Source organism: Orbicella franksi, unplaced genomic scaffold (assembly GCF_964199315.1).
Source record: "Orbicella franksi unplaced genomic scaffold, jaOrbFran1.1 SCAFFOLD_106, whole genome shotgun sequence".
Taxonomy (NCBI): domain Eukaryota; kingdom Metazoa; phylum Cnidaria; class Anthozoa; order Scleractinia; family Merulinidae; genus Orbicella; species Orbicella franksi.
Window position 1 is genome coordinate 1 of NW_027670548.1, and position 55,381 is coordinate 55,381.

At 39.8% G+C, this 55,381-nt stretch overlaps 4 protein-coding genes and 1 long non-coding RNA gene across 8 annotated transcripts; 3 read left to right on the forward strand and 2 right to left on the reverse strand.

Moving 5' to 3' along the window:
- Nucleotides 1-14,559: 14,559 nt before the first annotated feature.
- On the forward strand, nucleotides 14,560-16,635 carry LOC145472646 (uncharacterized). Its single transcript, XR_014043940.1, has 2 exons — nucleotides 14,560-14,813; nucleotides 16,526-16,635. It is a non-coding gene; the product is annotated as an uncharacterized LOC145472646 (long non-coding RNA).
- Nucleotides 16,636-18,038: 1,403 nt separating this feature from the next.
- Nucleotides 18,039-24,417, reverse strand: LOC145472649 (uncharacterized; the record flags this gene model as incomplete). The annotated part of the gene is made up of 6 exons (XM_081454975.1): nucleotides 18,039-19,023; nucleotides 19,425-19,558; nucleotides 21,711-21,803; nucleotides 22,590-22,893; nucleotides 23,296-23,510; nucleotides 24,277-24,417. Coding segments are annotated over 6 exons (1,368 nt in total), but the record flags the coding sequence as incomplete, so codon positions are not given.
- Nucleotides 24,417-32,413, reverse strand: LOC145472647 (uncharacterized). Of its 4 annotated transcripts, XM_081454974.1 has the most exons (6): nucleotides 32,369-32,413; nucleotides 30,925-32,206; nucleotides 29,070-29,165; nucleotides 28,240-28,335; nucleotides 27,080-27,232; nucleotides 24,417-26,884 (listed from the first exon to the last, which is right to left on the reverse strand). In XM_081454974.1, the coding sequence occupies exons 3-5, from the start codon at nucleotides 29,142-29,144 to the stop codon at nucleotides 27,221-27,223; spliced, it is 183 nt and encodes a 60-aa protein (XP_081311100.1). In that variant the 5' UTR covers nucleotides 29,145-29,165; nucleotides 30,925-32,206; nucleotides 32,369-32,413; the 3' UTR covers nucleotides 24,417-26,884; nucleotides 27,080-27,220. The 4 variants fall into 4 exon arrangements, with proteins under 4 accessions (XP_081311100.1, XP_081311099.1, XP_081311097.1 ...); XM_081454973.1 differs by lacking the exon at nucleotides 32,369-32,413 and having other exon boundaries at nucleotides 30,925-31,384; XM_081454971.1 differs by lacking the exon at nucleotides 32,369-32,413 and having other exon boundaries at nucleotides 27,080-28,335; nucleotides 30,925-31,384.
- Nucleotides 32,414-32,580: 167 nt separating this feature from the next.
- On the forward strand, nucleotides 32,581-40,011 carry LOC145472645 (uncharacterized). The gene is made up of 5 exons (XM_081454970.1): nucleotides 32,581-33,801; nucleotides 34,838-36,102; nucleotides 37,469-37,617; nucleotides 38,309-38,388; nucleotides 39,985-40,011. Exons 1-5 carry the CDS (start codon nucleotides 32,593-32,595, stop codon nucleotides 40,009-40,011), a joined length of 2,730 nt encoding a protein of 909 aa, XP_081311096.1. The 5' UTR covers nucleotides 32,581-32,592.
- Nucleotides 40,012-41,627: 1,616 nt separating this feature from the next.
- Nucleotides 41,628-45,647, forward strand: LOC145472644 (uncharacterized). The gene is made up of 7 exons (XM_081454969.1): nucleotides 41,628-42,664; nucleotides 43,068-43,097; nucleotides 43,451-43,492; nucleotides 43,633-43,656; nucleotides 43,767-43,808; nucleotides 44,288-44,317; nucleotides 44,589-45,647. The coding sequence occupies exons 1-7, from the start codon at nucleotides 42,598-42,600 to the stop codon at nucleotides 44,783-44,785; spliced, it is 432 nt and encodes a 143-aa protein (XP_081311095.1). The 5' UTR covers nucleotides 41,628-42,597; the 3' UTR covers nucleotides 44,786-45,647.
- Nucleotides 45,648-55,381: the final 9,734 nt, after the last annotated feature.

Below are 55,381 nucleotides of genomic sequence, written 5' to 3' on the forward strand. Positions count from 1 at the left end.
CTGGCAAGCCATTAAGTGCCGATATGAAGTGTCACTCTTTAATCTCTGACGTGATTAAATAATATACACTTAAATATGAAATATCAAATGATACTGGCTGAAATAGAGAGAACTATTCAAATATTCAAAACATTGAAAATATTGCGAGTCCAAAGATTTGTTGCAAGTCTTAGCAAAACTGATAGATTTTAGAATCAGATATGAAATAAATGTTAGGATTCTCTCACCCCCACGCATGCAGTTAGCCGTCTGCAAGCACTTGACTCCAGCGACTCCAGAACCCGTACAGCAAAGAACAATTCCTGGTCATTTCACCGGACGCTGGTTTATCTCGTCAAGGATCGAATGCTACTTCAACTAGCCAATCTAAGTGTCACGTGGTTTTCTGCGAAAAAAAAAACCAAAAAAACAAAGAAAGAACCAACCGAAACATACTAAGGAAATGAAAACAGCACTCACTCAACCCCTCCCTTCCCCCTCCCCCCCCCCCTGCCAAAACCTAGAGTCAGACTGGAGAAGACATGTATGTAAGTTGTCCGGTTCGTGCGTGCTGGAATACACCCCAGCTGCCCGTAACCAGTAGTCAACTTATTCCCATGAGATGAACACAACACTCGGTAAGTATGTTACCTACACAGATACTACATAATTTAGTTGGTAAAGCAGCTTGATACGGGTTAACTGGCAAGCCATTAAGTGCCGATATGAAGTGTCACTCTTTAATCTCTGACGTGATTAAATAATATACACTTAAATATGAAATATCAAATGATACTGGCTGAAATAGAGAGAACTATTCAAATATTCAAAACATTGAAAATATTGCGAGTCCAAAGATTTGTTGCAAGTCTTAGCAAAACTGATAGATTTTAGAATCAGATATGAAATAAATGTTAGGATTCTCTCACCCCCACGCATGCAGTTAGCCGTCTGCAAGCACTTGACTCCAGCGACTCCAGAACCCGTACAGCAAAGAACAATTCCTGGTCATTTCACCGGACGCTGGTTTATCTCGTCAAGGATCGAATGCTACTTCAACTAGCCAATCTAAGTGTCACGTGGTTTTCTGCGAAAAAAAAACCAAAAAAACAAAGAAAGAACCAACCGAAACATACTAAGGAAATGAAAACAGCACTCACTCAACCCCTCCCTTCCCCCCTCCCCCCCCCCCCTGCCAAAACCTAGAGTCAGACTGGAGAAGACATGTATGTAAGTTGTCCGGTTCGTGCGTGCTGGAATACACCCCAGCTGCCCGTAACCAGTAGTCAACTTATTCCCATGAGATGAACACAACACTCGGTAAGTATGTTACCTACACAGATACTACATAATTTAGTTGGTAAAGCAGCTTGATACGGGTTAACTGGCAAGCCATTAAGTGCCGATATGAAGTGTCACTCTTTAATCTCTGACGTGATTAAATAATATACACTTAAATATGAAATATCAAATGATACTGGCTGAAATAGAGAGAACTATTCAAATATTCAAAACATTGAAAATATTGCGAGTCCAAAGATTTGTTGCAAGTCTTAGCAAAACTGATAGATTTTAGAATCAGATATGAAATAAATGTTAGGATTCTCTCACCCCCACGCATGCAGTTAGCCGTCTGCAAGCACTTGACTCCAGCGACTCCAGAACCCGTACAGCAAAGAACAATTCCTGGTCATTTCACCGGACGCTGGTTTATCTCGTCAAGGATCGAATGCTACTTCAACTAGCCAATCTAAGTGTCACGTGGTTTCTGCGAAAAAAAAACCAAAAAACAAAGAAAGAACCAACCGAAACATACTAAGGAAATGAAAACAGCACTCACTCAACCCCTCCCTTCCCCCCTCCCCCCCCCCCCCTGCCAAAACCTAGAGTCAGACTGGAGAAGACATGTATGTAAGTTGTCCGGTTCGTGCGTGCTGGAATACACCCCAGCTGCCCGTAACCAGTAGTCAACTTATTCCCATGAGATGAACACAACACTCGGTAAGTATGTTACCTACACAGATACTACATAATTTAGTTGGTAAAGCAGCTTGATACGGGTTAACTGGCAAGCCATTAAGTGCTGATATGAAGTGTCACTCTTTAATCTCTGACGTGATTAAATAATATACACTTAAATATGAAATATCAAATGATACTGGCTGAAATAGAGAGAACTATTCAAATATTCAAAACATTGAAAATATTGCGAGTCCAAAGATTTGTTGCAAGTCTTAGCAAAACTGATAGATTTTAGAATCAGATATGAAATAAATGTTAGGATTCTCTCACCCCCACGCATGCAGTTAGCCCGTCTGCAAGCACTTGACTCCAGCGACTCCAGAACCCGTACAGCAAAGAACAATTCCTGGTCATTTCACCGGACGCTGGTTTATCTCGTCAAGGATCGAATGCTACTTCAACTAGCCAATCTAAGTGTCACGTGGTTTTCTGCGAAAAAAAAAAACCAAAAAAACAAAAGAAAGAACCAACCGAAACATACTAAGGAAATGAAAACAGCACTCACTCAACCCCTCCCTTCCCCCCTCCCCCCCCCCCTGCCAAAACCTAGAGTCAGACTGGAGAAGACATGTATGTAAGTTGTCCGGTTCGTGCGTGCTGGAATACACCCCAGCTGCCCGTAACCAGTAGTCAACTTATTCCCATGAGATGAACACAACACTCGGTAAGTATGTTACCTACACAGATACTACATAATTTAGTTGGTAAAGCAGCTTGATACGGGTTAACTGGCAAGCCATTAAGTGCCGATATGAAGTGTCACTCTTTAATCTCTGACGTGATTAAATAATATACACTTAAATATGAAATATCAAATGATACTGGCTGAAATAGAGAGAACTATTCAAATATTCAAAACATTGAAAATATTGCGAGTCCAAAGATTTGTTGCAAGTCTTAGCAAAACTGATAGATTTTAGAATCAGATATGAAATAAATGTTAGGATTCTCTCACCCCCACGCATGCAGTTAGCCGTCTGCAAGCACTTGACTCCAGCGACTCCAGAACCCGTACAGCAAAGAACAATTCCTGGTCATTTCACCGGACGCTGGTTTATCTCGTCAAGGATCGAATGCTACTTCAACTAGCCAATCTAAGTGTCACGTGGTTTTCTGCGAAAAAAAAAACCAAAAAAACAAGAAAGAACCAACCGAAACATACTAAGGAAATGAAAACAGCACTCACTCAACCCCTCCCTTCCCCCCTCCCCCCCCCCCCTGCCAAAACCTAGAGTCAGACTGGAGAAGACATGTATGTAAGTTGTCCGGTTCGTGCGTGCTGGAATACACCCCAGCTGCCCGTAACCAGTAGTCAACTTATTCCCATGAGATGAACACAACACTCGGTAAGTATGTTACCTACACAGATACTACATAATTTAGTTGGTAAAGCAGCTTGATACGGGTTAACTGGCAAGCCATTAAGTGCCGATATGAAGTGTCACTCTTTAATCTCTGACGTGATTAAATAATATACACTTAAATATGAAATATCAAATGATACTGGCTGAAATAGAGAGAACTATTCAAATATTCAAAACATTGAAAATATTGCGAGTCCAAAGATTTGTTGCAAGTCTTAGCAAAACTGATAGATTTTAGAATCAGATAATGAAATAAATGTTAGGATTCTCTCACCCCCACGCATGCAGTTAGCCGTCTGCAAGCACTTGACTCCAGCGACTCCAGAACCCGTACAGCAAAGAACAATTCCTGGTCATTTCACCGGACGCTGGTTTATCTCGTCAAGGATCGAATGCTACTTCAACTAGCCAATCTAAGTGTCACGTGGTTTTCTGCGAAAAAAAAAACCAAAAAAACAAAGAAAGAACCAACCGAAACATACTAAGGAAATGAAAACAGCACTCACTCAACCCCTCCCTTCCCCCCTCCCCCCCCCCCTGCCAAAACCTAGAGTCAGACTGGAGAAGACATGTATGTAAGTTGTCCGGTTCGTGCGTGCTGGAATACACCCCAGCTGCCCGTAACCAGTAGTCAACTTATTCCCATGAGATGAACACAACACTCGGTAAGTATGTTACCTACACAGATACTACATAATTTAGTTGGTAAAGCAGCTTGATACGGGTTAACTGGCAAGCCATTAAGTGCCGATATGAAGTGTCACTCTTTAATCTCTGACGTGATTAAATAATATACACTTAAATATGAAATATCAAATGATACTGGCTGAAATAGAGAGAACTATTCAAATATTCAAAACATTGAAAATATTGCGAGTCCAAAGATTTGTTGCAAGTCTTAGCAAAACTGATAGATTTTAGAATCAGATATGAAATAAATGTTAGGATTCTCTCACCCCCACGCATGCAGTTAGCCGTCTGCAAGCACTTGACTCCAGCGACTCCAGAACCCGTACAGCAAAGAACAATTCCTGGTCATTTCACCGGACGCTGGTTTATCTCGTCAAGGATCGAATGCTACTTCAACTAGCCAATCTAAGTGTCACGTGGTTTTCTGCGAAAAAAAAAACCAAAAAAACAAAGAAAGAACCAACCGAAACATACTAAGGAAATGAAAACAGCACTCACTCAACCCCTCCCTTCCCCCCTCCCCCCCCCCCTGCCAAAACCTAGAGTCAGACTGGAGAAGACATGTATGTAAGTTGTCCGGTTCGTGCGTGCTGGAATACACCCCAGCTGCCCGTAACCAGTAGTCAACTTATTCCCATGAGATGAACACAACACTCGGTAAGTATGTTACCTACACAGATACTACATAATTTAGTTGGTAAAGCAGCTTGATACGGGTTAACTGGCAAGCCATTAAGTGCCGATATGAAGTGTCACTCTTTAATCTCTGACGTGATTAAATAATATACACTTAAATATGAAATATCAAATGATACTGGCTGAAATAGAGAGAACTATTCAAATATTCAAAACATTGAAAATATTGCGAGTCCAAAGATTTGTTGCAAGTCTTAGCAAAACTGATAGATTTTAGAATCAGATATGAAATAAATGTTAGGATTCTCTCACCCCCACGCATGCAGTTAGCCGTCTGCAAGCACTTGACTCCAGCGACTCCAGAACCCGTACAGCAAAGAACAATTCCTGGTCATTTCAACCGGACGCTGGTTTATCTCGTCAAGGATCGAATGCTACTTCAACTAGCCAATCTAAGTGTCACGTGGTTTTCTGCGAAAAAAAAAACCAAAAAAACAAAGAAAGAACCAACCGAAACATACTAAGGAAATGAAAACAGCACTCACTCAACCCCTCCCTTCCCCCCTCCCCCCCCCCCCCTGCCAAAACCTAGAGTCAGACTGGAGAAGACATGTATGTAAGTTGTCCGGTTCGTGCGTGCTGGAATACACCCCAGCTGCCCGTAACCAGTAGTCAACTTATTCCCATGAGATGAACACAACACTCGGTAAGTATGTTACCTACACAGATACTACATAATTTAGTTGGTAAAGCAGCTTGATACGGGTTAACTGGCAAGCCATTAAGTGCCGATATGAAGTGTCACTCTTTAATCTCTGACGTGATTAAATAATATACACTTAAATATGAAATATCAAATGATACTGGCTGAAATAGAGAGAACTATTCAAATATTCAAAACATTGAAAATATTGCGAGTCAAAGATTTGTTGCAAGTCTTAGCAAAACTGATAGATTTTAGAATCAGATATGAAATAAATGTTAGGATTCTCTCACCCCCACGCATGCAGTTAGCCGTCTGCAAGCACTTGACTCCAGCGACTCCAGAACCCGTACAGCAAAGAACAATTCCTGGTCATTTCACCGGACGCTGGTTTATCTCGTCAAGGATCGAATGCTACTTCAACTAGCCAATCTAAGTGTCACGTGGTTTTCTGCGAAAAAAAAAACCAAAAAAACAAAGAAAGAACCAACCGAAACATACTAAGGAAATGAAAACAGCACTCACTCAACCCCTCCCTTCCCCCCTCCCCCCCCCCCCTGCCAAAACCTAGAGTCAGACTGGAGAAGACATGTATGTAAGTTGTCCGGTTCGTGCGTGCTGGAATACACCCCAGCTGCCCGTAACCAGTAGTCAACTTATTCCCATGAGATGAACACAACACTCGGTAAGTATGTTACCTACACAGATACTACATAATTTAGTTGGTAAAGCAGCTTGATACGGGTTAACTGGCAAGCCATTAAGTGCCGATATGAAGTGTCACTCTTTAATCTCTGACGTGATTAAATAATATACACTTAAATATGAAATATCAAATGATACTGGCTGAAATAGAGAGAAACTATTCAAATATTCAAAACATTGAAAATATTGCGAGTCCAAAGATTTGTTGCAAGTCTTAGCAAAACTGATAGATTTTAGAATCAGATATGAAATAAATGTTAGGATTCTCTCACCCCCACGCATGCAGTTAGCCGTCTGCAAGCACTTGACTCCAGCGACTCCAGAACCCGTACAGCAAAGAACAATTCCTGGTCATTTCACCGGACGCTGGTTTATCTCGTCAAGGATCGAATGCTACTTCAACTAGCCAATCTAAGTGTCACGTGGTTTTCTGCGAAAAAAAAAACCAAAAAAACAAAGAAAGAACCAACCGAAACATACTAAGGAAATGAAAACAGCACTCACTCAACCCCTCCCTTCCCCCCTCCCCCCCCCCCCTGCCAAAACCTAGAGTCAGACTGGAGAAGACATGTATGTAAGTTGTCCGGTTCGTGCGTGCTGGAATACACCCCAGCTGCCCGTAACCAGTAGTCAACTTATTCCCATGAGATGAACACAACACTCGGTAAGTATGTTACCTACACAGATACTACATAATTTAGTTGGTAAAGCAGCTTGATACGGGTTAACTGGCAAGCCATTAAGTGCCGATATGAAGTGTCACTCTTTAATCTCTGACGTGATTAAATAATATACACTTAAATATGAAATATCAAATGATACTGGCTGAAATAGAGAGAACTATTCAAATATTCAAAACATTGAAAATATTGCGAGTCCAAAGATTTGTTGCAAGTCTTAGCAAAACTGATAGATTTTAGAATCAGATATGAAATAAATGTTAGGATTCTCTCACCCCCACGCATGCAGTTAGCCGTCTGCAAGCACTTGACTCAGCGACTCCAGAACCCGTACAGCAAAGAACAATTCCTGGTCATTTCACCGGACGCTGGTTTATCTCGTCAAGGATCGAATGCTACTTCAACTAGCCAATCTAAGTGTCACGTGGTTTTCTGCGAAAAAAAAAACCAAAAAAAACAAAGAAAGAACCAACCGAAACATACTAAGGAAATGAAAACAGCACTCACTCAACCCCTCCCTTCCCCCCTCCCCCCCCCCTGCCAAAACCTAGAGTCAGACTGGAGAAGACATGTATGTAAGTTGTCCGGTTCGTGCGTGCTGGAATACACCCCAGCTGCCCGTAACCAGTAGTCAACTTATTCCCATGAGATGAACACAACACTCGGTAAGTATGTTACCTACACAGATACTACATAATTTAGTTGGTAAAGCAGCTTGATACGGGTTAACTGGCAAGCCATTAAGTGCCGATATGAAGTGTCACTCTTTAATCTCTGACGTGATTAAATAATATACACTTAAATATGAAATATCAAATGATACTGGCTGAAATAGAGAGAACTATTCAAATATTCAAAACATTGAAAATATTGCGAGTCCAAAGATTTGTTGCAAGTCTTAGCAAAACTGATAGATTTTAGAATCAGATATGAAATAAATGTTAGGATTCTCTCACCCCCACGCATGCAGTTAGCCGTCTGCAAGCACTTGACTCCAGCGACTCCAGAACCCGTACAGCAAAGAACAATTCCTGGTCATTTCACCGGACGCTGGTTTATCTCGTCAAGGATCGAATGCTACTTCAACTAGCCAATCTAAGTGTCACGTGGTTTTCTGCGAAAAAAAAAACCAAAAAAACAAAGAAAGAACCAACCGAAACATACTAAGGAAATGAAAACAGCACTCACTCAACCCCTCCCTTCCCCCCTCCCCCCCCCCCCTGCCAAAACCTAGAGTCAGACTGGAGAAGACATGTATGTAAGTTGTCCGGTTCGTGCGTGCTGGAATACACCCCAGCTGCCCGTAACCAGTAGTCAACTTATTCCCATGAGATGAACACAACACTCGGTAAGTATGTTACCTACACAGATACTACATAATTTAGTTGGTAAAGCAGCTTGATACGGGTTAACTGGCAAGCCATTAAGTGCCGATATGAAGTGTCACTCTTTAATCTCTGACGTGATTAAATAATATACACTTAAATATGAAATATCAAATGATACTGGCTGAAATAGAGAGAACTATTCAAATATTCAAAACATTGAAAATATTGCGAGTCCAAAGATTTGTTGCAAGTCTTAGCAAAACTGATAGATTTTAGAATCAGATATGAAATAAATGTTAGGATTCTCTCACCCCCACGCATGCAGTTAGCCGTCTGCAAGCACTTGACTCCAGCGACTCCAGAACCCGTACAGCAAAGAACAATTCCTGGTCATTTCACCGGACGCTGGTTTATCTCGTCAAGGATCGAATGCTACTTCAACTAGCCAATCTAAGTGTCACGTGGTTTTCTGCGAAAAAAAAAACCAAAAAAACAAAGAAAGAACCAACCGAAACATACTAAGGAAATGAAAACAGCACTCACTCAACCCCTCCCTTCCCCCCTCCCCCCCCCCCCTGCCAAAACCTAGAGTCAGACTGGAGAAGACATGTATGTAAGTTGTCCGGTTCGTGCGTGCTGGAATACACCCCAGCTGCCCGTAACCAGTAGTCAACTTATTCCCATGAGATGAACACAACACTCGGTAAGTATGTTACCTACACAGATACTACATAATTTAGTTGGTAAAGCAGCTTGATACGGGTTAACTGGCAAGCCATTAAGTGCCGATATGAAGTGTCACTCTTTAATCTCTGACGTGATTAAATAATATACACTTAAATATGAAATATCAAATGATACTGGCTGAAATAGAGAGAACTATTCAAATATTCAAAACATTGAAAATATTGCGAGTCCAAAGATTTGTTGCAAGTCTTAGCAAAACTGATAGATTTTAGAATCAGATATGAAAATAAATGTTAGGATTCTCTCACCCCCACGCATGCAGTTAGCCGTCTGCAAGCACTTGACTCCAGCGACTCCAGAACCCGTACAGCAAAGAACAATTCCTGGTCATTTCACCGGACGCTGGTTTATCTCGTCAAGGATCGAATGCTACTTCAACTAGCCAATCTAAGTGTCACGTGGTTTTCTGCGAAAAAAAAAACCAAAAAAACAAAGAAAGAACCAACCGAAACATACTAAGGAAATGAAAACAGCACTCACTCAACCCCTCCCTTCCCCCCTCCCCCCCCCCCCCTGCCAAAACCTAGAGTCAGACTGGAGAAGACATGTATGTAAGTTGTCCGGTTCGTGCGTGCTGGAATACACCCCAGCTGCCCGTAACCAGTAGTCAACTTATTCCCATGAGATGAACACAACACTCGGTAAGTATGTTACCTACACAGATACTACATAATTTAGTTGGTAAAGCAGCTTGATACGGGTTAACTGGCAAGCCATTAAGTGCCGATATGAAGTGTCACTCTTTAATCTCTGACGTGATTAAATAATATACACTTAAATATGAAATATCAAATGATACTGGCTGAAATAGAGAGAACTATTCAAATATTCAAAACATTGAAAATATTGCGAGTCCAAAGATTTGTTGCAAGTCTTAGCAAAACTGATAGATTTTAGAATCAGATATGAAATAAATGTTAGGATTCTCTCACCCCCACGCATGCAGTTAGCCGTCTGCAAGCACTTGACTCCAGCGACTCCAGAACCCGTACAGCAAAGAACAATTCCTGGTCATTTCACCGGACGCTGGTTTATCTCGTCAAGGATCGAATGCTACTTCAACTAGCCAATCTAAGTGTCACGTGGTTTTCTGCGAAAAAAAAAACCAAAAAAACAAAGAAAGAACCAACCGAAACATACTAAGGAAATGAAAACAGCACTCACTCAACCCCTCCCTTCCCCCCTCCCCCCCCCCCCTGCCAAAACCTAGAGTCAGACTGGAGAAGACATGTATGTAAGTTGTCCGGTTCGTGCGTGCTGGAATACACCCCAGCTGCCCGTAACCAGTAGTCAACTTATTCCCATGAGATGAACACAACACTCGGTAAGTATGTTACCTACACAGATACTACATAATTTAGTTGGTAAAGCAGCTTGATACGGGTTAACTGGCAAGCCATTAAGTGCCGATATGAAGTGTCACTCTTTAATCTCTGACGTGATTAAATAATATACACTTAAATATGAAATATCAAATGATACTGGCTGAAATAGAGAGAACTATTCAAATATTCAAAACATTGAAAATATTGCGAGTCCAAAGATTTGTTGCAAGTCTTAGCAAAACTGATAGATTTTAGAATCAGATATGAAATAAATGTTAGGATTCTCTCACCCCCACGCATGCAGTTAGCCGTCTGCAAGCACTTGACTCCAGCGACTCCAGAACCCGTACAGCAAAGAACAATTCCTGGTCATTTCACCGGACGCTGGTTTATCTCGTCAAGGATCGAATGCTACTTCAACTAGCCAATCTAAGTGTCACGTGGTTTTCTGCGAAAAAAAAAACCAAAAAAACAAAGAAAGAACCAACCGAAACATACTAAGGAAATGAAAACAGCACTCACTCAACCCCTCCCTTCCCCCCTCCCCCCCCCCCCTGCCAAAACCTAGAGTCAGACTGGAGAAGACATGTATGTAAGTTGTCCGGTTCGTGCGTGCTGGAATACACCCCAGCTGCCCGTAACCAGTAGTCAACTTATTCCCATGAGATGAACACAACACTCGGTAAGTATGTTACCTACACAGATACTACATAATTTAGTTGGTAAAGCAGCTTGATACGGGTTAACTGGCAAGCCATTAAGTGCCGATATGAAGTGTCACTCTTTAATCTCTGACGTGATTAAATAATATACACTTAAATATGAAATATCAAATGATACTGGCTGAAATAGAGAGAACTATTCAAATATTCAAAACATTGAAAATATTGCGAGTCCAAAGATTTGTTGCAAGTCTTAGCAAAACTGATAGATTTTAGAATCAGATATGAAATAAATGTTAGGATTCTCTCACCCCCACGCATGCAGTTAGCCGTCTGCAAGCACTTGACTCCAGCGACTCCAGAACCCGTACAGCAAAGAACAATTCCTGGTCATTTCACCGGACGCTGGTTTATCTCGTCAAGGATCGAATGCTACTTCAACTAGCCAATCTAAGTGTCACGTGGTTTTCTGCGAAAAAAAAAACCAAAAAAACAAAGAAAGAACCAACCGAAACATACTAAGGAAATGAAAACAGCACTCACTCAACCCCTCCCTTCCCCCCTCCCCCCCCCCCTGCCAAAACCTAGAGTCAGACTGGAGAAGACATGTATGTAAGTTGTCCGGTTCGTGCGTGCTGGAATACACCCCAGCTGCCCGTAACCAGTAGTCAACTTATTCCCATGAGATGAACACAACACTCGGTAAGTATGTTACCTACACAGATACTACATAATTTAGTTGGTAAAGCAGCTTGATACGGGTTAACTGGCAAGCCATTAAGTGCCGATATGAAGTGTCACTCTTTAATCTCTGACGTGATTAAATAATATACACTTAAATATGAAATATCAAATGATACTGGCTGAAATAGAGAGAACTATTCAAATATTCAAAACATTGAAAATATTGCGAGTCCAAAGATTTGTTGCAAGTCTTAGCAAAACTGATAGATTTTAGAATCAGATATGAAATAAATGTTAGGATTCTCTCACCCCCACGCATGCAGTTAGCCGTCTGCAAGCACTTGACTCCAGCGACTCCAGAACCCGTACAGCAAAGAACAATTCCTGGTCATTTCACCGGACGCTGGTTTATCTCGTCAAGGATCGAATGCTACTTCAACTAGCCAATCTAAGTGTCACGTGGTTTTCTGCGAAAAAAAAAACCAAAAAAACAAAGAAAGAACCAACCGAAACATACTAAGGAAATGAAAACAGCACTCACTCAACCCCTCCCTTCCCCCCTCCCCCCCCCCCTGCCAAAACCTAGAGTCAGACTGGAGAAGACATGTATGTAAGTTGTCCGGTTCGTGCGTGCTGGAATACACCCCAGCTGCCCGTAACCAGTAGTCAACTTATTCCCATGAGATGAACACAACACTCGGTAAGTATGTTACCTACACAGATACTACATAATTTAGTTGGTAAAGCAGCTTGATACGGGTTAACTGGCAAGCCATTAAGTGCCGATATGAAGTGTCACTCTTTAATCTCTGACGTGATTAAATAATATACACTTAAATATGAAATATCAAATGATACTGGCTGAAATAGAGAGAACTATTCAAATATTCAAAACATTGAAAATATTGCGAGTCCAAAGATTTGTTGCAAGTCTTAGCAAAACTGATAGATTTTAGAATCAGATATGAAATAAATGTTAGGATTCTCTCACCCCCACGCATGCAGTTAGCCGTCTGCAAGCACTTGACTCCAGCGACTCCAGAACCCGTACAGCAAAGAACAATTCCTGGTCATTTCACCGGACGCTGGTTTATCTCGTCAAGGATCGAATGCTACTTCAACTAGCCAATCTAAGTGTCACGTGGTTTTCTGCGAAAAAAAAAACCAAAAAAACAAAGAAAGAACCAACCGAAACATACTAAGGAAATGAAAACAGCACTCACTCAACCCCTCCCTTCCCCCCTCCCCCCCCCCCCTGCCAAAACCTAGAGTCAGACTGGAGAAGACATGTATGTAAGTTGTCCGGTTCGTGCGTGCTGGAATACACCCCAGCTGCCCGTAACCAGTAGTCAACTTATTCCCATGAGATGAACACAACACTCGGTAAGTATGTTACCTACACAGATACTACATAATTTAGTTGGTAAAGCAGCTTGATACGGGTTAACTGGCAAGCCATTAAGTGCCGATATGAAGTGTCACTCTTTAATCTCTGACGTGATTAAATAATATACACTTAAATATGAAATATCAAATGATACTGGCTGAAATAGAGAGAACTATTCAAATATTCAAAACATTGAAAATATTGCGAGTCCAAAGATTTGTTGCAAGTCTTAGCAAAACTGATAGATTTTAGAATCAGATATGAAATAAATGTTAGGATTCTCTCACCCCCACGCATGCAGTTAGCCGTCTGCAAGCACTTGACTCCAGCGACTCCAGAACCCGTACAGCAAAGAACAATTCCTGGTCATTTCACCGGACGCTGGTTTATCTCGTCAAGGATCGAATGCTACTTCAACTAGCCAATCTAAGTGTCACGTGGTTTTCTGCGAAAAAAAAAACCAAAAAAACAAAGAAAGAACCAACCGAAACATACTAAGGAAATGAAAACAGCACTCACTCAACCCCTCCCTTCCCCCCTCCCCCCCCCCCTGCCAAAACCTAGAGTCAGACTGGAGAAGACATGTATGTAAGTTGTCCGGTTCGTGCGTGCTGGAATACACCCCAGCTGCCCGTAACCAGTAGTCAACTTATTCCCATGAGATGAACACAACACTCGGTAAGTATGTTACCTACACAGATACTACATAATTTAGTTGGTAAAGCAGCTTGATACGGGTTAACTGGCAAGCCATTAAGTGCCGATATGAAGTGTCACTCTTTAATCTCTGACGTGATTAAATAATATACACTTAAATATGAAATATCAAATGATACTGGCTGAAATAGAGAGAACTATTCAAATATTCAAAACATTGAAAATATTGCGAGTCCAAAGATTTGTTGCAAGTCTTAGCAAAACTGATAGATTTTAGAATCAGATATGAAATAAATGTTAGGATTCTCTCACCCCCACGCATGCAGTTAGCCGTCTGCAAGCACTTGACTCCAGCGACTCCAGAACCCGTACAGCAAAGAACAATTCCTGGTCATTTCACCGGACGCTGGTTTATCTCGTCAAGGATCGAATGCTACTTCAACTAGCCAATCTAAGTGTCACGTGGTTTTCTGCGAAAAAAAAAACCAAAAAAACAAAGAAAGAACCAACCGAAACATACTAAGGAAATGAAAACAGCACTCACTCAACCCCTCCCTTCCCCCCTCCCCCCCCCCCTGCCAAAACCTAGAGTCAGACTGGAGAAGACATGTATGTAAGTTGTCCGGTTCGTGCGTGCTGGAATACACCCCAGCTGCCCGTAACCAGTAGTCAACTTATTCCCATGAGATGAACACAACACTCGGTAAGTATGTTACCTACACAGATACTACATAATTTAGTTGGTAAAGCAGCTTGATACGGGTTAACTGGCAAGCCATTAAGTGCCGATATGAAGTGTCACTCTTTAATCTCTGACGTGATTAAATAATATACACTTAAATATGAAATATCAAATGATACTGGCTGAAATAGAGAGAACTATTCAAATATTCAAAACATTGAAAATATTGCGAGTCCAAAGATTTGTTGCAAGTCTTAGCAAAACTGATAGATTTTAGAATCAGATATGAAATAAATGTTAGGATTCTCTCACCCCCACGCATGCAGTTAGCCGTCTGCAAGCACTTGACTCCAGCGACTCCAGAACCCGTACAGCAAAGAACAATTCCTGGTCATTTCTGGCGTTTGATTCCATATTGATTTCCTGGGATTATTGTCATGTCAGAGGAAGGAGTGGAAACTAGGTTCCAGGCGTGACGGAGTGTTCTCTTTGTATTGTGAGCCATTTTGAGAGCGAAGTGGTAAATTTGAAATTCTAAACAAACTTGTTTCTCGTGAGGATGGTAAGTAATGTCGTGTTGTGTTTTTAGTTTGCTTAATTACATGAAAAGTGCTGGAGCTTGTGCATGCTTCTTGTTTCGGCGGAGAGATAGCCAGCGCGAATTTTTCGATAGACCGTATGGAAGCAAATGTCATCATGATATCATCGTAATATTCAATCAAGTAAAAATCTCCTCTTTGCCCATCGATCTAGTGTAAAGTCATGACATTATTATTAGAATGAATAATCCAGAATGTCTTCTTTTGCCTGTGATAAAGTGATAAATCATGCTACAATACAATGCTGTCCCTTACTGACAACAAATAAAAGCTGACCACAAGCAAACAGCAGCGAAACCAACCGATTTTGATATTATTATATTCAGTGTCTGTTTTGTTATTTTCGGGACGATTTCATAGCGAATAATTTGATGTAATAGTCCCACGTGGTAATGATATTTTGATATGTGAGAGGCACATTGTGATTCAAATAATTTCTCGACATTATCATTTTACTATCACCAAAATATCAATTAAATATCAAAATGTCAGTTACCAAACTAATGATATTCTATCAGGATCTATGGATCCAGAGCATTTCCTGTATCAGCTCCAGAACTTTGGGAACAAGCTACCCAGTGATATACGTTCATGCCATAATTCAAGTCTATTTAAACCTATACACCAGACGTATCTTTATAAAAAATGTTATTTTAGCTTGTAGAAAGAGTTTTTAAAGGGCTATTTTTATGTCTTTTGTTATTATTATTATTGTTATTATTACTATTATTATTATTATAATTATTATTATTATTATTATTAATAATGGTAATAGGACTGGGTGGAGTCCAATTTGGTCTGTAATCACACAAGTGATTAACAAAATCGGACGACCGCGAAGAGGGTGTCCGATTTGTTATTCACGAGTGTGATTACAGACTGAATTGGACAACACGATGTCCCGTTACCAATTAATCATAACAATTACAATTTCCCACAAAAGCAAAAATTCATTTGAAAAAAGAGCATTTAATAGTCATTTTAAATATCATAATTAAAAATATGGAGAATAGCTTGCAAAGTGGCTGTTAAGTTTCTTTCAAAACAGTCACCAGAGACTAAACCTCCACAATTTTACAAAGTCAGTCTCTTGAATTGGTTACCATAGTAATTGCAATCAATGTTGTGGTTGGTGGATTTAGTGGAGAGGACTTAACATGATTGGCTCATGTAACTCTCCGATTACAGGTGTCCGATTACAGCCAACTGTCCGATTACACTGTCCGATTACAGCTTTGCAGATTAATTAGAGCAAAATACAGCAGTTTATGCACCAATCACATTTGAGGAAATTGTAATTGTTATGATCATTATTTCTTTTTGCTGGTCAATTACGTCCAAATTCTTGGTGGTTTGAAATTTTCCATTTCAGGAATTTTTGAGATAGGAACATTTTGTAGGGTTGTTCCTAATGTTCTGTTGTAACAGAACGTGTTCTTGGATATCATTTGATGCTTTCTGGAAATTTCTATGGCTTGAAAATTTGGCAAGGGATTTTTGGGGGGTCAAAATTTTGGTTCATGGGATTTTGGGGGTTTTGTTTGAGGCCCTAGGATTTTGGGTGGTTCATCATTTGATCGTCCCTGTCAATTGAAATCCAGAGTACCCCCAGCTCGGGGAGTATGAGGCTTCATTGAATGAAATTTAATTCCATTTCATTTCCTTCCACTTGCAGTAGCTGTCTTTGGCAGAGAGGACCCATGCCTTCTACTGGGACTCAAATGCACCAATGAATGAATGTGTGCCTAGACCCAAATCCGGAGAATAAAAAAAGTTTTTTGATTAGTTTTCCTGTTCTTCACATTGGTTTGTCTTTTGTTGATTTCTTTCCCCTTATCTCTAATACATATTGACTATTAGTTACATTATCATTAAAGTATATAAGTACATGAATAAAGACAGATTGTTATCATCATCATCCTTGCTTAGATTCAAAATAACCAATAAAGAAGTCTAGCCACCCAATGTGTTCATCTGTCTTTCTTCATTCACTTATATTACAATAATAATAATAATAATAACTTTTTATGGTCTGCCAGGAGAGAGACACTTTTTCAGGAAGGAACCAAGCCACTAATATTTGTTAGCCTTCATTAGACACTCGTGAATCTATCTATCTATTGCGTAGATGTTTGGCTTTGGAAAACACAACAGCCTATTTTCCATTTAGATAAATAACAACAAAAGGCAACTGAAACAATCAATTTAAATTTCCTGTCAATAATCTTTAATGTGTAAACAACATTATTCAACTGCTAGTGTCTGTGCAGAACACAAAAAGCACTCTTCATTCAGAATTAACCTTCCGAAAACAACAACTAGAAAGCTAATTATTGAAATTATCATTTCTCGTAATATTAAGTTGAAGATTATTGTCTTGCTCAGTAACTCCTGTTACCATAGTTATAGGGCACAGGTATTAAGTTTCCTATCTCCTGCCTTTCTCCTAATAATTGCAACTCTGGTGATATTAATTTCATGTCATTTGTTTGACAGTACCAATATTATGTCTAATAAAGCCAGAAATCCATTAAGTCTCCCATTAAGTTTTGAGGCCTGCATGAGCTCTCTCATGTTTCTTGGCTGGACAATAATTTTTATAGAGTAAAATTGTTTATCAATCAGCAAGTATCTGAGTATTTATTGGCCTTTTTTGTTGAGAATTAAGTCATTTGATTGCAGCACTGCTCTGTGCGTCGGAAAGTTTTGAAACTGTGAATACAAAAAGCAAGTTTTAAAAAGAGTAAATGACAGCAAAGACCTTATGGGCTCAACCACTGTTTACTTAATATCTTTCACAGGCTTCCTAATCACTGAAAAGAGTGCACGAGTGGATAAACAATCGATCTTGAAACAAAAATTTGTGAGCCGAGGAGGTCTCATTAGCCCAGTTCAAAACTGGAAATTTCATGTGTGCCCTATATAGAGGGCTGGTCTGGCAGTTTTAATGGGTAATGTGGCATCTCTCGTAGCGTATAATATGATTGGGTTGCTACCCTAGCCAAAAACAAAAGACCAAACAATTGAAGCAATGACTTAGACTTCAAAACAATAGAAGCTGCTTACAATACCAAAGAAAAGCAAGTTATGAGAGCTGCTACACTACCAGTATTAATACTTGCCATTTGCATCAAAGGGAGGAATGGACATCAGCCTCACTTCCATTGACGGGCCAAAAATCTACAGAATTTGTAGATATGCATAGAATTTTGAATTTCACTTCATGCAAAAATCGCCCTTGTTCCAATTAAGAATAATAATATCATTGTCATTTGCATTTGTACATGTGGAGTCAATTTAACTGGCTCAATAAAGCAATTACTGGCTCAAATGATTGAGGTGATGTCATTCCAAGTCACTAAAGCTACATATTAAATCAACCTCTCATTCACTTGCATTTGGGAAACTGGGACAACGAATTCATGGAACGACTGAGAAATTATCGGTACCCTGTCTCGGTAATGACGATAACATTTATCTTCAACTAAATTATTCTTATTCTGTTAGGCCCTCTTGTTTGAAAACATGCAACTTTCAGTCAAGCTCTCATGCGGGTCACAAGATTTTGAGGAAAAAAATTGGGATGTGAACTTTTGCGAATTGATTCTGGTCTTTGGGAAGTGAAACTGCTTTTGGGAAATCAGATGGTTTTTCACTGCTCGGAGCTTGACTGTAAGACTGCACGGAGAGAGTTAGTCTTTGACTGCCTTGTGGATGGTACGAGTGGAAGTCATGAGTTTGTAGACGCCGGCTCGCTTTTTGGTGGCTTGCAATTGTACAGGAACAAGGCTGTCGATGCCTTCTTTCCACTCTTCACCTGAGAGTTCAAGCTTATACAAGTTGGTGCCTATGTGTTTGTAATACAACAGCGTTGCCTCTCTTTCTCTTATGGACTGGACCTGGCCAATAAAAACCTTTGGATTCTGATAGGTGCTCTCCTCTGTGACAACAGCCACGAAATCGCCCCTGTTTACATCCACACAACCCTCTTCTGGTTGCTCAGCAGTCGCATCTTCCTCTTCGTCGAGACGGCCCTCTGCGTAATCTCTGGCCAAGTCAACTGCCAGCCGTTTCTTCTGATTTGCTGTGCGCCGATCATACGTAGTTTGTGCTTGTTTACGTGAATGCCTGAGCGCAGATGCCAAGGAAACCTTGAGAGAGTCGGTACAGTCCCTGTTAAAATCATAGAACAATGTCTGAGTTATGATTGACCAAAGACTTAAAAATGCCAGCCAGTGAGCGAAAAGAAAAAATGTACATTTCATAATAGGCCACTTTCAAAAATACCACAATACTTCTTGTTAAAAATATATATTTTATAATAGGCCACTTTCAAAAATACCATAATACTATTTGTTTGCCCTCTAAAATTTTGCATAAGAACTGTTTCCAGTTTCACCTGGGACTGAGAATGGTCCCAAGAGAAAATAGAAATAAATTATTTGAATCCTTTGATTTTAAGCTAAGAATGTTTCATGCGAGTCAAAGAAAGATTGACCTCTTGACTCAACTTCACTATTTTTAAGATTAAATGTGCACTCTGAATTACTAAGAATAACTATGCGTCCACTCACGATTTGTCGTATGCCCATGTGATGAACGAAGATCGAAGGATGTTTATAGAGGCCAGCTTTCCCGTAAGGCCATATAGCACACTCTTCAAGTGAGCGGAGAAGGAGGCAGCAGTGAAGTGACCACCATTCTTGTTCTGGAGACAAAAAGGGGCAGTGCATTTGCATTGGTTTTGTCTTGTTTTGTTTTTTTCCATTTTTATGACCTCTTCTTATAGAGATCCTTGCCAATACCACTTGTGTGTATATAATGTGTATATATATAGGTTATTAGAGTGGAGAAAGGAGTGAATACTCAAAAAAACAAGCAGAGTGAATCTGTTGAACAAGACACCCCAGAAAGGTTTTCTTTTTCCCCTGAAATCACCCTACAAGTGTCCAGGATAACAAAAAATAACCCCAACGGGGTTGATTTTGCATCACACAAGGGTTAATATTGCAAATCGTGCCACCCCAGAGAGATGTGGCTTTCGGTCTAAAACACCCCACTAGGGTTCGTAATAATAACCGTGAACCTTGACAGGAATGTAGTTTTCAAAACAAAATACCTCACCAAGCCTACAAATAATTTTTGTTTATAGGCAGGTCATTTGTCACGACAAAGACAAGTTTTGACCTGACAAAAAGCCAGTCTGGTCGGACAAAAAAAATTGTTTGTCATTATAAATTAAAAAGAGACATTTGAGACATTTTGGTATTTCAGTGTAGACTCTTCGCCAAAACATTGGTTGCAAATTCAAATAGCTTAAAAGTCAACTGAGTGTAAAATTGCTACTAGCACCAGCAAGGGGACCTTTACATTATGTCTGGTATTAATTTACCTGTTGAAAATTGACAAATTTACAAACGCTTATACCCCTAGTCACACAAGCGTTTCCAATGTAACAAGTTTCCCACAATGTCTAGGGACTGAACAGGAAAAGGGATGAAACAACCTCCCACACGGACACCTTGTCAGTATAAAACCTCACAATAACATTCAGAGACTTGAAAATTGGCCGAAACGAATTCTTCGACTTTTTCTGAAAGCAAGTTTCCTCTGAAAGCTTTCGGGGTCAATTGAATAAAAAATTGGCGTAATTATTTAAAATGTGGAATTGGAGGCGGTCGTGACTATAAAGCGTGACCAATTTGTACATTCACGCTTTTCACAAAAACATGTCTGTGGTACGGAAACTATATTTCAACCACACTGCCAGACGTAAAAAAAACTATAAAAGGTTAAAAATTAAACTGAGTTTTGATCATACGGACTAGAAAAACATTTGGCTACATTTTAGAGGTTTTAAAGTTTTTGAAAGCGATTGCATTCAGATAAACGAAACGTGAGTATTTGGGCTGTGTATTCAATTTCCATAATATCTTTAATCAGGTCAATGTATTACAACTGAAAATTAATTCCACAACACTTGGTGGCAACAAACAACGAGTAATTACATAAGACCTCAGTTCTAAGTAGTTTTTCAGACGAACATAATTCAGACTAAATGGGGCTTCACGATCTTTCACAACGCCACCGCAAAATGCGTAAATTAACACGCAGGAATAGTGGTACTGTTGTGATATGTTTACAATTCGACATAACATTTGAGACGGCGCACTGCGCGTGATAAAATTCTCAGAATTAGAATAAAACAAAACCGATAACAATGCTTTTTTCCGTAGCATTGTGTGGCAGTATAACAAAATAAGTTGTCCCATATTCAGCCACAAACTTCCAGTTAAAATATTTTTCATTTTAGCGGAAATGCCCGGTCAGAGTGTCCAACCAGGCTAAGCTTTTACCTGTCAAAACCTCAAATTTACCAGACGATTGTCCAATGACCGACTGTTATTTGCAGGCTTGCCTCACTGAAATGTTGTTTGACTTGAAATCACCCCAAAAAGGTGTGAAATTAGGTGCAGAAAACCCACCCTGGATATGAAAATTTCCTAACTAGGGGTAAGATTTGAAATTTACACACCCTGCAAGGATGAATCTGCCAAAAAAAACACCCCACCGTAGAAATTGTCACTGAATTTTACATACTGAAAGAGCTTTTGGGGGTGAAAGCTGACTGTGACCAACCCTTGAAGGATGAAATTTCTAAGAAAAACCACTCTTGGTATCGAAATGGGGGTGAAACGAGAAGATTAAACAGCTTTATGCCTCAACGTTAGGGTTAGGGTTAGGGAGGATCCTTGGCTGGGATCAATTTCCTCACCCCAAAAGTCCAGAGGTTGAAATCTAACTTACACAAGATGTGAGGATATCATTTGGTAACTTGGTCAAAACAGGTTAAACCTTACCAGCAGTAGGTAGCTTTGGCTTGACTCTGTAACCAAATGCGGCCGATAATCCTTTATGTACGACAACAAAAGTCGACAGAGCTCGTCTTCGGGCTGAAAAAGATCAGTGGCATTGACCTCAATGTCTGGTCAATCATCAAACTAAATGATAAGTCAATACTTTTGGGTGCAGAACAGCCTTTGTACAAATTTCTAACAATTAAAGATTGGAATAAATGGCCAAACTAACCAGCTTGAAAATGGAATCAACATCAACAGATATAAACAAATGTTTATGGATGGAGTTTTACATCCATGTCAATCAGTAGAAATTTTAGGTAAATCATCTCAGATCACCATTAGTGGTGCAGGATCACAAAACTGGCTACCCTTTTATGATGAGATCAATGTATTGTAAATAAATTATGCTTATGCCACAAATGCTTAAATGGGCAATGCCCAGAGTACTTTGGAGATAAATTAGTGCGTATCAGCAACATGTCGACCAGAATCTCACACTATGGTGATATAACTATACGCTGTTCTAGAAATAAACGTGACACAGAAGGTGGAAAAACTCTTCTTGTTACAGCTGCAAAACTTTGGAACTCTCTACCTATTACTATAAGATCTGGCACCAGTATTAATGCCTGCAAACAGAATTCTTGTAAGGAAGGTTATGCTGGCTTGGATAGCTTTCCCATTTCATAAATGTTTTATCCTTTTAATATTACATTTACTGTCTTTGCCCTTTTCAATATTATTTTGTAAATTAGCTCTATCTATTTAAGGGGAGGGCCAGAAGTTTACCAATCGTCAACTGTAATGTGTCACCCTCGGTAAACAAACTTATTTATTTATTTACTTAATTTACTGGAACCAGAGAGGAAATTGTCTAACCTGTAGAGACAGCTCATCTCGTCCAGAAAACTTTCTGGTCTTGTAATTGTTAAAGTGGAGGATAATAGCCCCACTATCCTTGACAAGCAGGTAATTCTTCCCAGCTGAGGTCTTTGGGTCGAAGTTCCTGGCCTCTTCCCCTGACAGCACTTCCAGGGTCCTGATTTCCAGCCCCCGTGACGGGGGAATGAACACATACAGGGATAGCATAATGAGATCGCAAAATTCCTTGGCTTTGAACTTCATTGGACCAGTCAATTCAAACTTTTCTCGCTGGGTGCTAACAGCAGAAACCACTTCCTCCCTTTTTTTAAAGACAAAACCAAAAACAAAAAAAGGAAAGAGGTTCACACAGGTTTGGCTGTCCAGGACAAAGGGAAAGGGAACAATTCAGGATAAAAGTACTGCAGCCAAGAGAGATCTATCTTGCTAACCGCAAACAAACAATGGTTAGTCAGTTTACTTTCAAGTGCCAATTCCTCCTGAAGCTCTAAGCTAGCCTCAAACTAGTATCCGTAATCATGTGATTGCTAACTAACACAATTGATTCTTAACAATCTGTAGTCTACATCTAGTTATGCGAGAGCTTCACTCTTTTTTAGCCAATCAGAACCAAGTCATTTTTCCAGGTATAATATTGCTGGTACTAATCGCAGTCTCTCCTGTCACAGAGTGAACAAAAAACAGTTTCCATGCCAAGACTTACCAAGGGATCCAGCGATTTTGGGCAGAAAGATCTTCCATTGTGGACGGCCTTTCCAAGTCACCTTCTTTCTGGAGAATTCGAGCTTGAACTCTCAGCTGACGGATAATGGGGACCCCTTTGAAATCAGGAGCATGCTCTCTGTGCACAAATTTGATTGGGTAGAGAAGTGAGCTGATGTGATTTGAAACCGTCGCAGAGCTGCAATTTCGTTCTTCCTGTGAGGAAACAGAACAGGTTAATTGAGGCTCGGAACAGCCAAAAATCAATAAGTAAATAAATAGATGTAAACGAAAGAAAAGGAAAAGAAAAGAATCAACATGTAGCAGAAATTCATCAGAGGCAAGAGTCTCTGGGTTAAAGTTTTCAAGCTCGAAAGGAAAAATTTCACCCACCAAGCAGTAAATCAGTGATATTAAAATTTTCCAATTTGTTGGGAATTTCTTTCTTTCAGAAAAAATATGGAATAATACTACTACTAATAATAACAACTATTATTGACTTCTTAACGTATAGAGTCAACTTATTAGCAGCTAGCTATTTATAATTTCTCTTTAATTCGATAAAGACAACGTCCAAAACAGATTTAAGGTTATTGTTAGCATAAAACAAGTTTCAACGGCAGATCGGTAAAAAGATATCGCATTGCTGATAACACATTGTGAGTAATCAACACAACTTAGTACACGTCGTAAGGTTAAAAGTCCACTAATTTATGGCGAGAAGTTACTTTAAAACAATACCTCAGATGCAAAAGATATAGGTCCCAATCATAGCGTAATTTATCTGTGATGTTAACGTGCATAGCGAAAATCCTCCAATATTCGTCATTTTCAGCAGTTTCTTTACACACAGGTATTACGGGCTCACATTTTTTTACGAAACTAACTGATGTGGTTTTCAGTCCCCGGCCGTGAGTTCCCTTGGGCGTTTCTACTAAGGTGTCAAAACTTAATACGAAAGCCTGTAAAGAATTTCTCTCACCTTCAAAAATTCAACGTAAGCTTCGATCAAGGGAACTCTCAAAAAGCAATGTGGTAGAAGCTCTTCATCACGGCCTAAAGTAGTTCTAACGTAACCCAGAAAGCCTGCGAAGAAGATAAAAAAGGAGAGGTTATATGTTAAATCGCGTCACCCAAATATCGGTTATCATCACTTAGGCGCAAACGTGGAAATTAAGGCCAAAATTAAAAAAAGAAACAAAGATACTTACAAAGCATTCTCTCTTGAGCCTTCTCGTAAGTAGAAAGGGTCACCGGTGCTTTCTCTCTTTCAAAGTTGACTTTCTGGGTAAAGAATCTCTTTACGGAAGCCAAAAACTTTCTGACTGCCTCGGGTAGCTCACCGAATTTAACCGAATACGGGGTTTTGCGCTTGTTCCCTCTCTGCGCTGAATGCAGGGTAGATTCCGCATGAAATTCACCCGCAACGACGTCGTCTTCATTGTCGGCCTCTCTCTGCGCTGAATTCAGGGTAGGTAACGCGTGAATTTTACCCTCAGCGACGCCGTCTTCATTTTCGAAGAGTGGTTCTACCAACTTTTCCTGCTCGAGCGGGACGGGTGATAGCGGGCAATCATCCTCGATTTCAATTACATGTACTGCCGAGTTATCTGGAGCACTAGAGGAGCAAGGCATTTGTTCTTCCATTGCGAAAAAGGTGGTTACGACGAAGAAAATACCCGAGCGTGTGGTCTGTTGGCGTACTCAATGATGATGTGGAAAAAATGATTGAATGGTGCAAGAACGATGCTTTACGAACTACGAGAATTTTCACAGGTATAAAATAGGCTCTTTGTACGATCCGGTCACATGGTACAGAATTAATTCCGCTGGGACGCAAGTTACACAGTGGGATTTTCAAAACAAAGGAAAGTCGTCCTAGACTGGTGCGAGTTCCTTTGTTTTGGAAATCCCACTGTGTAACTTGCGTAATTAACTCCGTACCATGTGACCGGATCGTGCAAAGAGCCTCACTTCCTGTGATCTTTTTATTCATTATTGCATAACTTCATAACTTCACAGCTTGATGTAAGTTACTCTGCTCGATCTTGTACGAAGGTTATTTTTGCATGATTTTCTCGGATGTACTAGTTTATCAACTATTTAAATTGGAATTGAAATAAAGTTTGCACTCATGCGTGTACGCATTGTTTCCCAAATATAGAAATGAGACAAACAGCGGTGACAAACATCAGATATAAACACATCACTTGTTATCTTTTACTTGACGTTTCGTATGCTTCTGCATACATCTTCAGAAGCGGCGGTTAATGCAAAATTGCGGTTAAATATACAGGAACACTAACTTATTACCGCACCTTTCAATTACATGCGGACTCTTACATTCAAAGCTCAACCGAAAAATGCGTTTTTCGCTACCGCCAATCAAATGTTCGGCGGCGCCTCCCAGCTTCCGACCACTGCCGAGCACTGTTTCGTTGTCTGAACTGTGCTCAGCGATTTGATTACCGCGAGCTCGGCAGTAATCGGAAACTGGGAGGCGCCGTCGAACATTTCATTGACGGTAGCGAAAAACGCATTTGTCGATTGCGCTTTGAATTTAAGTGTCCGCATGTTACTGAAAGCTCCAGTAACTATTAACTATGAAGTTACAATAGAGGTGACAAAACACTAATAAAAAACGGTTGTTTTAAAGCGAGCTAGGGACGCACAAGCAGACATATTTCTGCCCAGGAACATAACCTCTTTTACTGTGATTAACACTTGAGAGGGCATTGAGAAAATAAAGACTGGGACAAAAACAGTCTGAACAATCATGCGAGCGTTTACAAGTTGAATGGCTGTTATTGAAAGACACGAAAGTCAAATTCGAGGTTCGATAAAAGTTAAATTCGTAGAAGACACGAAAGTTAGATTCGAGAAAGGTTATGCAATTAACTGTACAATTGCTAAACTGACAGTTTATATCGGCGGGCTAAAATAGCCCGTCAAATTCTCCATTTTATCCCGGAAAACGCGCCACAGTGCCAGACACAATGATAGTGTTGAGATATAAAGCAAAAAAAAAAATAAAATGCGCGCGGAAACGCGCTTTTGATGATATGGCATCAGTGCTGGCTGAAAAGGAACCCCAATTTAGTTTTCCAGCTTCAAGCTTGTGCGGTAGTATTAAACAAAACTTGAAAGGATTCGACAACAAGTTTATTTATACTCAGCTCACAAATAGAATTAAATGAACAGAAATAAGTTAATATAAAAAGAGTACATGGCCGCTTGAAATAACCTTAATGGATTCAAAAAAAAATAAATGACACGAATAACGTTGCTTAACTATAGTCGCTTAACTATAGGCTGAAGGGGTATCTTAACTCCCACGACACGGGATTTTGGTCAGGATTTGACTGAAAAAGTGGGTTATCGAAAGTGTGCTATTTGGTCTTCTTAAACTACCTAATAACAAACTTAAAAAAGACAATCTCATTTCTTTTGTGATTTTTAATACAGTACTAGGAATATCCGATCTAACAATGTTGTCAAAACTCTTGGGAGTTCTTCTCTGCGTTATTCTTTTCCATAAAAGTTTCACTTCCCTAGCTGGCTGCGTTATAAACCGTTTTCCTTTAAATATTCTGCAAAAATAAAAAAAAATAATAAACACTCACCTTCACATACAAGCCACCAATAAACTATGACGTTACCAGGATGCCCTAGCAGAACTCGAGAATTTTTTTAGTTCAAGCAGTTTCCTAATTAAGCGGAGCGACCTTTGTCCAACATTAAAGGCTATTATGCCAATACGGAAATAAATGTTAGGATTCTCTCACCCTATACAGCTAGTCATCTTCAAGCACTTGACTCCAGCGACTTCAGAACCCGTACAGCAAAGGAAAATTCCTGGTCATTTAACCGGACGCTGGTTTATCTTGTCAAGGATCGAATCCTACTTCAACTAGCCAATCTAAGCGTCACGTGGTTTTCTGCGAAAAAAAGAAAAAGAAAAAGAAAGAACCAAAACATACTAAGGAAAAGAAAACAACACTCAAATGGTCAAAGTGGTCATTTAACCGGACACTGGTTTATCTGGTCAAGGGGTAGTGCATTCGCATTGGTTTTGTCTTGTTTTGTTTTTTTTTTCCATTTTTATGACCTTTTCTTATAGAGATCCTTGGCAATGCCACTTGTGTGTATATAATGTGTATATATATATGTTATTAGAGTGGAAAAGGAGGGAATACTCAAAAAACAAGCAGGGTGATTTTTTAAGAAAAATCACCCTCAATGGGGTGAATCTGTTGAACAAGACACCCCAGAAAGGTGTTTTTTTTCCTTGAAATCACCCCACAAGTGTCCAGGATAACAAAAAATAACCCCAACAGGGTTGATTTTGCGTCCCACAAGGGTTAATATTGCAAATCGTGCCACCCCAGAGAGATGTGGCTTTCGGTCTAAAACACCCCAGTAGGGTTCGTAATCACAACCGCAAACCTTGATAGGGATGTAGTTTTCAAAGCAAAACACCTCACTGAAATGTTGTTTGACTTGAAATCACCCCAAAAGGTGTGAAATTAGGTGGAGAAAACCCACCCTGGATATGAAAATACCTAACAAGGGGTACGATTTGAAATTTACACACCCTGCAAGGATGAATCTGCCAAAAAAAACACCCCACCGTAGAAATTGTCACTGAATTTTACATACTGAAAGAGCTTTTGGGGGTGAAAGTTGACTGTGACCAACCCTCGGAAGGATAAATTTCTGAGAAAAACCACCCTTGGTATCGAAATGGGGGTGAAACGAGAAGATTAAAAAGCTTTATACCTCAATGTTAGGGTTAGGGAGGAATCTTGGCTGGGCCAAAGTAGGGTGTTTAAATCAATTTCCTCACCCCAAAAGTTTGAAAAACTTGAAAAGCTTGAAGCTTGAAAACATTGATTTTCACCTCTCTCAAACAGGAAAACCGATCACCAGTATAAAAAAAACATACCGCATCAGATGAAACCGCTAAAAGCCAGCAAGATAACAACACCCAAGATAATAATGGCCAGTTGCAAGTTCCCATGAACACTGAAAACAGCAGTGCCTAAAAATTATAAATGACATAGAAACAGTAATTACACATCGTGATAAAAAAGACCCTTCAATTAGTAAACAATTTCATCAACCTTTTGTTTTATTGCAAGGATATTCTCTATTGCCTTACTTTGTTAACAAGTTCATGTTGTGTTTTTGGAGGAGCCCTTCAATTTTTGTTCTGTTGTATTGCAAGGACATTTTGTATTACCTTACATTATTAACGAGTTCATGTCTTTTTCTGGAGAATATTACATTTTGAATACCATTACACCAAGTATTACTAAATGCTTTTATAGTGTGCATCCTTGTAAAATGGACACCCTTAAAACAAAATTTTCAATAAGACAATTTATGCTGTCATAAATTTAGTGAGGACAATGACTAGTATATAACCCTTGAACAGTAGCAACTCTACTCAGTCCCACATAATGAATGTGTGGAATAGTTGTTCTAGTGTTGAAGTTGACAACTAATTTTGACAATGTTGACAACTAGTTTCAATGAAGATCTGCCACAGGATGAGCTAGAGAATGGATTTTGAAGTAATCATCAATGACTTCTCTCATTGAAGAATATTTTTAGGTATGTTTTTTAGGATGTATTAGAAGAATGAAGTCACAGGTCAATCAGTCGATGGTCCTTGGGGTGAAATCATGATAAATGTTAAGCTTGAAGCTTGAAAACATTGATTTTCACCTCTCTCAAACAGGAAAACCGATCACCAGTATAAAAAAAACATACCGCATCAGATGAAACCGCTAAAAGCCAGCAAGATAACAACACCCAAGATAATAATGGCCAGTTGCAAGTTCCCATGAACACTGAAAACAGCAGTGCCTAAAAATTATAAATGACATAGAAACAGTAATTACACATCGTGATAAAAAAGACCCTTCAATTAGTAAACAATTTCATCAACCTTTTGTTTTATTGCAAGGATATTCTCTATTGCCTTACTTTGTTAACAAGTTCATGTTGTGTTTTTGGAGGAGCCCTTCAATTTTTGTTCTGTTGTATTGCAAGGACATTTTGTATTACCTTACATTATTAACGAGTTCATGTCTTTTTCTGGAGAATATTACATTTTGAATACCATTACACCAAATATTACTAAATGCTTTTATAGTGTGCATCCTTATAAAATGGACACCCTTAAAACAAAATTTTCAATAAGACAATTTATGCTGTCATAAATTTAGTGAGGACAATGACTAGTATATAACCCTTGAACAGTAGCAGCTCTACTCAGTCCCACATAATGAATGTGTGGAATAGTTGTTCTAGTGTTGAAGTTGACAACTAATTTTGACAATGTTGACAACTAGTTTCAATGAAGATCTGCCCCAGGATGAGCTAGAGAATGGATTTTGAAGTAATCATCAATGACTTCTCTCATTGAAGAATATTTTTAGGTATGTTTTTTAGGATGTATTAGAAGAATGAAGTCACAGGTCAATCAGTCGATGGTCCTTGGGATGAAATCATGATAAATGTTAATCGTTGACTCGGAATATAATGTAATAAATACAGTGAGATTAAAAGCATCTTCATGGATGTGGAGTGGTTAACCAAGTTACAACTCTATAAATTCTGGAAGTTGAACTGTGAGGCATGGATTTAGTAGTGGTGTAACTTTGGCAATTTTCAATCAATCATCTGCCGGGAGAATGAAAGATGATAGATTTGAACTGTTAGAGGTCTCATTAATATAAATTTAAAACACTCAGCCCAGCAGCACAATTAGAGCTGATCATATGTGGGACTGCTGTTACATTAGCTCTGAGGTTGATATAAGATTCGAGCTTTGCAAGTAGCAAGTCAGATGGCTTCAGAGTTCAAAAGCTCAACGACTACAAATCAGTAATATATGAAAGTGATAATTTTGCAGCTTAAGGCAAATGATAAAGTTGCCTTACTGTTAGAAAAATATTTATTTCTCTTTGAAAAAATACTGAATTAAAACTGGTAATAACTGTGGATGGAAGTAATTCCAAAGATCTCAGTTGACCGGGTTACTAGCATGATTTGATGCCCTAAACTATGCAATCACTCAGCTAAACAGAAAAAAATCTAAGAACAAACAAAGATCAAAATTGAACTGACTGTTCGGTAAATAATGGGATGGTGAAATCATGAATTATTCGAAACGTCAATACACTGTAAGAGATCTTTCTGTATTTTCTCACCCAACAATTTCAATATTACTACGATTAAAATTCGCTCTCTATAAATACGAAGATTTAGTCTGTAATTTGATTTTATCTCAGCACAATCCGTAGAAATCGAGGTCTTCCAAAGCGTAAATTCCTTGGAGACACATGCGCATGCCCCATGCATAACTAATGAGCAAATGAAACACGCTTGTGCTTCATTTGGGATTAATGTTTCTCAATAATTTTCATTGAAGTGTTGTGACTAATCTATAAAACTGTCTTTCGAAGGAAATACGAAAACAAATTGCATGCGTTGACCTCACAGCTTTGTTTGTTTTACGGTCAATTCGTATTGATGTGATGATGGTATTACCAGGGAAAAAGTCGGATAAGAATGAACATAACGCAACTAAAACAGCAATTATTAAAACGCTATCGAATACCTTTCTCGTCCCCGAGATCGCATGCGTTCACTTGTCTGCTTATCGACGATCCACTTCTCTGCGACTCAAGCCATTTCTCTCTGATGGCAAAAAGGGAAATTTAGCACTAACCAGATTCCGTGCCGCACTTGACATCGGACTCAGAGAACAAAAAGCATTTTACAGACTTTTTTCGACATGCCGCCATTGTCGGGCGAATTGAGCACGTCTTTTTCGACCACGTCATATGAAAGATAAGATACCACCCATATTTGGATCAACCTCGTCCCCAGGGCTTATTTGGATAATCACGATCAAATCGCTGAAAGTGAAAGGGAAACTTGTTATTTCAGAGCTGACCTGAATTGTTTTTGCGATTACTAAAATGGCAAAAGATTTTGTAAACAGTTTCGATCACAGTCCATTTTTGGTCGAGGTAAGACTATACTGAATAATAATGGCTTTTTCCAGCCGTAGAGAACTCCTTTTTTGCTTATATTAAGTTTACTTCAATTCACGGTTAAATTGTCCTAATCAAAAGAATAAATTTATCCTGTGTTTAAATTTTGTTTCTCCAAGCTGGATTAGCACTATCCAAGGATTAAACTAAAGGTTAAATTTAACCCACCTAGCGAGGTGAATTAACGTGCTAATCGGATGAAAATGCGGACAAACAAGTCAAAATGGCGGACATTTTGCTTAAAGTACTGGGCCCGGTACGGAATGCTCTGAGTAGTTACCAAATATGGACGGACCATTCTTCGGCGATACGCCAACTTTTTAGTTTTTTACACGACTAGTGCGAAGGAAGAAGTCTCAACATTTGTGCTCTCAGAAATAGAAATCGTTTCATGCTGTAATGTAAAAATGAAAGATCAGTGATTCAGTGATGCCTGATTCAGTAAGCTTCGCCCAGCGTACAAATCTCATTTTAATTTAATCATTTTTGTTAGTCTTCATAGAAGACAAGTATAGTTGAGATATAACTATCGGGCTTTCTGTTTCTCTTTATTCAACAACAAGTTCGCATCAATTTTGTAGGAAAACGATCTTCGCAGCGCAGCAACATTTGGACCATTTTAGGATTTGACATTTTAAATTTAAGTTTTTAATCTTATTGTAATTAATATACTCGCGTCTCATAAGTTTAGGATTTGAACTTTTATTATACTGCATATTTGTATTCATAATTTTATTTTCTGAGGGCCACAAGTTTATTAGCCTTTGGTTATTAAGCGTTTAACCCTCGTTAAATAATGTCTATTATTATTATTATTATTATTATTATTATTATTATTATAGTCTTCACGTAATGTTTGCTTAGAGTCCTTAGGGCCGAGACCAAACCATGGTCCTGGGGCACTAGAGGATAGCCAGTTTTTTTGCTTGATAGCACCCTCCTAAAAATGTTTATTAATATTATTATTATTATTATTATTATTATTATTATCACTATTATCATAACCATCATAATTATCCCTTCCCTTCCCTAATACTCCAGCTACAGACCGGTTTTACTAGCTTAATGGAGTTTAATCGAAGGATAGTTAAACGGTGAATAAACACAATTTTATTCCTCGATTAATTATCCCGCTAACCTCGGGTTATGTTATTCGGGTTTTGAACAACCGGGGTCTGGCCTTCATTTGGCAGAGTCTGCATTTTACGCGAAAATACGGTGGAGAGCAGATGCTATGGAGTTGTACGCATCTAGAGTCATTCTGTTCAAATAGAAAACTCTCTCAAACAGTTACAGCTTTAGTTACAACATGTGCTTATCCAATTCTATATTTTTTTCAGACTTTCGATGACGGTGCTACTGTACTGACGAAGTGTTCAGTAGAAAGACTACAATCCATCCTGAGCCCAGATGAAGCCAAGAACAACCGGCTGATCGTCAGCAGTTACAAGAACGCCGTCCAGCAGTTTTGTAATGAAGGCAAAAGTGACGACAAGATCATGATTGTCGCCTTCGAGAAGGAGTCCAGCGATCCCTCTGGCTTGATTTTGCTCAAAAAACGGAGTTACGAAGCCAGCAAATTAACATCTATTTCAGGGCATGCAGTTGCCAGCGACATGAGGGCCACGACCCGGAAACTGATGTGGGAGGTCAGCTATTGTGTTAGAAGAGCTGACAAGCGTTCCTTGTGTTTAGGAGACATTCTTCTTTCCTGTGCCATAGAAGAGGTTAGAAATAGAGCGAAGAATGATCCCCACGGAGCTAGTACCTACATCTGGCTTGTTCTAGCAGGAGGATTCTCCAATGTACCTGCTCTACGCCTGTATCTGGCACATGGGTTTGAGATCATTGGTGTTTACGAAGTAGAAAGCGAGGTCTTGATGGCAGTACGTAATGTTGGTGACGAAAGCACACGTAGGGTTTTAAAGCAGGTGAAAGGCAAATTGGAAAGCACTTTCCTTCTACCTGTCCTTAAGAATGCTGCCGCTGTACAGCCAGCGATAACATGGATGGCGCCCAATGACATTTTCGCAACCAGCAGCACCGGGGAAAGCCAAGAAAGCCAAAGTACAGAGGTTTCTGGGGTGAAGTTATTCTCACAACAGTCTTCTGTAGCTACGGGAAAAGCAACGGCAGAAAGCGAGTTGCAGGCTACATCCAGCAGTAGCAAGCTCGAAACCCAGATAGCGTGTCCTCACGAAACCCAGGAAGACCAATTTTCTGACGAGGAAGTTATCTGCGAACAATCACTCGAAATCCATATGGCGAGTCCTCAAGAAACCCAGGAGGACGAAATCCAGATGGCGACTCCTCAAGAAACCCAGGAAGACCAATTTCCGCATTCAGGAGTTTCTGACGAGGAAGTTATCTCCGAACAATCACCTGCGGCTACAAAAGTAGGAGACAACCCAGTAGAACAAGAAGATGAAGAGGACGAGGTAAGCAAATAAAAACTAAGACTTAAAGAGGAGAGGTTCTCGGGCCACTAGATCGTTACTGAGATAGAAAGCTACACAGTGAAACCTCCATATAAGAAAGTTCTGCATTGCTAAAAAAAAAACGTTTAACAGTGCTTTTGACCCTATGTTCTTGATCAGTAGAGTTCTACTGGTATACTAATGCAAATGCTGTAATCGGATTGACTGAGCCATTGAACACTATCAGCCATTAGTGTGCAGTGGCTGGAGATCGTCTTGGAAATGGCGACTTTTTTTCGTTTTTCCAAAGTTTTGGAGGAAAATTTTGATGCAAATGGATAATTGAATTTCTGACAAGCCTAAACGAAGGACATTTAGGGTTTCTTGACTTTTAAAAAAGTTGAAATTATTGAAAAAGCTGATGCGCAACTTCGATTTTAAATGGCACTTAAATCCGAGCGATCTTTTTCAGGCGCAAAGTTTAATAATGCGTCAAGAAATAATTGGAAACCGTTATTTGAAGTAAATTTTAGTAAGAGTTCTACTAAAACAATTAGATTATGCGCTCTCGATAGTTGGTTCGGCCATCGGCCTCATCAACTATCACCTTATAGAAATCTGGAGCTCATAATCTAATTGTTAAATAGAACAATGCATACAATATCTCTGTCTCATTGTCCTACGCACCAGGAATACGAGGACACGGCGGGCACTAAGAAAGGTACAAGTTGCGCTGTGCACGATGACGCGCAAGTCGGTGTTGATTCTAGACTTAATATTGTTTCGCAAGTGATCCGTGGTTTGGAAGGAAATAGGGAACTTTCCTCAGACGTTCGCGCCTCCTACACTCAATCTAAATTTTCACCATGTATGCAGGAATTATTTACTTCCTAAGACCTCGCCCTGATTAGTTTGTTGACGCTGCGCGCTTGGCGCGTTAGCTCTTTATGCCGGCTAGAGGTTGACCAGAAACTCGTAGCGTTGATATAGAATCTCTCTTAATTGCAATTCGCACAAAAGTCCTGATGGTTATTCTAATATTGTATCTTACTTGTAGGAGGAAAGTGAAAGCGAGACGCCAAGCCAGCCAAAAAGAAGAAAAAGGGCACATGGTTCACTAAAACAACGAGTAGCTAGAATTGTCGGTGGTGAAACTCAAGAAGATCTCGAGCGGTACGTGTCTAGCTTGGAGTTCAGGTCTTACAGAGACAATTTGAATCTCTTGCACGCGCAAAGCGTTTTAAGATGCGTGGAAGGAATTCCGCAACAAGAAATGATACAAAACATAGTATCTATGACTGAGAAATTGAAGGGAGATATTTCCCATCCTTTTCTGCAGCAACTACAATTAGCTAGACAGCTTGAGAGCTTAAGCAAAATTCGAGATGAGCATATCTTGAATACTGCGAAGTGGCTGATTGACGAAGGAATGGTATCGTTAAAAATTACAGCATGGAGGGATATCGTACGGATTGCCTGGATTGTTTACCGTTACCCCGTACTAGGCCAAGTGCAATTAAGTTGGTCAGAAGCAAAGATTGTGCTGCCTGCTTTGCGAGATCTTTTTGATGAAAAGGTCGCGAGAAACGAGCCCTTGCCTAACAACGTAATCAGGGCACAGCAGTCCAGATGTGACGCACCGTACCTGCGCATTTCCCTTGAATTTCCAAACACACCTCCCGGGGATGGGGATGGATTATGTGACCTTAGAGTTACACAGCTACATGGCGTGTTTGTTAATGACGAAAAAGTAAACGGTGTTCAGGAAATCAATTTTGTCCAACGGGTCTACCCCAGTTCGTTCGATCAGATCGAAGGAGTCCCAGCAGATTTTGTTGAAATGCGAAGCAGGCTATTAGGCTTTGACACACAAGAGGCGCCAAGGGGTCCCGGAAGAAGGGACTGTCAAGTACCACAACCTCTGTGGCGCGAGGGAAGACAATTTTTACAGGAGGAACTCCAGGGACTCAAAGGAGACATAGATTGCGATCAGGCGAGAATCCTGGGTGACTGTTATGGTGTGGACATCTATAACAGGCTATTGCTGGACATTCGTGGTGTCTATAACGCGGAAACGCTGCCAGAGGAAGATGAGCCTGTTCCAACACTACAAAGGCTTGAGATGGCCAAAAGGGCATTGCGTACAGGATATGCTTTTCCGACAAATCACTATTTTGTCACGAATGATTTGTGGCAAGAATTTCAGGAGGCTATCCGACAAAGAAAAGGCGGTTTCTCCGGAGAGCAGTTTGTTCATCCCTCTCTTTGCAGGAGGGAACGATACAGGATGGAAGTTAATGCAAATGCCAGGAGACGAAACAGGTATGCTGAATAAATAGCTTTCATTACTGATTGTTTCTATCAGTGAACATAAGAGCAGTGAGTCTGCCTGGAGATCCTATGAAGATTTGGCAAGGACGAGGAGAGAGCTGTATTAAAGGGACACTGTCACGATATATTTGCCAAAAGCTGTTATAAATTCACCAAATGGTCCCTACATTTATGTAATAACTTAATTAGCTCTAACTAAACGATTAAAAGCAATTTCGTTACGAACATCGACACAGCAGCATCATTTTTGCACACTTTGAACGATTTTCCAGCCAAACTTGAATTTTTTTAAACCTGACAGCCTAACGCTTTTTAAAAAATCCATATTGCAATCCGTTTCCATCCTCGCTATTGTTAGCCATTCTCACTTCCTAGTGGGTTTTAATCATTTGTCGGGTACTGCTCTGCAAAATAAAACTATAATTGTTCAGCTTCCAGTGAATTGTGAAACGACCAATTTATTTTCCGTTAAACGTGATCTCGACCCCCTTTACCACCCTCAGTGGTAAGTGCAGTGTCCCTTTAATAATAACTTGCCCTCTCGTGAAACCTGGTATAGGTTTGATATATGAAGGAGCTGTGAAGTTCTGTGACATTATCCTTGCCTGGAGATCTTCATAGTATTTGGCACCAGGGTCGAGATGGTGAACAGAAGGCTTTGGAGTCTAGATATAACAAATATGTATATTTTTGACCCACGATTTTTTGCAATATAAAAATATATAGTCCAATTTTACGATTGAATTGACGAGTGCATCCTTCTAAATTCATACGTTTTCTAATTTTATCATTTTCCTTATACACCCATTCTCAGCTAACAGGGACCATTGATGTCACACGCTTTGAGCTTTCTTTTATTTTCCTATCTGACATTCTATATCACTGAAATGTATTTTATTTAGATCTTAAATACCAAACGACATACCCAGAGAAATGTCATTGAATTAGCTTTTCAGGTTACTCTTTAGTAAATATTTGTATTATCCCTAGTTGCTGAAAATAGGTTGTCACATGGCAGAAAATTTCTTTTCAAATGTCCTTTAAGCCAGTTAACGCTTTGGACTTTCCAATGAAACCATGCTCATTTTGTACATATTTCACATAAGTTTATATTGAACACATTCTCCGTTATCTGTAACGGTAATTTACATTAAGCAACAACACATGTTATTATCCATTTAGAAGTGTATAAAAATATTTAAAAGATGATTTGAAAAGTTAAAGGGTTACCAGTTCCCAGAAATAACTAAAAACCTAAAAATGTCAGGCAACTGGTTTAAATAATGTAAATTAAATGTTTACAGCGGAGGTAATATAGTTATACAAAAAAATATGTTAAAATTATCCTCATGATTAGGACAAAGATTGTTTCTTCCGGATACGATGTTTCAAAGGCGGATTTTTTCAACGTCGTATATAATGCAGTGCGCAAGTTCCGAGGACACGCAAATCTAACGACTCTGCCGTATTCCCAGCTAAAGCGACTAGCAGAACACCTTCTGAAGGGTGAGGCAATAGACAGACAGCCACAACTCACAGTACCGGAACAAGAGCATCTTTGCAGTGACAGCTAATCGCAGTGACAGTTAATCATAAGACTGAGTTTGGGTTTCCTGTTGTATGGAACCATTTGGAAGCCGGTCACGGAAATCATCGTAGTTATATAAACAACTTACATAAACACAGCAGCTGTGAAATTAAAGCCTGAAAAAAGATCAGACCTAAACGGGATTTGAACCCATGACCTCTGCGATACCGGTGCAGTGCTCTACCAACTGAGCTATCAAGCCAACTGGAAGCTGATCATGTTGTGAGTTCGTTATATACGCGTAGACGGTGAAGAATGCAAGTGAATATATGAAAGATCATATATTTGAACTGCGGAGAAAGATATGAAGACACGATTGATCATCGCAGTTATATAAACAGCTGTAGCAGTTGTGAATTTAAAGCCTGAGAAAAGATCAGGCCTGAACGGGATTCGAGCCCTGGACCTCTGCAATACCGGTGCAGTTCTCTACCAACTGAGCTATCAAGGCAACTGGGAAGAGTATGAGAAGCGTACGGTGAGGCAGAAGCATACCTTGGGAGAAAATACAAAGAAGTCGAGGGAGTTCCAAATACGATGAAACTTCATTCTGCGGTTGGCAACTCAGCAGAAAAAGTACTGGTGAGGTAAACGTTCTTGTTATTGCAGTAGCTACCTTCATGACGAAGAATTCCAAGCAGATTCAACTTGTGGGTGAAAAGCAGTATTACAAATTGACCAAGATGACGGTGAGTTGGAGGTCTCCTTCATAATAAGACGAAAAGTAATAAGTTTCAAGTGGCTTGCTCAAAAGGATGGGTTGGGGCTTGAAAGGTACAGCATTATCTGCGTAATGGAGCCTCCGGTACCTATTGGCAAAACTGGACGCGCCTTTTAATGTTACAGATCGAGCAACTTAAAATCTTTGAAAATGAAAACAATGTACCTGATGGCCGCCTTACCACCAGTGTCTACAGGAAACCAACACATACTGATCAGTACCTAGCGTATGATTCACACCACCCTCAGTCAGTAAAGCGCGGTATTGTGAAGTGTTTGTACGACCGGGCTAAACGTGTCGTGACCAAACCATCAGTAATCACTGGAGAGAAGAAACATCTGTCATCTGTACTTGTTTCTAACGGATATCCCTCCTCTTTTGTACAGAAGATCACAAAAGCACGAACAACCCCAAGAAGAGAGCCCGTCGCGGAATTTAAATCCAACGCCGTTTTACCTTATGTCCAAGGAGTTTCGGAGTCTCTCCACCGCTGCCTTGAACAACAAGGCATTCGCACCGTCTTCAAGTCCGACACGACACTTCGGTCACACTTAGTGCAACCAAAGGACACCGTCAACCCGGCTAAACAAGATGGTGTTGACTACAGGATTCCCTGTGAGTGCGGCAAAGTCTACATCGGGGAAACAGGGAGATCTATGCAGGAGAGGATCAAAGAGCACGACAGGGATATACGACTCGCCCGTACTCAGACCTCCGCCGTTTCTGAACACACCCACGAGACCGGCCACTATCCTATCTGGAATGAGGTCAAGTTTATTGATCGAGATCCTCACTGGTACACACGTAGGGTCAAGGAAGCTATTCACATAAGACTTCACCCTAATAACATCAACAAGGATAGTGGAATTGAAATTCCTGAAGCATGGATGCCCACGATCAAAAAACACAACAACAGGAGAACGGTACAACAGCGGACCACTGAGGGAACACCTACTCGCCAGAACAATGGAACAATAGGAGGATCGAAATGCACCAATCACAGCCGACCTTTGTGATGTAAATGATACCGTGCAATCAGTCGACCTTATCGCCTGAAGACTAGCAGTAAGCAATCGAAACGTCGCGATCTACATCTCAAGTGACTACATCGTGAGACAAACGATAATACACTTTATTATTACATCTACCAGGATGAATAACAAAAACCTTTTCCTCGACAATGTACTAAAACTTGACTGAAAACACTAATTGTGGTACTTTTGTTAGAAAGAACTGAAAAGAGGGGTATTTTGATAACTGCTTTTCACATTCCATTTCCATTTAATTCAGTTTTTGCTTTGAGTGGTTGTAAATTACATTACTTAACGAAATTAAGTATATGTTGCAAAGAACTGCAGAGACTCGAACACATTGCTATTAATACTCCGTTCAAAGTCATAGTCAATTTTTCATTTTAATTGTGTTAAGTTTACTAGGAGTAGTTAACCAAGTGTGTAGCTCACATTTTCTCTCGTGAGAATGAAAGCTCACAAAGCATGAGTTTCGCTAGACCTGTGATTTTCTATCGTTACTGTCCTTTGTACATTACGTTATCATGTTTCAGGCCGTTTCTGCTTATCTTTGGGCCTAACATACCGTTTAAAAAGTTTGCAGAAAAATAGTTTCGTTTGTAGCATTTATGGTCAAATGAGTGCAGACTTTTAGATTCCCAAAGTAAAACCGTAACAGGAAACATAAAAAACGGAAGTTTCATATCGATAAAAATATGATTAAACTTGTAAAATTGCTAAAAAGTTATTTCTGTCAAGTTTCAAGTTAGCACAAATGATATAGCAAGTTAACTTTTTCCCATATACATTGCTAATTAAAAGCGACAAAACGTTACTTGCAGTGACATCTAACCATTATGAGTATAAATCTACTAGCATTCTACCACGAATGCTACTCTCTGATTGGTTACGCTACTCACTGTCTACTCTGTGATAGACAGTGAGTGGCGTAGCAGTGTGCCCTTGTACCTTGTAATTAAAATGACGGCCGCTTCTTGGCGTTTTGGAAGAGGATTTAGATAAAGTTTTGAAGGACGAGTAGATTTATACTAAAACAATCAGATTGCTCGCACTCCATTGCTATTGCGTGATAGTTGAAAAGTTAAAGGTTGAAGGGTTGAACACTTTTTCGTTTAACTTGCAAACTACTTTGTCGTTTTTTGTGGAAATTCAGAAAATGAAAGTTTAGATGTTATTATATTCAGAAATGTTAGTAACTTAACAAACTGTAATGGGTGTATAACCAAAAGTTTCAATCAAAATGAAAAAAAATGAATATCGTTTAATGGCATATTCCTGAAGACTTGATACAGTTTTGTTATTCTAGATTAAGCCTACTCGACCCAGAGCTTTTTAACTCTGCCTTAGATGTGCGAAAACTGTCATCTGAGCCGGTCCCAAGCCCGGATAAAAGAGGAGGGTTGCGACTGGAGAAAATCTCTCCATTGCATAAAAAAGTAACGAGGAAACAGTAATTTCTTTCAGAAAATCGCATTTAGCATATTGTGCAGTAAGTGGTTAAATTGCCGGTGCTAAGGACCTTACCTTGCCAAAGTTTTTGCTCCGCCAATATTTTGCAAACGTCATCACATTGAGTGTTACTTTACAGACATGAACGTAACCTCGAGTTCACTTTTTGATCTGTCGAAAAAGGACGAAGAATCCCCGCAATCGATAGACAATACATACATTTCCCCCCTAACATGAAATAAACTTTTCCCTTGAGCATACGGACATTCTTTCAGCATGCAAACGAGGTAGACCGCTGCCGTTTGGATAGCACCATATCATTTCTCGTCCCAAGGCCTCGCTCCTTTTGGTCAGCAACAAGAATCGCGACCTCTGGCCGGATCCGATTTTCTGAACATCCGCTGAGAATTTGTTTCGTACTCTCAGCCAATCAGATTTGTCAGACTTGACTCTGAGTATGTGCAGAGTGACGGGAAGTCCGCGATTCACGAACTTCCGGTGTTGAACCCGGCCAGAGGTCAAGAGTCCTGGTGCTGACCAAAAACGGCGCGGCCCCTGGGGTCGAGGATATGGCACTATATAAAACTGACGTGAAATTTGTAACCAGCCTCTTTCGTCTCGTTAAGTTGGACCAAGGTGAGCTACCTTAAAGACTTATCTGAACGCCGTTCGTTATTTCGGTAAAATTTAAAGCAAGCGAACTAGACCTAGGTCAGGAACATTTTAAACAAACCGAGGAGATTCGCTGATAATTTAAATCTTTAAACTAGACATCGAGCGAAACATTGATAGGTAGGCCTGTCCCGATTGCGCTGGAAAAATCGCAAGTGCTCAAAACATGGCAAAAAAGTACTTAACTAGTGCTCGATTTCTATAAAAAGTGCTTGAAATTTAGAAATGGTGCACGAAAATTGCTCGCAGTTTACGTTTATTTCCCAGCAGATGTTTATACATATTCCTAGTTTTATCAAACTTTTAACTAAACACGAAGTCACGATCCAATGAAAATCGCCTGTTCCCACGGTTAAAAGGACCATAGCACGCGCATTTCCATGACAACAGTCAGCCGATCAGGCGACAAGCTAAAATTACTCGTACTCGGCTTTACTGAAAACGTTTCAAACACAAAATATTGCATTTAACATATGGAAAATTGTGAAAAATGTGCTGAAATGTTTTCCAAAAAGCCAAAACATGCTCAAATTCTGCTCAAAAGTCAATTAAGTGCTCACAAGTGCTGCAAATGTAAAATAACGCTCCAATTTCGCCTACCCTCCTTTCGCGCGCTCCTAGCCCCCAGGATTTCGCGCGGCCATTTTTTTCTCGCAAATTTCTTTCGCGTCACGCACGACGGACTAAGCGAAAGAGGGACTACTCGTAGTCTAGTACAGTGCGGTTCGGAGCGGGCAAGATGGGCGTGTCTCTTGCTCGCTCGACATTGCTTGCATTGTTCCCGCGGAAAACTAAAAAACTCTCAACACCACCATGTAATAAATCCTTTTATTAGCAAGCTTTTTTGGCCAAGAGAGCTCGTCTGGCCTTTGTCTTGGTCAATAACAACGCAAAAGAACGAGGCCAATATTCAGGCAAGCATCTTGACCGACAAAGATTGTCAACAACTTATGTATAATGATACAGTTACAGTCGTGGAATAAACTGTTCAGGTTAATTTAAGATGTTACGATTAACGTAATGCGATGCATTTGTGTTATACGTTTCCCCGTTTAGACATTCAACACAAGATGTCATCAAGTCAAACCAACGGTAACACCTTTACTCATTTGTCTACTGAATGGATATTTTTATTTGTGCATTTCTTTCTTTTTTTAAAAGAGCCACAAAGAAAATTTAGGGGCTTTTTCAAACGGGTAAACTCTCAAATTCCTGTTTGTAGCACAACAACAACAACAACAAAACACACAAAAAGATTAACTCAATTCAAAGCTTCCTGAAAAGAGCTGCGTTACTCAAGCAGTCTAAGGCCAGGGTCAGGAATGTAAAGTAGAATTATGGTTGGGCAGCTACATCTTTTGTTCTATTTGTTTTACGAAGCTGAATTTTTCCCTTGTCATAAAGGTGGCCAAAGATGGTTATAATTTAGCATAGCCCTAACTGTGGAGGCCACTAAAGATACACACTAAAAACGAGTATTTTGCTTTTCCCGCAGAAAACAAGGGAGAGACAGAACCTTCTGCAGGTAACATATAAACAACTGTCAATTTTTATTTTTAGGATCTGTCTACACTATACCGAACGGCTCATTATGTCGACATGAAAGATACTCCGGCCTGGTATGAGCAGAAACGACCGCGCAGCTTGGCTCCGTTACGTTTTGTGTGAACGAAAGGCCTATCCTATATGGTTTTCGCGCCGGCCCAATAACTATACGCTATAGTGTAGACATAGCCTTATTAGGTCAGACTAACAAAAATGAGGTTTTACGTGAATCGGACAAGGGTGCGAAACCTCTGAATAGTAAAAGTTTTAAAATAACAGGATGATATTGAGGTTTAATTCATTGCAAAATGACATTTGTTTGGTTTTCTACAGGGGACGACATAAGAGAGGTGGTGCAGTTAAAGGAGAAAGAAGGTAACATGTGAAAAACCTGTCAAAAAAATAAAGTTTCAGGGACAAAGGATGTGAAACTTTTAATAGTACAAGTTCGAAAATTGCAGTTTGATTTCGAAGTTTAATTGGTAAGAAAATGACTTTTTTTGTCTTTTCTACAGTTGTGCCGGAAAAGACAGATGGAGGTGAGAAACGAGCTTCAATAACCTCTATTATCATTGTTATACATTATAAAATTTCTGCAAAAAAGGAAAAGTTGAGAACATAACTGACATACACGTTGGTTTCTCTATAGATCCTAAAGAAAATGTGGAAGCCCTGAGGGCAGAAATAAGCGGTAAATATACCAAAGTTTGTCATTACTACTTTTTTGAAAACGACGACGTTTCGACCTTAGGCTAACATCACTATCCAGTCAATACTATATTTTATGATAACTGCAGAAATTCTCGCCCGCTCATTGGCTAATTTTCATTGTCAATATGCGGACAGACACATGAATTTATAATTTATGTGATGCGGCAACGAGCGAGAGCGGACAATTTGACAATTTGTTATGTAAAAAAACAAACTGACGTTAGTTTTTCATGCGTCTGTCCTGTTATTGAAGATGAATTTCTTTCCTGGCTTTATCAAATTCTAGAAATATTGTTATACTATTTCCATTGTAAATATCTATTGCTAATGTAGTATTTAATGTAGTTTTTATTATCTGTATTTTTTAGAGGGCCAAAACATGATTTGTAATGTTAGTTACTGTTACGTGTCACCCTCATAAAATAAAGTCTCTTACTTACTTACAATATTCTTTTTCAGAATTAAAAGAGCAGTTGAAGCTCTCAAACAGTAAGTTTTCAAATTCTGTTTGTCTGTATATAATTCTTGATAGCCAAAGAAACACAAACTCGCCAGTCATGTAAAAAGCTTGCAAAATACAGTAATGCCTTTTGCTCATTGGTTGTAATATTATCTGACGTTTGATTGACTGTTGTCCTAAATCGGAGTGAGTAATACTTGTTTGTGACGCTAGCAAGAAAATTTCCCTAAAATAGGAAAAATAGAAATGTGTTAAACAAAAAACTTATCTCACAATTTTATGTCTTTCTTTCATTTTTAGTGCGCTGTTGGCGTTGCAAAAGAAAAGGCCACAGGGCCAAGGATTGTACAGAAAGAGGGGGAGGGAGAAGGCAGTGGGGTGGCCATGGGAGGGGACGTGGGTGGGGGAGAGGAAGGGGAGGGGGAAGGGGAGGGGGAAGAGGGGGGGGAAGAATGGTAGTCAGTATGGGAGGGGCAACATTTTCCGTCTCGTCTTAAATTTATTCTTATTTAACATAAACGGGGGGGAGAGAGACAGAAAATGCCAATAGGGAGGGGAATGGGGGCTAAGAGGGGGGCTATATTTCTAAGGGTAAGGGCATAAGTTATATAAATTTTGTAAATAGACGTTGAAATTAGTGTATGTAATAATAATAATAAAAAAAAATGTAAAACATATATACCAAAAAAAAATCGTTAAGATGTATTGTTAATCTTGCATTCTAAAAAGTTGAATTGCTGTAAATAGTTTTGTAAATAGAATTGTAAAATACACGATGTTAACTTAAGTCTTATTTATTGTAAATGTTGTTGTACATAAAATTGTATATATTTTAACCTCTGTAGAAACAACTATGTAAATATATTATTGTAGCTTTAGACTTGGGCTCGGCGCTTCCCACGGGAACATGTAGTGTCTTTACAGTCTAAGTGCCTATTGGACGTTACACATTGTCAAATGTCAAACCCTTTTCTGTAACAAAAAACACACAATGAAGAGCTTAATAAAAGTGTCCACCGTTTTATTTATTGTGTATATTTTGTTTTGTAACCCCCCTTAGCTGAGCCAAAATCCCCTTTCCAGGTCTTACATTCATAGATTGACATAGATTTATTGATTGATATCATGTATTCGTAGGATATTGTAGTTGTTAGAATAAAGTTGTTCTTTCCAGATAAAAATATTTCTTTGATGATAAAATGGCGTGTGGTACCTCAAGAGGAATAGGGGTCTGATTATGGCTGAAGGACCTTATAGGGTAGCATAAAAAAATCGTTTCCATCAGAATTCAGCTTCCGATAAACGACTCTAAAGACTTTTAAGTGCCGATATGAAGTATCACTCTTTAATCTCTGACGTGATTAAATAATATACACTTAAATATGAAATATCAAATGATACTGGCTGAAATAGAGAGAACTATTCAAATATTCAAAACATTGAAAATATTGCGAGTCCAAAGATTTGTTGCAAGTCTTAGCAAAACTGATAGATTTTAGAATCAGATATGAAATAAATGTTAGGATTCTCTCACCCCCACGCATGCAGTTAGCCGTCTGCAAGCACTTGACTCCAGCGACTCCAGAACCCGTACAGCAAAGAACAATTCCTGGTCATTTCACCGGACGCTGGTTTATCTCGTCAAGGATCGAATGCTACTTCAACTAGCCAATCTAAGTGTCACGTGGTTTTCTGCGAAAAAAAAAACCAAAAAAACAAAGAAAGAACCAACCGAAACATACTAAGGAAATGAAAACAGCACTCACTCAACCCCTCCCTTCCCCCCTCCCCCCCCCCCTGCCAAAACCTAGAGTCAGACTGGAGAAGACATGTATGTAAGTTGTCCGGTTCGTGCGTGCTGGAATACACCCCAGCTGCCCGTAACCAGTAGTCAACTTATTCCCATGAGATGAACACAACACTCGGTAAGTATGTTACCTACACAGATACTACATAATTTAGTTGGTAAAGCAGCTTGATACGGGTTAACTGGCAAGCCATTAAGTGCCGATATGAAGTGTCACTCTTTAATCTCTGACGTGATTAAATAATATACACTTAAATATGAAATATCAAATGATACTGGCTGAAATAGAGAGAACTATTCAAATATTCAAAACATTGAAAATATTGCGAGTCCAAAGATTTGTTGCAAGTCTTAGCAAAACTGATAGATTTTAGAATCAGATATGAAATAAATGTTAGGATTCTCTCACCCCCACGCATGCAGTTAGCCGTCTGCAAGCACTTGACTCCAGCGACTCCAGAACCCGTACAGCAAAGAACAATTCCTGGTCATTTCACCGGACGCTGGTTTATCTCGTCAAGGATCGAATGCTACTTCAACTAGCCAATCTAAGTGTCACGTGGTTTTCTGCGAAAAAAAAAACCAAAAAAACAAAGAAAGAACCAACCGAAACATACTAAGGAAATGAAAACAGCACTCACTCAACCCCTCCCTTCCCCCCTCCCCCCCCCCCTGCCAAAACCTAGAGTCAGACTGGAGAAGACATGTATGTAAGTTGTCCGGTTCGTGCGTGCTGGAATACACCCCAGCTGCCCGTAACCAGTAGTCAACTTATTCCCATGAGATGAACACAACACTCGGTAAGTATGTTACCTACACAGATACTACATAATTTAGTTGGTAAAGCAGCTTGATACGGGTTAACTGGCAAGCCATTAAGTGCCGATATGAAGTGTCACTCTTTAATCTCTGACGTGATTAAATAATATACACTTAAATATGAAATATCAAATGATACTGGCTGAAATAGAGAGAACTATTCAAATATTCAAAACATTGAAAATATTGCGAGTCCAAAGATTTGTTGCAAGTCTTAGCAAAACTGATAGATTTTAGAATCAGATATGAAATAAATGTTAGGATTCTCTCACCCCCACGCATGCAGTTAGCCGTCTGCAAGCACTTGACTCCAGCGACTCCAGAACCCGTACAGCAAAGAACAATTCCTGGTCATTTCACCGGACGCTGGTTTATCTCGTCAAGGATCGAATGCTACTTCAACTAGCCAATCTAAGTGTCACGTGGTTTTCTGCGAAAAAAAAAACCAAAAAAACAAAGAAAGAACCAACCGAAACATACTAAGGAAATGAAAACAGCACTCACTCAACCCCTCCCTTCCCCCCTCCCCCCCCCCCCTGCCAAAACCTAGAGTCAGACTGGAGAAGACATGTATGTAAGTTGTCCGGTTCGTGCGTGCTGGAATACACCCCAGCTGCCCGTAACCAGTAGTCAACTTATTCCCATGAGATGAACACAACACTCGGTAAGTATGTTACCTACACAGATACTACATAATTTAGTTGGTAAAGCAGCTTGATACGGGTTAACTGGCAAGCCATTAAGTGCCGATATGAAGTGTCACTCTTTAATCTCTGACGTGATTAAATAATATACACTTAAATATGAAATATCAAATGATACTGGCTGAAATAGAGAGAACTATTCAAATATTCAAAACATTGAAAATATTGCGAGTCCAAAGATTTGTTGCAAGTCTTAGCAAAACTGATAGATTTTAGAATCAGATATGAAATAAATGTTAGGATTCTCTCACCCCCACGCATGCAGTTAGCCGTCTGCAAGCACTTGACTCCAGCGACTCCAGAACCCGTACAGCAAAGAACAATTCCTGGTCATTTCACCGGACGCTGGTTTATCTCGTCAAGGATCGAATGCTACTTCAACTAGCCAATCTAAGTGTCACGTGGTTTTCTGCGAAAAAAAAAACCAAAAAAACAAAGAAAGAACCAACCGAAACATACTAAGGAAATGAAAACAGCACTCACTCAACCCCTCCCTTCCCCCCTCCCCCCCCCCCTGCCAAAACCTAGAGTCAGACTGGAGAAGACATGTATGTAAGTTGTCCGGTTCGTGCGTGCTGGAATACACCCCAGCTGCCCGTAACCAGTAGTCAACTTATTCCCATGAGATGAACACAACACTCGGTAAGTATGTTACCTACACAGATACTACATAATTTAGTTGGTAAAGCAGCTTGATACGGGTTAACTGGCAAGCCATTAAGTGCCGATATGAAGTGTCACTCTTTAATCTCTGACGTGATTAAATAATATACACTTAAATATGAAATATCAAATGATACTGGCTGAAATAGAGAGAACTATTCAAATATTCAAAACATTGAAAATATTGCGAGTCCAAAGATTTGTTGCAAGTCTTAGCAAAACTGATAGATTTTAGAATCAGATATGAAATAAATGTTAGGATTCTCTCACCCCCACGCATGCAGTTAGCCGTCTGCAAGCACTTGACTCCAGCGACTCCAGAACCCGTACAGCAAAGAACAATTCCTGGTCATTTCACCGGACGCTGGTTTATCTCGTCAAGGATCGAATGCTACTTCAACTAGCCAATCTAAGTGTCACGTGGTTTTCTGCGAAAAAAAAAACCAAAAAAACAAAGAAAGAACCAACCGAAACATACTAAGGAAATGAAAACAGCACTCACTCAACCCCTCCCTTCCCCCCTCCCCCCCCCCCTGCCAAAACCTAGAGTCAGACTGGAGAAGACATGTATGTAAGTTGTCCGGTTCGTGCGTGCTGGAATACACCCCAGCTGCCCGTAACCAGTAGTCAACTTATTCCCATGAGATGAACACAACACTCGGTAAGTATGTTACCTACACAGATACTACATAATTTAGTTGGTAAAGCAGCTTGATACGGGTTAACTGGCAAGCCATTAAGTGCCGATATGAAGTGTCACTCTTTAATCTCTGACGTGATTAAATAATATACACTTAAATATGAAATATCAAATGATACTGGCTGAAATAGAGAGAACTATTCAAATATTCAAAACATTGAAAATATTGCGAGTCCAAAGATTTGTTGCAAGTCTTAGCAAAACTGATAGATTTTAGAATCAGATATGAAATAAATGTTAGGATTCTCTCACCCCCACGCATGCAGTTAGCCGTCTGCAAGCACTTGACTCCAGCGACTCCAGAACCCGTACAGCAAAGAACAATTCCTGGTCATTTCTGGCGTTTGATTCCATATTGATTTCCTGGGATTATTGTCATGTCAGAGGAAGGAGTGGAAACTAGGTTCCAGGCGTGACGGAGTGTTCTCTTTGTATTGTGAGCCATTTTGAGAGCGAAGTGGTAAATTTGAAATTCTAAACAAACTTGTTTCTCGTGAGGATGGTAAGTAATGTCGTGTTGTGTTTTTAGTTTGCTTAATTACATGAAAAGTGCTGGAGCTTGTGCATGCTTCTTGTTTCGGCGGAGAGATAGCCAGCGCGAATTTTTCGATAGACCGTATGGAAGCAAATGTCATCATGATATCATCGTAATATTCAATCAAGATACTACATAATTTAGTTGGTAAAGCAGCTTGATACGGGTTAACTGGCAAGCCATTAAGTGCCGATATGAAGTGTCACTCTTTAATCTCTGACGTGATTAAATAATATACACTTAAATATGAAATATCAAATGATACTGGCTGAAATAGAGAGAACTATTCAAATATTCAAAACATTGAAAATATTGCGAGTCCAAAGATTTGTTGCAAGTCTTAGCAAAACTGATAGATTTTAGAATCAGATATGAAATAAATGTTAGGATTCTCTCACCCCCACGCATGCAGTTAGCCGTCTGCAAGCACTTGACTCCAGCGACTCCAGAACCCGTACAGCAAAGAACAATTCCTGGTCATTTCACCGGACGCTGGTTTATCTCGTCAAGGATCGAATGCTACTTCAACTAGCCAATCTAAGTGTCACGTGGTTTTCTGCGAAAAAAAAAACCAAAAAAACAAAGAAAGAACCAACCGAAACATACTAAGGAAATGAAAACAGCACTCACTCAACCCCTCCCTTCCCCCCTCCCCCCCCCCCTGCCAAAACCTAGAGTCAGACTGGAGAAGACATGTATGTAAGTTGTCCGGTTCGTGCGTGCTGGAATACACCCCAGCTGCCCGTAACCAGTAGTCAACTTATTCCCATGAGATGAACACAACACTCGGTAAGTATGTTACCTACACAGATACTACATAATTTAGTTGGTAAAGCAGCTTGATACGGGTTAACTGGCAAGCCATTAAGTGCCGATATGAAGTGTCACTCTTTAATCTCTGACGTGATTAAATAATATACACTTAAATATGAAATATCAAATGATACTGGCTGAAATAGAGAGAACTATTCAAATATTCAAAACATTGAAAATATTGCGAGTCCAAAGATTTGTTGCAAGTCTTAGCAAAACTGATAGATTTTAGAATCAGATATGAAATAAATGTTAGGATTCTCTCACCCCCACGCATGCAGTTAGCCGTCTGCAAGCACTTGACTCCAGCGACTCCAGAACCCGTACAGCAAAGAACAATTCCTGGTCATTTCACCGGACGCTGGTTTATCTCGTCAAGGATCGAATGCTACTTCAACTAGCCAATCTAAGTGTCACGTGGTTTTCTGCGAAAAAAAAAACCAAAAAAACAAAGAAAGAACCAACCGAAACATACTAAGGAAATGAAAACAGCACTCACTCAACCCCTCCCTTCCCCCCTCCCCCCCCCCCTGCCAAAACCTAGAGTCAGACTGGAGAAGACATGTATGTAAGTTGTCCGGTTCGTGCGTGCTGGAATACACCCCAGCTGCCCGTAACCAGTAGTCAACTTATTCCCATGAGATGAACACAACACTCGGTAAGTATGTTACCTACACAGATACTACATAATTTAGTTGGTAAAGCAGCTTGATACGGGTTAACTGGCAAGCCATTAAGTGCCGATATGAAGTGTCACTCTTTAATCTCTGACGTGATTAAATAATATACACTTAAATATGAAATATCAAATGATACTGGCTGAAATAGAGAGAACTATTCAAATATTCAAAACATTGAAAATATTGCGAGTCCAAAGATTTGTTGCAAGTCTTAGCAAAACTGATAGATTTTAGAATCAGATATGAAATAAATGTTAGGATTCTCTCACCCCCACGCATGCAGTTAGCCGTCTGCAAGCACTTGACTCCAGCGACTCCAGAACCCGTACAGCAAAGAACAATTCCTGGTCATTTCACCGGACGCTGGTTTATCTCGTCAAGGATCGAATGCTACTTCAACTAGCCAATCTAAGTGTCACGTGGTTTTCTGCGAAAAAAAAAACCAAAAAAACAAAGAAAGAACCAACCGAAACATACTAAGGAAATGAAAACAGCACTCACTCAACCCCTCCCTTCCCCCCTCCCCCCCCCCCTGCCAAAACCTAGAGTCAGACTGGAGAAGACATGTATGTAAGTTGTCCGGTTCGTGCGTGCTGGAATACACCCCAGCTGCCCGTAACCAGTAGTCAACTTATTCCCATGAGATGAACACAACACTCGGTAAGTATGTTACCTACACAGATACTACATAATTTAGTTGGTAAAGCAGCTTGATACGGGTTAACTGGCAAGCCATTAAGTGCCGATATGAAGTGTCACTCTTTAATCTCTGACGTGATTAAATAATATACACTTAAATATGAAATATCAAATGATACTGGCTGAAATAGAGAGAACTATTCAAATATTCAAAACATTGAAAATATTGCGAGTCCAAAGATTTGTTGCAAGTCTTAGCAAAACTGATAGATTTTAGAATCAGATATGAAATAAATGTTAGGATTCTCTCACCCCCACGCATGCAGTTAGCCGTCTGCAAGCACTTGACTCCAGCGACTCCAGAACCCGTACAGCAAAGAACAATTCCTGGTCATTTCACCGGACGCTGGTTTATCTCGTCAAGGATCGAATGCTACTTCAACTAGCCAATCTAAGTGTCACGTGGTTTTCTGCGAAAAAAAAAACCAAAAAAACAAAGAAAGAACCAACCGAAACATACTAAGGAAATGAAAACAGCACTCACTCAACCCCTCCCTTCCCCCCTCCCCCCCCCCCTGCCAAAACCTAGAGTCAGACTGGAGAAGACATGTATGTAAGTTGTCCGGTTCGTGCGTGCTGGAATACACCCCAGCTGCCCGTAACCAGTAGTCAACTTATTCCCATGAGATGAACACAACACTCGGTAAGTATGTTACCTACACAGATACTACATAATTTAGTTGGTAAAGCAGCTTGATACGGGTTAACTGGCAAGCCATTAAGTGCCGATATGAAGTGTCACTCTTTAATCTCTGACGTGATTAAATAATATACACTTAAATATGAAATATCAAATGATACTGGCTGAAATAGAGAGAACTATTCAAATATTCAAAACATTGAAAATATTGCGAGTCCAAAGATTTGTTGCAAGTCTTAGCAAAACTGATAGATTTTAGAATCAGATATGAAATAAATGTTAGGATTCTCTCACCCCCACGCATGCAGTTAGCCGTCTGCAAGCACTTGACTCCAGCGACTCCAGAACCCGTACAGCAAAGAACAATTCCTGGTCATTTCACCGGACGCTGGTTTATCTCGTCAAGGATCGAATGCTACTTCAACTAGCCAATCTAAGTGTCACGTGGTTTTCTGCGAAAAAAAAAACCAAAAAAACAAAGAAAGAACCAACCGAAACATACTAAGGAAATGAAAACAGCACTCACTCAACCCCTCCCTTCCCCCCTCCCCCCCCCCCTGCCAAAACCTAGAGTCAGACTGGAGAAGACATGTATGTAAGTTGTCCGGTTCGTGCGTGCTGGAATACACCCCAGCTGCCCGTAACCAGTAGTCAACTTATTCCCATGAGATGAACACAACACTCGGTAAGTATGTTACCTACACAGATACTACATAATTTAGTTGGTAAAGCAGCTTGATACGGGTTAACTGGCAAGCCATTAAGTGCCGATATGAAGTGTCACTCTTTAATCTCTGACGTGATTAAATAATATACACTTAAATATGAAATATCAAATGATACTGGCTGAAATAGAGAGAACTATTCAAATATTCAAAACATTGAAAATATTGCGAGTCCAAAGATTTGTTGCAAGTCTTAGCAAAACTGATAGATTTTAGAATCAGATATGAAATAAATGTTAGGATTCTCTCACCCCCACGCATGCAGTTAGCCGTCTGCAAGCACTTGACTCCAGCGACTCCAGAACCCGTACAGCAAAGAACAATTCCTGGTCATTTCACCGGACGCTGGTTTATCTCGTCAAGGATCGAATGCTACTTCAACTAGCCAATCTAAGTGTCACGTGGTTTTCTGCGAAAAAAAAAACCAAAAAAACAAAGAAAGAACCAACCGAAACATACTAAGGAAATGAAAACAGCACTCACTCAACCCCTCCCTTCCCCCCTCCCCCCCCCCCTGCCAAAACCTAGAGTCAGACTGGAGAAGACATGTATGTAAGTTGTCCGGTTCGTGCGTGCTGGAATACACCCCAGCTGCCCGTAACCAGTAGTCAACTTATTCCCATGAGATGAACACAACACTCGGTAAGTATGTTACCTACACAGATACTACATAATTTAGTTGGTAAAGCAGCTTGATACGGGTTAACTGGCAAGCCATTAAGTGCCGATATGAAGTGTCACTCTTTAATCTCTGACGTGATTAAATAATATACACTTAAATATGAAATATCAAATGATACTGGCTGAAATAGAGAGAACTATTCAAATATTCAAAACATTGAAAATATTGCGAGTCCAAAGATTTGTTGCAAGTCTTAGCAAAACTGATAGATTTTAGAATCAGATATGAAATAAATGTTAGGATTCTCTCACCCCCACGCATGCAGTTAGCCGTCTGCAAGCACTTGACTCCAGCGACTCCAGAACCCGTACAGCAAAGAACAATTCCTGGTCATTTCACCGGACGCTGGTTTATCTCGTCAAGGATCGAATGCTACTTCAACTAGCCAATCTAAGTGTCACGTGGTTTTCTGCGAAAAAAAAAACCAAAAAAACAAAGAAAGAACCAACCGAAACATACTAAGGAAATGAAAACAGCACTCACTCAACCCCTCCCTTCCCCCCTCCCCCCCCCCCCTGCCAAAACCTAGAGTCAGACTGGAGAAGACATGTATGTAAGTTGTCCGGTTCGTGCGTGCTGGAATACACCCCAGCTGCCCGTAACCAGTAGTCAACTTATTCCCATGAGATGAACACAACACTCGGTAAGTATGTTACCTACACAGATACTACATAATTTAGTTGGTAAAGCAGCTTGATACGGGTTAACTGGCAAGCCATTAAGTGCCGATATGAAGTGTCACTCTTTAATCTCTGACGTGATTAAATAATATACACTTAAATATGAAATATCAAATGATACTGGCTGAAATAGAGAGAACTATTCAAATATTCAAAACATTGAAAATATTGCGAGTCCAAAGATTTGTTGCAAGTCTTAGCAAAACTGATAGATTTTAGAATCAGATATGAAATAAATGTTAGGATTCTCTCACCCCCACGCATGCAGTTAGCCGTCTGCAAGCACTTGACTCCAGCGACTCCAGAACCCGTACAGCAAAGAACAATTCCTGGTCATTTCACCGGACGCTGGTTTATCTCGTCAAGGATCGAATGCTACTTCAACTAGCCAATCTAAGTGTCACGTGGTTTTCTGCGAAAAAAAAAACCAAAAAAACAAAGAAAGAACCAACCGAAACATACTAAGGAAATGAAAACAGCACTCACTCAACCCCTCCCTTCCCCCCTCCCCCCCCCCCTGCCAAAACCTAGAGTCAGACTGGAGAAGACATGTATGTAAGTTGTCCGGTTCGTGCGTGCTGGAATACACCCCAGCTGCCCGTAACCAGTAGTCAACTTATTCCCATGAGATGAACACAACACTCGGTAAGTATGTTACCTACACAGATACTACATAATTTAGTTGGTAAAGCAGCTTGATACGGGTTAACTGGCAAGCCATTAAGTGCCGATATGAAGTGTCACTCTTTAATCTCTGACGTGATTAAATAATATACACTTAAATATGAAATATCAAATGATACTGGCTGAAATAGAGAGAACTATTCAAATATTCAAAACATTGAAAATATTGCGAGTCCAAAGATTTGTTGCAAGTCTTAGCAAAACTGATAGATTTTAGAATCAGATATGAAATAAATGTTAGGATTCTCTCACCCCCACGCAT

Coding starts and splice junctions, on each gene's coding strand:
- LOC145472645 (XM_081454970.1), top strand. CDS start 32,593: ATGCTATGGAGTTGTACGCATCTAGAGTCATTCTGTTCAAATAGAAAA. Junction 37,618..38,308: donor AGCAGAACACCTTCTGAAGG/GTGAGGCAATAG, acceptor TTGTTATTGCAG/TAGCTACCTTCATGACGAAG. Junction 38,389..39,984: donor ACAAATTGACCAAGATGACG/GTGAGTTGGAGG, acceptor ATCATGTTTCAG/GCCGTTTCTGCTTATCTTTG.
- LOC145472647 (XM_081454973.1), bottom strand. CDS start 24,941: ATGGAAGAACAAATGCCTTGCTCCTCTAGTGCTCCAGATAACTCGGCA.
- LOC145472644 (XM_081454969.1), top strand. CDS start 42,598: ATGCATTTGTGTTATACGTTTCCCCGTTTAGACATTCAACACAAGATG. Junction 43,098..43,450: donor AGAGACAGAACCTTCTGCAG/GTAACATATAAA, acceptor GGTTTTCTACAG/GGGACGACATAAGAGAGGTG. Junction 43,657..43,766: donor GCCGGAAAAGACAGATGGAG/GTGAGAAACGAG, acceptor GTTTCTCTATAG/ATCCTAAAGAAAATGTGGAA.